The sequence below is a fragment of the Notechis scutatus genome, chromosome 1 (genome assembly GCF_049901735.1).
Source record: "Notechis scutatus isolate UNSWTSFEM ecotype Mainland chromosome 1, rNotScu1.2, whole genome shotgun sequence".
Taxonomy (NCBI): domain Eukaryota; kingdom Metazoa; phylum Chordata; class Lepidosauria; order Squamata; family Elapidae; genus Notechis; species Notechis scutatus.
Window position 1 is genome coordinate 295,035,783 of NC_142009.1, and position 72,089 is coordinate 295,107,871.

General features: G+C 38.6%; 1 long non-coding RNA gene across 1 annotated transcript; it reads right to left on the reverse strand.

Moving 5' to 3' along the window:
- Positions 1-15,312: 15,312 nt before the first annotated feature.
- On the reverse strand, positions 15,313-55,195 carry LOC148133443 (uncharacterized). The gene is made up of 3 exons (XR_015747394.1): positions 55,137-55,195; positions 47,609-47,747; positions 15,313-15,385 (listed from the first exon to the last, which is right to left on the reverse strand). It is a non-coding gene; the product is annotated as an uncharacterized LOC148133443 (long non-coding RNA).
- Between the last annotated feature and the right edge of the window lie 16,894 nt (positions 55,196-72,089).

Here is a 72,089-nt window from a genome sequence, read left to right on the forward strand (position 1 = left end):
GTATGAGTGGATACATTTTGGAGGAGCGGGATCTTCTTACTAAAGCCACTGTTCAATCATTCCAATTTTCTTTACATGTCATTAGTGGATTTTATTCATTCTAAGGCATTCTAAGGATTGTTTACATATTTTACCAAGAGTTATTAAAGTAGCTTTGTATGGTTTTATGGAATCATAAAATTAATAAGTTGGAGGTAATATTAGAGATCAGTTAGTCCAACTAACTCCCTGCCCATTGCATGAATCAACTACAATACTGTCCCTTTCAGATACTCATCTATCCTCTGTTTAAACAACTCCAGAAAAGGAAAGCAAAACATCCAACTGCCATTCAAATATTCAGAGAGTTTTGATGTCCATCTCTTTACCAAAAGATTGTCACTAAAAGCATTTTAATAGTGATAGGTAAACAACCTTGTTTCAGTAGTTATAGGTTCTCCTAAGTATTCACTGTAGATGAATTTATTCTTTATTGGCCGTCCCCTGTTGTGACAAGGAAACCTACAATTCTATTATCCTTGCTGTGATTACCTCTAATGCATATATTGGGAAGCATCAGTTCAAGTTTTGGAATTAGGAAACAACAATGACCAGCCTATATGTAGTTGTGATCTTTCCTATTGTTAAATAGCCATCATTCAGACATGAAGAATGTTGCCTGAATGAGTCTGGATCTCCTTTTAATGGACCATATTATTTCTAGAAGCCACATAATGTGTCCAGAAATCACAGCTCTTAGTTTCATTCTATAATTGTAAAATTATAATGGTAGTATCAAATACAAACTTTCCAGTAATATAACTGTTGGTTATAAATAACATAATTGGCACATCACCATATACCACAATTCTTTAGCTTTAGCTTCCAGTAGGCTTTCATACCTTCTATCATCCTGTCAAACTTCTCTACACTTCTTCAACTAATGAAATGGAGCTGGTTTCAAGAGACAGAATTCCACACTTGTATGTTCCTTTTGGTATATTAGAAAACACAATTCATCTATTCTATTAAGGTTTTGAAATAAGCCAGACATCCAAATATTAGCCTGTGGCTCCCTGTTGTCCACCATTGGACTAGAGCTTCTTGTCTGCTTTTGTTTTCCATTTTCACCAAATTCAGTTGATCAAATTATAACTGCAACAGCTAAGGGAGTGTTGCAAAGCTACAGTACCAAATATTTATTTTTTGCAGAATAACGTAGAATCATAGTAAGATAATAATGATAATAACAGCAACAAAGCCAGTTTGTTCTAGTGATTAAGGCACTAGAAAAGTGGCTAGAAAGCAAGAGACTGTAAATTCAAGTCCTGATGTAGCCATGAAAGCCAACTGGGTGACTTGAGCCAGTCACTCTCTTTCAGCCCAAGCCATCTCACACGATTTCTTCACCACCTTGAGTATCTATCCAAACCAGAATTAGAAACACACACACATACAAAGACATCCAATTCTTTCCCCAATTTTGTGGGGGGAAAACTATTATCAACAAACAACAAAACATAAATGAGGCTTGTCAACTGCATGAAAACAAAACCAGTAGCTTCTTCAGCATCTTTAATATTCAATTAATCTGGCAAAATTGTAAACTTAAAATTTAGATCTGTTCAAATTATCGATTGTTAAACATTGTAGTTCAAGCTCTACTGGAAATACATGCCTAGGCAAAATGTTAACAAACTTAGTTAACATACATATTTGCCACATGTTTTGTGAATCCAAAGAGCTACCCATGAAAGGGCAGCTGGGTTCATATATGAAAGTGATCATCGTGGTAGTAAAAATATTTTGCCATCTGCTTTTTAATGACAAAAAATGCTTTGCTAAACCAATAAGACTTATGACTTTTTGACTGTCATCTCTACATTTTACTGTGGTACAGGGTCACTGCAGGATATCTAAAAATATTTTTGACTCACACTATGGAGAAAATTTGAATCATGTGTTTAAGTATATATAATTAGTGCGTTTGTAAGCTGCTGCTTTATTTCATAGGATTCCAGAATTTATTAGCATTATTTATTAACCTAATTTATTAGCATTAGCAAAATTAGCAAAGATAATTCTGAAAATCTTTGAATGTTGACAGGATGAGAAAAAAGACACATAAATTATTTTTTCTTCTTTTGTATAAACATCTGGTTAAACTTTAATAGTGAAAAAAGTAAGTAAAATTAATCTTAAGACAGTCAGAAAATTAAAACAAAACAATATGCAACTGAATCAAAACTGTGACAAGTGAAAACACACACACACACACACACACACACACACACTCATAAGTAAGTTCAATATAGAACCATAGGGCTGGAAGCAGAGGTGGTATTCAGCAGGTTCTGACCAGTTCTAGAGAACCGGTAGTGGAAATTTTGAGTAGTTCGGAGAACCCGCAAATGCCACCTCTGACTGGAAATTTTACAGTATCCTTCCCCTGCCACGCCCACCAAGCCACGCCCACAGAACCGGTAGTAAAAAAAAATTGAATCCCACCATTGGCTGGAAGTTATAGCATTTACTTTCAAAAACATTTTTATATCATTCATTGACATTTTTGATCAACATGAATTACTGCTCCATTGATGAAACCGATTATATCAATTTGAACTATCAGAGAGTCAATTCACAAGGCCTGTTTATTAAAAATTAAGTGTCCACCATTATAGTTCAATTCTGAGACAATGCAATCTGAAAACATAAATGGCACATTTTTATCCTGCAGGCAGCTGCATTCAATGCAAGCAACTAAAATACTGAGTGATTTAAGCAGAGTTTTCCCAGAATGCTCATATGATAAGAGCTTCTTCTTCTTCTTCTTTTTCTTCAGCGTTTGTCTCGCGCTCTGGCGAGGAGTCCGCTAATGTCCTTGAGTACTGCTTCCACGCCTCTCTGTCTGCCACGTATGTCGGGTCTGCCTTCGCGATCTCTAAATCGGCCTTGATCGTGTCCATCCAGCGTTGCTTAGGTCTACCACGCGGTCTCGCTCCTCCGACAGTCACCTTCATCGCAGATTTGATGATGGATTCTTCCTTGGCGTGACTCACATGGCGAACCATCGTAGCGGGACTGCCTCATGACCGTGGGGATGGGCACGACGTTGAACCGTCTACACACTTCTTCGTTCTGGCGCGATCGAGTAGGGTGAGGCCTACCGACCATCGAACATTCGCATCTCCATTGTCTGGAGTCTGCTTCCGACTTCTTTGGTCGTCGGCCAGCACTCTGCGCCGTATATGGCCACGGGCGCACCACAGAGTTATAGATTTTCGCCTTCAGGCGCATCGGCATCTTCTTGTCACAGAGGACGCCCGTGACGGACTTCCATTGCCCCACGCTGCGTTGATCCTGGCTGCCACCTCAGCTTGTAGTAGGCCTTCTTCCCAAGAGTAGTTCCCAGGTACTTGAAGGTGGAGGCGCGCGGTAACTCCTGCCCGTTCACGTGGATGGAGCCTGTCGTTTCATTGTCAGTGATCAGGTATTCGGACTTCTTTAGGTTCAGCCGGGCCCGAACTGCTCGGCGGTCGTGCCACTGTTGGACTAGGTGCTCGAGTTCAGCCTTGCACAGGTTGGCCAGGAACACATCATCGGCGTAGAGCAGCGTCCATGGGGCGGGCGTGTACAGGTGGTGTAATTGTGTCCATCACCAGAATGAACAGCAGTGGTGAGAGAGCAGAGCCCTGGTGTACGCCGACGGTGATATTGAACTCCTCTGATATCCCAGCCGCCGCTTTTACACGGCTTTTGTGACATCTGTATAGGAGTTGGACCCATTGTACGAGCAGCTCGGGCACTCTGTGATCTCGCAGTGCGTACCAGATGAGATTGTGCGGGACTCGGTCGAAGGCCTTTTCCAAGTCCAGGAAGGCGGTGTGGAGCGGGATTTTCTTCTCTCTGTGAGCCTCCATCAGCATCCGCACACCGAAGATGGCGTCGGTGGTGCCGCAGTTCTTGATGAATCCGGCCTGGTTGGCGCTGATGTCGACGATGTCCCGAATGCGCTTATCGAGGACGCGTTCGAAGATCTTCATAGTATGTGACAGTAACCTGACCGGTCTGTAGTTGGAGCAGTCCGCTGGGCTGCCCTTTCCCTTCCAGATCGGAACTCATATGATAAGAGCCCTGGTTTCAAATAGACCTTGGGGCTTAAGAACAGGTCTGTTCTTGGGGTAGCCAGAAGTTACAATTGAATATACACTAGGGAGTACATAATGGCTTCAAATCTGCCATTATATACAAATAAAATATGGTTGGGATAGCTCACACATTTTTTTAAATTTTTTAGATCATTTAATTTATAGATGCCCAACTCCCAAATAAGTCTGGAAGTTTGTAACTGAAAATCAACATATTATAAGGAAAACACTACATATCAGCAGAGTAAAATACAGAAACAAAAGCAAGATCAAAAGCAAGATTCCACAATTGCTTTATCCCCAATCAAACTGGGAGAACAACCACAATTCAACCAAGCAATTTCCTTTATGACATAAGAATGGCAGCCACACAAATCTCTTTGGGAATACATTCCAGAGGGCAGGAATTTCAACAGAATAGGTGACTTTTTAGATCTTGCAAGGTGACATTACTTAATTGATGGGACTCAGAGCACATCTACCCTGCTGAACCAAACGTAAGTCTGAATGCCTGATTGTGGTAAACCTTATCTTTAAATTATGAAAGGATTATATAATCGAACTGATCTTAACAGTCATGTTGACATTGTGGCATATACTTGGTTGATTGCTTCACTGCACACATCATAAAGTTTGAGTTTTATTTATGTGTACTATGCAATTGTTTATTAGTATATTGTTTATTAGTATTTATAGTATACAGAATGGTATACAAACTTTGGGGTACTCCTGAATTCCAGAATTCGGTTAAGGAAGATGGAAAACTTTTGTCACATACAAAATCAGATTTTGGATGAATTTTCAGATCCTTCTCTCAGTGCTATAGTATTTTGAAGTTAGGATAGCTAATCCCAACTGCTCGGCTGAACAAAAAGAAATGGCTGGGAAAAAGGGGCCGAAATATGTCAACTCCTTGTTTAAATCTTTCTTGCTGTTATGCTTTTCAAAGAGCACTTGTCACTTTCTCTATGTCCTTTTCACCTCTGCAATAATCCTAGCTGAAGTTGTTCATAACCATTGAAAGCAACCCTGTAATCTCTTTTGAGAGTATTGATAGCAAGTATGACCTTTTCATCTTCATCATGTAGCTTGATATAAGAGTGAAACATCATGTCTCATATCAAAAATATAAAAAGAGCATGTTATCTTTAGAAATGAAAACAAGTCCATACTTCATTACTTGTGGTTGCCATTCCATTATAAATTTTATAACTATTTATTTATTTAATTTATATTGCCACCTATTCGCCCATGGTTGACTAATTAGTAACAAGGCTATTGCAATTATCTCTGTGTTCATATTGAACATGATCTATGGATGTTTTCAAGATCAGTGTGCTAATAATCTTTTGTTAGTATTATAGAAATATCACTGTATCAAAATAATAAAATATTTAATGTAACTTTCACAACAATATAATAAAATATTGGTATTAAAATTCATTGGTTTCAATATGAGTTGAAGAATTTTACCTTCCCCAGTAATACTTTATATTTCTCAAATGCTAATGAATAACTTTCTTATATCCATTCATTCTTCTGGAGGGACAATAATAACACTTCAGCTCCATATGCCAAATAAAACAACCAGATATTAATCGCTTCATGAAAAACTAACAGGGTCAATGCCCATCAGATATTAAAAGGAATCTTACTTCAAATATAGGAACCTATAACTGAGAAGGCCCAATTTTACCAATCCCAGCAAATAGCCTTCTGAATGATCAGGACTCAGAGGGGGCATCTGTTTTAGATAAAAGAAGATGGGCAGAAATCACCAGAAGAACATAGTCCTGCAGGTATCCAGGTCCTAAGCCACAAAGACCTTTGAAGGTGGCAATCAATACCTTGAATTGCCTCCAGAAACAAACTGTTAACCAGTTCAGCTGCTAAAAAAATAATATTGGATGAGCAAATCAGCTGGTACTTGTGACTGATTGAGCTACTACATTCTGGACCAACTGAAGTTTCAAAGATGGTCTTTGAGGGCTTTCAAAGTAGTTAAATTTTGAATGACCATGCATAAAGCCTCAAAAGCAGAAAAATCCAATTGAAACAGAAAATAGATTCATAAACATCACCTTACTCCTGACAGAGAGAAGGTGATGAAAAAGAAACCCAACGTTATCATGCCTTGATTCTCCTTGCTATATGAGAGAGCAGAGGGAAATTGTATTGGGCTTTCAAGTTTTTATTATCCCTTACAAAAATAGAGTTCCAGCAATTCTGGCAGCTCTATTTCTTGACCTTAAAGAGCTGACAGCCAATTGAAAAGAACTTCCAGATTGTGAACCAGCTCTAGATGGGGAAGTGTGATCCTAGACCCAAAGATGGAATATTTCTGAAAATCAGAGGGCTTCTGCATGTAGAATAACTCTAATTTGTTCTTCATACCCATCCAGATGCTCATAGTTGCAGACACTGAGACAGAGAACCATGATCATAGCTCCTCTTCAACCAAGGATCAAGATATAAACTCTTGATGATGCTTAATTACTGTATATTTAACTCAATGGCAGTGGCTCAAACCTGCCACAAAAGTTTCATACAATTTTTAAATAAGTGTAGGAAAAATGACAATTCCTGTGATACCCCATAACAATGCCCCTATGAGTCAGCTTGTCACTACCCACTACCACCAACTGAAGCTTTGGAAAAAGGAGAACATCTCAAGAGCCTCTCATTCCCAACTCTTTCAGGTGGTCCTGAAAGATACAATAGTTAATGAGAGTTTAAGCAGAACCAGGAATCATACTTCCTGTATCTGGTCCTACCACAAGTAATCCATAAAAATGATCCAGTGGATTCAGTTCCATACCCAGGCTCAAACTCTGAATAGAAAAGGTCCAAATTAATAATTTCCTCCAGAACTAAAAGCCCACATCCCTCTCAACAACCTTTCCCCAAAAAAGGAAAGATTAGAAACTGACCAGTCATTTATAAAATTGTAGGATGACTTAAAGAGGGAATATGCCACTGTTTCTTTCAAGCAAATTTATCCTTCATTTCTATTAAATATATATTCCGTGGAGTTAAAAATTAATAGATATAAGGTTGCAATATTCTTGTGTTGTATAATGGTTAAGGAGTTGGACAAGGTGCCACATAGAAAGAAGCTCACTGGATGACTTTAGGCCATATATTTTCTTTCATCCCAGCATAATCTCTAACAAGGAAGTTATATTTTACCTAATCTGTTGTTATGTGTCAACTGTGATCTAAATACTACTGATTGAAACACTCTAGGCTAGATCATGTCCATTAATGAGTAAAAGCTGTAGCCCAAGTCGTTAGAAGGAAGTTGACTTTTTAAATATGCTTTTACAGATACAGTACCAGTTGGAAATTTGGTTTGGTTTAGTTAAGAATAGATCTTTTAAAATTGGAGTTTTTTATTTTAAAAGAAAAAAGTCTTCTTGCTCAAATTACTGAATTTCATTGCTTCAGTCATACCATATCTGGAATGATTAAGACATTCTGAAAAAAGTATCCTAATTTAGGCTATGAGTATGGCAGTTAACTTAAATAAACATCAAGAGGTAACTAAGAAAAGTATTTATTTATCATGAGGCAGTAAAAATTATGTATTAAAAATAAACAGTTTTATTAAGTTTAAGCATTTCTGACTACAGAGCACAGTGGCTCACAAGGTTAGGACACTGAGCTGAGATTGACAAGCTTGAATTCAAGATCCACTTGCTGATGTGGGCCAATCCAGCAGGAGTGGGTGACCATGAGTAGATAAAGGGGGCAGCTTAATGGGGACATGAACGGAGCCACCAATGGGGCATCCCCGAGATAATGGTGATATCACCATTCAATCCTTTCAACCCAGAAGTGCTTCAGTGCTCCTGACATGACAGTAGTAATAGTAGTAGTAGTAGTAGTAGTAGTAGTAGTACCATTATTTCTGACACTGCTTATAGATGTTGAGACTCTCGAAAAAGTGCAGAGAAGAGCAACCAGGATGATTAGGGGACTGGAGACTAAAACATATGAAGAATGGTCACAGGAACTGGGCATGGCTAGTCAAGTGAAGAGAAGGACCAGGGGAGACATGATAGCAGTCTTCCAATATTTGAGGGGCTGCCACAGAGAGGAAGGGGTCAAGCTATTTTCTAAAGTACCCAAAGGCCAGACAAGGAATAATGGATGAAAACTGAACAAGGAGAGATTTAACCTGGAAATAAGGAGAAATTTTCTGACAGTGAGAACAATCAACCAATGGAACAGCTTGTGGTTGGAAGTCATGGAGCTTCATCACTTGAGACTTTCAGGAAGAGATTACACTGCAATTTGTCAGAAATGGTATAGGGCAGTGGTGGCTAACCTTTTCATCACAGAGTGCTGAAGCGGGAATGCATTCCGGAAACCAGAAGAGCAGCTCCCCAATGCGCACATGGGAGTGCTGGAAATTGGAAGCTTGGTCTTCTGGTTTCTAACGCACATGCGATCGCGAAGACCAGCTAGCTGGCATGTACATATGCTCCGGGGAGCTGCTCTTCCGGTTTCCGGCACTCCCGCACACATGAAGACCGTTAGGCCAGCGTGTGCATGTGCGGGGAGCTGCTCTTCTGGTTCCCAGCACAGAATAACAACCATAACATTATTTGGTTTTTAGGATTTATTTACACAATGGTTAAATAATTGTCTTAGCTTGTGAACTAATTCATTGTACCTTTTCTGAAGCAGAGTTAATAAAGCTCAAACTTTATATTTTGAAAGACCTTATTTCCTAGGGTCAATTCCTTCCCTCCCTATTTATATTCTGAATTACAGTTCCATATAATGAATAATGAATATTATGGAGTTGAAAAACACTTACTAATGCCTGTTTAATCAAATTGCCCACTGCGAAACAGGATCATTTCTCCCAGCCCTAGCTGCTGCTTCTCCCTTTTTAAACTGATGCTTACTCATTGAGAGGCCCACCCTCTTAACTCATAACTACTTCTTTTTCATAAGCACCTTTATTGCATACTTAATCTGTCAATTCATATCCAGTTCAGAAGATTTTCCCAACTCAGCTTCAGAGAGAAACTGTAAAATTCTCTGGACGGAGACTGAATCCTATTAGTTATATAGTTTACACAGTACGGAGCATAAGAGGAAAGTTCATGGCTTGAGTGCAAAACATCAATAAAGATAACAGGTGAAGAAGGCCTGTGAATCTCTTTCAGACTTTGTTTTGGACAAGGATACAGACATTTAAATGGCCAAGTGGGATGTGGAAGCTGAAGTTGACCTCATTTAAAAAGGACTTTTTTTCCCCCTCAGCCCAGAAGAGAAAAGTATTTATTGAGGCCAGCTATCTGTCATCATTACCCAGAGAGGGTAAAAAAATAGCTTGTAGTGGATGTTCCAGCTGGAACTCTGAGGTTCTTCCTCATTGTAGAGGTTTAAGGTTAAATTGCCTCCATCGACTATTTCAAGGCTATTTGTTTCTCCTGCATTTTTTCTCCATATGTATTCTATTGAAAGTGAGAGAGATGAAAGAAACTTTTCAAAATAGAAAAGGATATAATACAGGACAGAAAACCTGAGGGTGGGGATAAAAGGAATATACTGATATTTTATTTAATCTGAATTGGAGAAAAGATTTTTAGGTCTGAGATCAATTAAAATTATGTTGAAGTTTTCTACAGAAAAACTTCAGCCTCATGCATATTTATTTTTTTAAAGGTCTCTGAACCCCATATGCCTTAACCATTCAAAAGAGAGCCCCAGAAGATGGGGCTAGAAGGTTTTTTTTTAAAGTATCTTGAACAGAACTCTGAAACTGATTAGAAGTCAGAACAATTGCTTTAGGTTTGGTATGACATTCTGTAGATCCAATAAGTGACACTGCAGCACCTGCATCTTCTTCAGAATGCATGACTTACTCAGACAAAACCATTTGCCAGCTTTAAATTGAGATTGAGCAAGACCTTTGCCCTCTTTTTTTGGGGTAGCAGAAATAGCAGAAATCAAGGCCTTCTGGATTACTTTAGAAAACTAAGAACCTGGTTTTGGTTTGAATAATATACTATGTAAAAATTGTATTGCAATGCTCATTTGTCTTAAAACAAAGATCTAAAATACCATTAAAAATATCAGCAACTAGACCTATAGCATCATCATCATTATGATTCAGCAGATAAAAGATACGAAATTTGGAGACAGATTTGAAAAATGATAGGGTCAATATATTCAGTTCAGAAAGCTCGTATAATAATTAATGGGGGACTTACAAACTCATTTGAAATAAGGAAAGGAGTATGGCAGGGTTGTCCACTTTCACCTCTGCTCTTTATCATGACATTAGAAATTTTGTTGAGGAGAATCAGATCAAATCGGGAAATAAAAGGGTTAAAAATTAAACAAGAAGAATACAAGGCCCAAGCATTTGCAGACGACCTTATGTTCTTCACAGAAGAACCAATAGAATCAGGACCAAAACTAATAAAAGAGATAAAGAAATTTGGGGAAGTAGCCGGTCTAACAATTAACAAAGACAAAACTAAAATGATAACAAAAAACTTAACAGATAATCAGAAAAAGAAATTAGTGGAAGTAACAGGTATACAAATTGCAAAAAAAAAAAAAAGTCAAATGTGCAGATGTTCAACAACAAAGGAAGATAATTATATAAAATTAGTACAGCAAATAAAGGTTTAGAAAAATGGGAGAAAATACAGCTATCACTGTTAGGGAGAATTGCAGCTATTAAAATGAATATTTTACCGAGACTACTTTTCCTTTTCAAATGATCCCGGTAAAATTGGATAAAAATATTTTTCGGGCTTAAATAAAATGATTACAAAATTTATTTGGGCAGGTAAAAGAGCAAGGATAGAACTGAGTGCACTACAAGATAACAGAAGCAGAGGTGGATTTGGACTCCCTGCCTGGGAAATATATTACAAAGCTGCAGGCTTAATGTGGATTAAAGAATGGGCCAATTTAAGAAACAAAAGAACCCTAACTCTAGAAGGGCACAATTTACAGGTGGAGTGGCATGCCTTCATGTGGAACCCAGGAAATAAGATCCAGACTTATTTCCATAGACATGCAATTCAAGACTCATTAATGCGAACATGGCAAGATATTAAAAACAAACATTATATAAAAATGCAAGGATGGGTATCCATCATGGAGGCATTGATACACCCAAATACGCTAGAAATTGGAAAAAAATGGCTAAATACTATGAGGTTTTAGACTCCCAAGGAATATTAAAAACAAATCAAGAATTCAGGGACCAAGGGTTGAACATAGATTGGTGGCCTTACCTCCAGCTAAAAACAAGGTATAAAAAAAATGTGGAGGAATATGGAATAGAAGTAAAGCCAAGTCAATTAGATAAACTCCTAGAGGGCACAAATGAGAAAGTAATTTCAACAATGTATAATTACCTATTAGAGTTTGAAATGGCAGAAGAATTGGTGAAGGGCCTGATGATAGCATGGGCAAGAAATGTAGGACATAAGATTAATTTGGAGGATTGGGAAAGAATTTGGGAAAAAATTACAAAATAATGAAATTGACGGTATATATAGAGAATCAATATAAAATGTGTTATCAGTGGTATCTGGCTCCTTCGAGACTAGCCAGTATCCCAACTTAAGCCCACTTTGTTGGAAATGCAAACAAACAAGGGGCACCTTCTTCCATGTATGGTGGCTTTGCCTGAAAACTAAAATATATTGGACAAAAATACAAACATGGATAAAAAATAATAATATGCACACTGTTTTTGCTCTTCTGAAGTTCATCGCTTCATGTAAGATGGTAATAGGAAAACAAGGTTACTGTGGGGGTAAGGGAGAAATCAGCAAAAAAAAAAAAAGATAGACTTCAGCCATTCTGAAAGTTTGAATTTTTAATGATGCTTTGGTATCATGCCAAATACCTCTGCCCATCACACATATCTCATAAACCCATTGATTGATGATATCACACTTTTTAAGGGGCAAGAGTTGGCCTTGCAGATCCTACAAGTATCAGTTTGGCATTGGATATTGCCTTCAGAATAACATTAATCAATATTTCCTGTGGATACCAAACATACGTTTTTAAATAATCGATCTTGGTCAATCATATTAAAAGCTCTCCTCCTTCAAATCCTGAAATTAAGTTATCAGACATCAGATTCAGGATATGTTTTTAGTACACCCTTAATTCCATGCAGAGTACTTGAGGGAAATTTAGTCTTAACAGCTAAGATTAACAGCTAAGATTAGTCATGATAGCTGGGCATCTCAACCTACAGCAAGAATGGGGAGTCATCCTGTTACAAGCTGCTGGGGTACAGAAGGAGGAGGGGGAAGGGGAGTATAGTTTTGCCTTCATACATTACTTGGACGCTTCTCAGAGGCAAGAGATTGGTGTCACTGGAGTATGAAGCAAGGCAGGACTTTGGAGTCATTCAGCAGGGCTCTTATGATGTTTTAAATCAACTGGTTTAGTTAGTCATATTATTAAAAAGCAACTGCTACATTCCAACTGTTTTGAACACCTGTTTTACATCAAAGCCTTCATCCCATTTATTAGACGATAATGATCACACCATTTGAATAGCATGCAGGTTGAATGAATCTGTTCCCATTGCACAACCCCAAATTATTACAATTATGTGCTGATCAAAGTTGCAAATATCTATGTATAATTACAGTTTATATTTAGTATAGCGCCTTTGTCAAGTAAAAGTCAGCAAGAGAGGAGGGGTTAGAGGAAGAACAGGCAGACATGAGTTGTATCTTGTGAAGTATTATACCGCATAAGATATATATGCTATTGTCTTCACAGGAATTTAGTTCTGTGCCCACAAACCTGTTATAAGACCCATTGAATTTAATCATACTTAGTCGACAATATAGTATTGTTTTTTGAATGAAGCACACTAGTAAAGAGGCAAACAATTATTAATGAGGGGAAATTCTACAGTACTGGAGCTATCCAGTACTGGACAATCCAGATCAACCTTTTATTGGAGTGGAATGCACAAAAAGCCTTTATCCAAAGACCTCAGCTCTCCAGGAGAAAAGTATTAAATTTTTCGGTATTTAGGGATTTGTATGGAACGACCAGTACTTTGAATTTTACTTGAAACTTCATTGGGAGACAATGTGCCACCAGTTATCATACTGCTTGCTGGGACACAAAAGTCTCTCCAGGAAGGGTAATAGCTGGTGACTTTTCAGCCGATGAAAAAATGTGCTCCTTACCTTGCAAGAGGTAAAAGAGTGTCAAACCAAACTTGTGCAGTGTGGCTCTTCTCTTTCTTGAGATAACTCCAAACTCCCTAACTTATCTAGATTCACTTTTAACTTGTTGCACTTCATGAAGTCTGAAATCTGGTGCAAGCAGAAGCCAATCAATGAAACCAACTACGTGATGTTGAAAAAGAAGAAGTAAATCCAGGTGTCACCTGCATGAATTTAAAACTCAGCTCTGCAACCCATGATGATCTCTTCTAATGGTGCCTTACAGATGTTAAATAATATGTGGAACAGAATAAGCCTTCTGGATGGAACAATAATCCCCCAATGCCACTATCTGGAATCTACCTTCAGAGCAGGGGTAGAAACATACTCATAATCCACAACTTCCTAATGCAATCTAGAAGGATACCATAGTTGGTGATATCAAAAGCTACCGAGATATTTAGGAGCATGAGCAGCGGCTACTTATCCCAGCCCATTCTCTCAATAATTCATTCATTAGTCAATCAATGCTATCTCCATGTCATAACCTGCCTAAAATCAGATTAAAACAGATCCAGGAAATTAGTTTTATTCAGTCATGCTTAACAGTCTGTCACTATCCAATTAATGGCCTTGGCAGGAATAGCAAAATTCAATAGTAGTTGATAGCTATTGAAAGTTATGGATCTAATTATGGATTATGTGGATTCTAACTATTACCATGCTCCTCCCTGTTTTGTCTATCAAGGGCTGGAGCAACTAGTCATTCCAATCATTCATCAAAGCCTCAGGCAAATATTTTGACACAATAGCAAACCTCACTCCAAGTGAATTCTGATATTCCGTTGGATCTTATAAGATGCCATGAGTGGTCCCTCAAAAACAGCTTCCCTGCAGGGAAGGTTCAGTACTAGCTATTGCAACCTGACCGGACCACCATGTAACATTGTTCATGGTACAACACAAAACAAGAGAGAAGCACCCTAAAAACAGATAAAGAATTAATCCTGTGTCATAAGTGATATTGCTGTGAGTCAGATTCATGTCAACCAAGAACTCCAGAGCTGCACTAGAATGACTATGAATGGTATGAATGTTAAAAATCCCAAGTGCCAAAAGCTTTGACGCCATCAAGCCCACTTCTGAGTTCAGCCAGCCAAACACTGAGGCATATTGTCTTTGTTTTTGGCTTGGTGTAAGTATGAGTATATGGGTCAGTGAAAAAAAAACATAGTTTGTTTAGGATAGGTAATCAGAAGTTTAAAATACAGTTCATTGGGCTTTCTTGTTACAACTCTGATAAAGAGGGCTATGTGAATGGGCATAAATATTTTATGGTTTCTCTGCTTCTCTGTGTGTGTGCCTTATAAAGCTTCTACACAATCCACAGATATGGAAGACAAACTGTAGTTAGGAGGGTAATTCCCAAAGAAGAGACAAACAAGCTGTGACTCATCTCAAAAACCAATTCTGGCTTGTTAGCATAATGCAAGAACACTGCCAATGGGTTAGTAACTATGAATAAATATTGTAGCATTCCACATCCATGTATTCATTCCTCTCAAACTGTCATTTAAAAATACCATATAAAAGGCAATTAGCCACATGCAAAATGCTAATGCTTTGTTCTTAATAGAGAAGTACTGTATATTACGGAATTTAGACAGGTATAGTAATGATCTGGCATATCTACCTATTCCTGACAAAATTAATTTTTGTATTAGTAGCACCCACACCATAGGACTTCCTTCCTGGAAATATCTGCTTGACCCATTTTCTTATTCTTTGGCTAACAAATCAAAGTATTGCTGTTCACTTGTGTATGGGATGTTCAGGAAGGAGTAGAACCTCTGGTGTAGTGGCATATTGTGTCCTTTTAGGGCAGTTAGTCCACCTTTAGACCCCACCTGTCACTCGGCTCTTACCTGTGGCTCCTAGTAACTGTAGCATGTGCAGCGGCCACACCCTTGGAACAGCTTTGACAGCTGGCCAAACCAGGTTGAGGGTAGCCGTCGGGTCATTGACCTTCGGTGACATAGGGACTCGTCTATCCCGAACATCTGAAGGCAGATTCTGGTGGATTGAGCAGATGAAACCTACCAGAATAGGACAACAGTCATTAAGGTAGTCTCCACAAGCAACGTGGTACACTAAGACCACAGCAAGACATGAAAGGCGCCCTGGTCAACCACTGCATTCAGCCCATCTCCAACTGTTTCAACTCTTGTCCTGCCATTGGAGTAAGATGAAATCTGAGGCTGACAATGCGTATCTCTCCCTCACTTTAATCCAATTCATGTGCAAGTCTTGACATCCCTCAATTCCCAAAAATCCTATGGCAATGGGCGAACGACAAGGTAGCAGGTGTGGATACACTGGGAACTGTAGCTGCGAACCTGCACACAGCTCAGGTCTAATGGTCATCTTCTTGCTGACTGAAGCAATAGCTGGATTCAGCATCTATCTGAGTGACTGAGCAGTCCTCTTTAGGACCACACTGCTCACCTCTGCAGTAAGAGGAAGGGGCTAGAAAAGGTGCCCCAAACATTGTTGCTTCACAGAACCCTGGCCATTTGGAACCCTGGTATTCTAATTGGCTGTTGTAGGGGTCATAGCTGGCTCTATAGGTTGTCTGAGCTCCCAGGTTTGGTTGAAGTTTGCTGGGGGTGGTGCAACTGAGTTGATGCAATGAAGGGGCTTGTATTCTGAAAGGGTTTTGGGCAATTCCTATTATGGCTTAATGGCTTTGTCCTGGTTTGAGTGATGGCTAATCCTATCACTCTGCCTTTGTTCAGACTTTGCTTCAGGGAATTTCAAAATATCCTTTCTTAAATGGATTTCTGCCTGCAGTATATAGCAATATCACTTAGACTTATATACCGCTTTATAGTGCTTTGCAGCCCTCTCTAAGTGGTTTACAGAGTCATATGCTTTGCCTATGAATAGAGCTATCTATCTCTTTATCTCTTAAGTGCTGACATCTGCTGTGGGCTATTAAGAAAGGTGGGGAGCTGCTTTCTGTCTGGAAAAACATGTTTCTCCTTTATGTTTCTCCTTTAGGAAAATATAATATTCTGCCTTTTTTAATATTTCCCAAAATATTTCATCCTTCTAGGAGAAGGGTGGGTGCTAACTTTCTACATTTGAAACAAAGAAAGTTTTTTTTTCCTTTTCAAATACACTTGAACTTGAATACACTTGAATAAATAGAATCAATAATTCTTGAGATACCCTTGTCTCATTAAAAATATGTTCAAATATTTGAAAGGGCACAAAAATATAGAAAAGTTCAAAATATTGGAGCTGCTATTTAAAGTGTTGAATCTCACCAAAATGTATGATGATTATCCAAATATAACGTACCTAACGTACATGGGGGCCAGGGTAAAAAAAACTTTTTAATACCAAAGCACTGGATTGTTTTGCATCATTGCCGAAAGATAGACAGAATCTTGCTATGATCCAATTTTTACCACCGAGAGGTAAAATTTAAATTGCATAGAATAATAGCCTTGAGTAAAGTTCTAAAGTTTAGTAAATTTGGGGATGTGTATGTCAAATATAGGTACACAAATATAAAGATTGGAAGAGAACATGGAGATTATTTATGCAAGATCAGTGCAAAAATCCTGTCTGACATCACCCCAGGAACTAACTTTCCAACTCAGGTTTAAAGACTTCCAGCAGAAGAAGGTCCATCAACTCCCAAGGAAATTTGTACCAACATTTCCAAGTAGGAAATTCTAACATGCATCCTTGTACCATCAACTCCTGTTTCTTGCTTGTCTTCTTTAGATCTGATGCTAAACAAATCTGCCTGAGTTTCATCATGACAGTCTTTCAGATGTTAAAGTCATGCCTCTCCACAGTTTAAACATAGCCAATTCAACCATTTCACATGGCTTTTCTTTCCAGCCCTTTGGTTCGCTCATCTGAACGTGTTTCAGTTGGTCAATATCTTTTGTGAAACGTGGTGCAATTTGCTTGTTTGGAACTTTATTATCCTTCTGCCTTATATTGTGTTTGTGAATCACTAAGATACCCAGACTTTTTCCCCCCTGGTTTTTGCATGTTGTTCCTTTAAACCAGGGGTCGCCAACCTTTTGGACCTCAGTGACCACCAAACTCATAATTTTAAATCCCAGGGACCACTAACCAGTGCTGTGGGCATGGTCTAATTTGTGGGTGTGGCTTGGTGGTCATGTGACTAGCTGGGCATGGCTTGTATGTAAACATTATAAATATTTATATAAATATTGAATTTTGTATTTAAAAAGAACAACTTTTACCCAAAATCAGAAAAAATAGGCAGGCAGATTGAGTTGCTCACAGAATCACAGATTCATTCAGAGATCTATCTATCTGCCATCGGCTAGCTCAGTCTGTCACATAAAATTTGCTTGCAAGCAAACTCACAAAATTAACTCACAACATACCATGTATGTAAATATTGATTTTTTTTAATAAAAAAAGAGCAACTTTTACCCAAAATCAGGCAAAGCAGGCAGGCAGATTGAGTTGCTCACAGAATCATTCAATTATCTATCTATCTGCCATCTGCTAGCTCAGTCTGCCACATAAAATTTGCTTGCCCTGAGTCTGCACTGAATAATAGAACCTTCAGTCCTAAGGGAGGTACGAAGATCTAAAGACTCGCTAGAAAGCAAGAAATCCCACCATTTTCTGCTTCCTAGCTAATTTAAATCTCCAGGGAAAGCAGAACAGCTGATGGTCGGAAAAAGGAAAAATAGCAATTTAGCAGGCAAGTTTGTCAGTAAGGATTGAGTGGGCAGGGAGGGTTCCCGTGGGCCATGTGGGTGGCATAGCTTTGTGTTTCTGTGCAGCCTGGATTAATTGCTTTGGGGGTGGGATTTCTCTGCGGCCCACCAAAATTTTCTCACAGCCCTCCAGTGGGCCAGATGACTCTACACATAGAACAAGCCATTTTTACTTCACATGTACAGCTCGTACAACAACTGATTTCAAAATGTTGTAGTTCCATTGGGATTGCTATTGTGTCACATAATAGATTGTTGGTTATTACTCACATTAGCACTAACACAAATCCATATTCAACCCTACTAACATTATGAAGGACTGTGATTTCTTTATCTCATTCAATAATATCACTTAATTATTATTAGCCCATAACAGTGACCCAGAGTTATGAAACCTGCAATCCTAAAGATAACAAGATGACACTGCCAGAATTTAGTGGTAAGATAAATTCCCTGTGAAAAGTATTTCCATATTTGGAAGTTACTACTGAAAAGACCTGACAATTGTATCTTACATGTGATGATAAGAACAACTGAAGAACAGCTTCCATTATGTTGTCATGATTACCTTGGTAATGTCTACAATCTCTTTCTGTACATTTAAAACTAAGCATTGTGACTGTGAGAACTAAATACATTTTTAAAATGATTCTGTCCTATATCTGTTTTGGGAAAAGATGCTCATAAGCATATAGAGAAGCTTGATAACAGGTAACAGATAATCAGAGTTGGAAGGGGCCTTATAGGTCATCTAGTCCAACCCTCCACCCAAGCGGGAGACCCTATACCATTTTTTGCTGGAAATAAATGCAGTTCCAGTTTTAAAATACAAATACAAACTTTCAAAAACTTTAAGCCCTTTCCGCTTTCCCTTTACAGTGTCAATCTTAAGCATGGTGAAAAGGAACGTCTACTGGTTTCCCTTTGTGGGTTTGGATGGGGTGTTTTGTTGTCTCTTATCACTGGGATTTCTTGCTAAGCAAGGTTCTTTCTAGTAAGTCCTTACTATCCCTAGTAAGACCGACTGATATCAGGTCTATGGCTTTCTAACAGCATGCTTAGTTATCAGAAGGCAGAGTAAGAGAGAATGCCAAGAGGAAAGTGGGTCAGTAAGAAAGAGGCTGTCACAGGACAAGTAGCACTCGTAGCCTTGCCACCAACTGTTCTTAAAGATGAAAAATGTTCAGGATGCGATCTATAACTACTAGCTGGCATTGATGTATGTATGGATGCATGCTCAGGACACTTAAATCTGCATATTGGTCTTCAGCCCATATTCAGAGTGCTGAGCATTGAACAGAACTCCAGTTGTGTTGGCAGGACAAACACAGAAGTGTAACATTCCATTAGTCCAAAGAGAGAAAAGTGATAGCCATATAAGCAAGCTGAGTCTTGAGAAAGCAGAGGGTGTCGAAAATGATGTTCGTCTAGCCACCTTAAAAGGTGCCCAGCTGCTCATGTCTGCCACCCGGGCGGTGCGTTGCTGGCCATCTCGTCGGTCTTGTTTCCTCGGGACACGTGTACGATGGGGATCAGGCTTGGAATCCCACCTTCGTCGCCAGTGTTGTGTCCGGCGCAAGGAAGGAGACTCGGAGCCAGTGACTTAGTTCAGCTCATTTATTGGTCCCGAGATCGGCTCGGGTTCCGTAAGGAAAAGCGGCGGCTTTTATTCCTTGGCCGTGGCGGCCGCGGCCAATGGCACCGCTTTGAATCTCCCACGATTAGTTTCCACCAATCGCGGAAGATTCGCGGCGGGCCAATCAGCGCGGCTCGCTTGGCCAATCAGCTCGCCATGTGTCTTGACCAATCGCTGTGCGGTTCTACAAGAATGGTAATGACCGTACAGAACAGGCCTGATGATAGCATGGGCAAGAAATGTAGGACATAAGATTAATTTGGAGGATTGGGAAAGAATTTGGGAAAAAATTACAAAATAATGAAATTGACGGTATATATACAGAATCAATATAAAATGTGTTATCAGTGGTATCTGGCTCCTTCGAGACTAGCCAGTATCCCAACTTAAGCCCACTTTGTTGGAAATGCAAACAAACAAGGGGCACCTTCTTCCATGTATGGTAGCTTTGCCTGAAAACTAAAATATATTGGACAAAAATACAAACATGGATAAAAAATAATAATATGCACACTGTTTTTGCTCTTCTGAAGTTCATCGCTTCATGTAAGATGGTAATAGAAAAACAAGGTTACTGTGGGGGTAAGGGAGAAATCAGCAAAAAAAAAAAGATAGACTTCAGCCATTCTGAAAGTTTGAATTTTTAATGATGCTTTGGTATCATGCCAAATACCTCTGCCCATCACACATATCTCATAAACCCATTGATTGATGATATCACACTTTTTAAGGGGCAAGAGTTGGCCTTGCAGATCCTACAAGTATCAGTTTGGCATTGGATATTGCCTTCAGAATAACATTAATCAATATTTCCTGTGGATACCAAACATACGTTTTTAAATAATCGATCTTGGTCAATCATATTAAAAGCTCTCCTCCTTCGAATCCTGAAATTAAGTTATCAGACATCAGATTCAGGATACGTTTTTAGTACACCCTTAATTCCATGCAGAGTACTTGAGGGAAATTTAGTCTTAACAGCTAAGATTAACAGCTAAGATTAGTCATGATAGCTGGGCATCTCAACCTACAGCAAGAATGGGGAGTCATCCTGTTACAAGCTGCTGGGGTACAGAAGGAGGAGGGGGAAGGGGAGTATAGTTTTGCCTTCATACATTACTTGGACGCTTCTCAGAGGCAAGAGATTGGTGTCACTGGAGTATGAAGCAAGGCAGGACTTTGGAGTCATTCAGCAGGGCTCTTATGATGTTTTAAATCAACTGGTTTAGTTAGTCATATTATTAAAAAGCAACTGCTACATTCCAACTGTTTTGAACACCTGTTTTACATCAAAGCCTTCATCACATTTATTAGACGATAATGATCACACCATTTGAATAGCATGCAGGTTGAATGAATCTGTTCCCATTGCACAACCCCAAATTATTACAATTATGTGCTGATCAAAGTTGCAAATATCTATGTATAATTACAGTTTATATTTAGTATAGCGCCTTTGTCAAGTAAAAGTCAGCAAGAGAGGAGGGGTTAGAGGAAGAACAGGCAGACATGAGTTGTATCTTGTGAAGTATTATACCGCATAAGATATATATGCTATTGTCTTCACAGGAATTTAGTTCTGTGCCCACAAACCTGTTATAAGACCCATTGAATTTAATCATACTTAGTCGACAATATAGTATTGTTTTTGAATGAAGCACACTAGTAAAGAGGCAAACAATTATTAATGAGGGAAATTCTACAGTACTGGAGCTATCCAGTACTGGACAATCAGATCAACCTTTTATTGGAGTGGAATGCACAAAAGCCTTTATCCAAAGACCTCAGCTCTCCAGGAGAAAAGTATTAAATTTTTCGGTATTTAGGGATTTGTATGGAGCGACCAGTACTTTGAATTTTACTTGAAACTTCATTGGGAGACAATGTGCCACCAGTTATCATACTGCTTGCTGGGACACAAAAGTCTCTCCAGGAAGGGTAATAGCTGGTGACTTTTCAGCAGATGAAAAAATGTGCTCCTTACCTTGCAAGAGGTAAAAGAGTGTCAAACCAAACTTGTGCAGTGTGGCTCTTCTCTTTCTTGAGATAACTCCAAACTCCCTAACTTATCTAGATTCACTTTGAACTTGTTGCACTTCATGAAGTCTGAAATCTGGTGCAAGCAGAAGCCAATCAATGAAACCAACTACGTGATGTTGAAAAAGAAGAAGTAAATCCAGGTGTCACCTGCATGAATTTAAAACTCAGCTCTGCAACCCATGATGATCTCTTCTAATGGTGCCTTACAGATGTTAAATAATATGTGGAACAGAATAAGCCTTCTGGATGGAACAATAATCCCCCAATGCCACTATCTGGAATCTACCTTCAGAGCAGGGGTAGAAACATACTCATAATCCACAACTTCCTAATGCAATCTAGAAGGATACCATAGTTGGTGATATCAAAAGCTACCGAGATATTTAGGAGCATGAGCAGCGGCTACTTATCCCAGCCCATTCTCTCAATAATTCATTCATTAGTCAATCAATGCTATCTCCATGTCATAACCTGCCTAAAATCAGATTAAAACAGATCCAGGAAATTAGTTTTATTCAGTCATGCTTAACAGTCTGTCACTATCCAATTAATGGCCTTGGCAGGAATAGCAAAATTCAATAGTAGTTGATAGCTATTGAAAGTTATGGATCTAATTATGGATTCTGTGGATTCTAACTATTACCATGCTCCTCCCTGTTTTGTCTATCAAGGGCTGGAGCAACTAGTCATTCCAATCATTCATCAAAGCCTCAGGCAAATATTTTGACACAATAGCAAACCTCACTCCAAGTGAATTCTGATATTCCATTGGATCTTATAAGATGCCATGAGTGGTCCCTCAAAAACAGCTTCCCTGCAGGGAAGGTTCAGTACTAGCTATTGCAACCTGACCGGACCACCATGTAACATTGTTCATGGTACAACACAAAACAAGAGAGAAGCACCCTAAAAACAGATAAAGAATTAATCCTGTGTCATAAGTGATATTGCTGTGAGTCAGATTCATGTCAACCAAGAACTCCAGAACTGCACTAGAATGACTATGAATGGTATGAATGTTAAAAATCCCAAGTGCCAAAAGCTTTGACGCCATCAAGCCCACTTCTGAGTTCAGCCAGCCAAACACTGAGGCATATTGTCTTTGTTTTTGGCTTGGTGTAAGTATGAGTATATGGGTCAGTGAAAAAAACATAGTTTGTTTAGGATAGGTAATCAGAAGTTTAAAATACAGTTCATTGGGCTTTCTTGTTACAACTCTGATAAAGAGGGCTATGTGAATGGGCATAAATATTTTATGGTTTCTCTGCTTCTCTGTGTGTGTGACTTATAAAGCTTCTACACAATCCACAGATATGGAAGACAAACTGTAGTTAGGAGGGTAATTCCCAAAGAAGAGACAAACAAGCTGTGACTCATCTCAAAAACCAATTCTGGCTTGTTAGCATAATGCAAGAACACTGCCAATGGGTTAGTAACTATGAATAAATATTGTAGCATTCCACATCCATGTATTCATTCCTCTCAAACTGTCATTTAAAAATACCATATAAAAGGCAATTAGCCACATGCAAAATGCTAATGCTTTGTTCTTAATAGAGAAGTACTGTATATTATGGAATTTAGACAGGTATAGTAATGATCTGGCATATCTACCTATTCCTGACAAAATTAATTTTTGTATTAGTAGCACCCACACCATAGGACTTCCTTCCTGGAAATATCTGCTTGACCCATTTTCTTATTCTTTGGCTAACAAATCAAAGTATTGCTGTTCACTTGTGTATGGGATGTTCAGGAAGGAGTAGAACCTCTGGTGTAGTGGCATATTGTGTCCTTTTAGGGCAGTTAGTCCACCTTTAGACCCCACCTGTCACTCGGATCTTACCTGTGGCTCCTAGTAGCTGTAGCATGTGCAGCGGCCACACCCTTGGAACAGCTTTGACAGCTGGCCAAACCAGGTTGAGGGTAGCCATCGGGTCATTGACCTTCGGTGACATAGGGACTCGTCTATCCCGAACATCTGAAGGCAGATTCTGGTGGATTGAGCAGATGAAACCTACCAGAATAGGACAACAGTCATTAAGGTAGTCTCCACAAGCAACGTGGTACACTAAGACCACAGCAAGACATGAAAGGCGCCCTGGTCAACCACTGCATTCAGCCCATCTCCAACTGTTTCAACTCTTGTCCTGCCATTGGAGTAAGATGAAATCTGGGAAGAGAGAGTGAGGCTGACAATGCGTATCTCTCCCTCACTTTAATCCAATTCATGTGCAAGTCTTGACATCCCCCAATTCCCAAAAATCCTATGGCAATGGGCAAACGACAAGGTAGCAGGTGTGGATACACTGGGAACTGTAGCTGCAAACCTGCACACAGCTCAGGTCTAATGGTCATCTTCTTGCTGACTGAAGCAATAGCTGGATTCAGCATCTATCTGAGTGACTGAGCAGTCCTCTTTAGGACCACACTGCTCACCTCTGCAGTAAGAGGAAGGGGCTAGAAAAGGTGCCCCAAACATTGTTGCTTCACAGAACCCTGGCCATTTGGAACCCTGGTATTCTAATTGGCTGTTGTAGGGGTCATAGCTGGCTCTATAGGTTGTCTGAGCTCCCAGGTTTGGTTGAAGTTTGCTGGGGGTGGTGCAACTGAGTTGATGCAATGAAGGGGCTTGTATTCTGAAAGGGTTTTGGGCAATTCCTATTATGGCTTAATGGCTTTGTCCTGGTTTGAGTGATGGCTAATCCTATCACTCTGCCTTTGTTCAGACTTTGCTTCAGGGAATTTCAAAATATCCTTTCTTAAATGGATTTCTGCCTGCAGTATATAGCAATATCACTTAGACTTATATACCGCTTTATAGTGCTTTGCAGCCCTCTCTAAGTGGTTTACAGAGTCATATGCTTTGCCTATGAATAGAGCTATCTATCTCTTTATCTCTTAAGTGCTGACATCTGCTGTGGGCTATTAAGAAAGGTGGGGAGCTGCTTTCTGTCTGGAAAAACATGTTTCTCCTTTATGTTTCTCCTTTAGGAAAATATAATATTCTGCCTTTTTTAATATTTCCCAAAATATTTCATCCTTCTAGGACAGGGGTGGGCAAACTACGGCCCGCGGGCCACATCCGGCCCGTTGGTCTGTCCAATCCGGCCTGCCCCTGAAAAAAAATCGCTGGGTGTGGCGTATTGCCCTGTGCTGCGTGGCCCCCAAAGCTGCAAAACAGTGCGGAGCGCTCTCGGGGTAGGAAAGAAAAGAACTTTGCAAAGGCCTCGGCTGGGAGTTCGAAATCACCTTGAGTGCGACCTCTCCGAAGGTGAGTCCCGCCGATCCCCTTTTTTTCCGGGGCTTCCAGGCTTAAACTTTGCAAAGGCAAAGTTTGCAGGCTGGGCGTCTTCCCGCCGAGGAGCGGGAAGGGTTCCGCCCAGCGGGCGGGCAGGCTGCTTAAACTTTGCTCGGGCGGCACTTTAAAAGCCTGCTCCCAGCACCCGAGCAACTTCCCAGCAACTTTCGGCTTCCTTTTAACTCGCGGGCGCTCGCTCCTGGCCCCAAGCCGCGCGGCAGAGGGAAGCCCGGCGGGCGGCGGGCTGCTTGGAGGAGGCGACCGGCGGTGCTCCGGCAGCAGCAACAGGCAGTTCTGCCTGGGCTCCGCTCAGGTGTCCGGCTGGGGCTGTCAGGAGTTGCTACTGCCGGCGCAGCTCGCGGCTCAAGTCCCGCGTTGCCTTGGGAAGGAAAAGGCAAAACCAGGAGCCGCTGAGCCTGAGCCTCCGGTGCTGCTGCTCCCGTTGCAAAGCACCGCCGAGGCTCTTCCTTTTTGCCTTTCCTTCCCGAGGCAACGCGGGACTGGAGCACGCACGGAGCGCGCCGGCGGTAGCAACTCCTGACTCAGGGGGCTTCCGAGGGGAGGTGAAGGAGGAGAAGGGGGGGAAGGGGGCGATTCCCCAAAAATCTTGTGCTGACCCGGCCCGTCTGTCAAATTTTAAAAGTCAATGCGGCCCCCGAGCCAAAAAGTTTGCACACCCCTGTTCTAGGAGAAGGGTGGGTGCTAACTTTCTACACTTGAAACAAAGAAAGTTTTTTTTCCTTTTCAAATACATTTGAACAGTTGAATAAATAGAATCAATAATTCTTGAGATACCCTTGTCTCATTAAAAATATGTTCAAATATTTGAAAGGGCACAAAAATATAGAAAAGTTCAAAATATTGGATCTGCTATTTAAAGTGTTGAATCTCACCAAAATGTATGATGATTATAACGTACCTAACGTACATGGGGGCCAGGGTAAAAAAAACTTTTTAATACCAAAGCACTGGATTGTTTTGCATCATTGCCGAAAGATAGACAGAATCTTGCTATGATCCAATTTTTACCACCGAGAGGTAAAATTTAAATTGCATAGAATAATAGCCTTGAGTAAAGTTCTAAAGTTTAGTAAATTTGGGGATATGTATGTAGAATATAGGTACACAAATATAAAGATTGGAAGAGAACATGGAGATTATTTATGCAAGATCAGTGCAAAAATCCTGTCTGACATCACCCCAGGAACTAACTTTCCAACTCAGGTTTAAAGACTTCCAGCAGAAGAAGGTCCATCAACTCCCAAGGAAATTTGTACCAACATTTCCAAGTAGGAAATTCTAACATGCATCCTTGTACCATCAACTCCTGTTTCTTGCTTGTCTTCTTTAGATCTGATGCTAAACAAATCTGCCTGAGTTTCATCATGACAGTCTTTCAGATATTAAAGTCATGCCTCTCCACAGTTTAAACATAGCCAATTCAACCATTTCACATGGCTTTTCTTTCCAGCCCTTTGGTTCGCTCATCTGAATGTGTTTCAGTTGGTCAATATCTTTTGTGAAACGTGGTGCAATTTGCTTGTTTGGAACTTTATTATCCTTCTGCCTTATATTGTGTTTGTGAATCACTAAGATACCCAGACTTTTTTTTTTCCTGGTTTTTGCATGTTGTTCCTTTAAACCAGGGGTCGCCAACCTTTTGGACCTCAGTGACCACCAAACTCATAATTTTAAATCCCAGGGACCACTAACCGGTTCTGTGGGCATGGTCTAATTTGTGGGTGTGGCTTGGTGGTCATGTGACTAGCTGGGCATGGCTTGTATGTAAACATTATAAATATTTATATAAATATTGAATTTTGTATTTAAAAAGAACAACTTTTACCCAAAATCAGAAAAAATAGGCAGGCAGATTGAGTTGCTCACAGAATCACAGATTCATTCAGAGATCTATCTATCTGCCATCGGCTAGCTCAGTCTGTCACATAAAATTTGCTTGCAAGCAAACTCACAAAATTAACTCATAACATACCATGTATGTAAATATTGATTTTTTTTTAATAAAAAAAGAGCAACTTTTACCCAAAATCAGGCAAAGCAGGCAGGCAGATTGAGTTGCTCACAGAATCATTCAATTATCTATCTATCTGCCATCTGCTAGCTCAGTCTGCCACATAAAATTTGCTTGCCCTGAGTCTGCACTGAATAATAGAACCTTCAGTCCTAAGGGAGGTACGAAGATCTAAAGACTCGCTAGAAAGCAAGAAATCCAACCATTTTCTGCTTCCTAGCTAATTTAAATCTCCAGGGAAAGCAGAACAGCTGATGGTCGGAAAAAGGAAAAATAGCAATTTAGCAGGCAAATTTGTCAGTAAGGATTGAGTGGGCAGGGAGGGTTCCCGTGTGCCATTGGGTGGCATAGCTTTGTGTTTCTGTGCAGCCTGGATTAATTGCTTTGGGGGGTGGGATTTCTCTGCGGCCCACCAAAATTTTCTCACAGCCCTCCAGTGGGCCAGATGACTCTACACATAGAACAAGCCATTTTTACTTCACATGTACAGCTCGTACAACAACTGATTTCAAAATGTTGTAGTTCCATTGGGATTGCTATTGTGTCACATAATAGATTGTTGGTTATTACTCACATTAGCACTAACACAAATCCATATTCAATCCTACTAACATTATGAAGGACTGTGATTTCTTTATCTCATTCAATAATATCACTTAATTATTATTAGCCCATAACAGTGACCCAGAGTTATGAAACCTGCAATCCTAAAGATAACAAGATGACACTGCCAGAATTTAGTGGTAAGATAAATTCTCTGTGAAAAGTATTTCCATATTTGGAAGTTACTACTGAAAAGACCTGACAATTGTATCTTACATGTGATGATAAGAACAACTGAAGAACAGCTTCCATTATGTTGTCATGATTACCTTGGTAATGTCTACAATCTCTTTCTGTACATTTAAAACTAAGCATTGTGACTGTGAGAACTAAATACATTTTTAAAATGATTCTGTCCTATATCTGTTTTGGGAAAAGATGCTCATAAGCATATAGAGAAGCTTGATAACAGGTAACAGATAATCAGAGTTGGAAGGGGCCTTATAGGTCATCTAGTCCAACCCTCCGCCCAAGCGGGAGACCCTATACCATTTTTTGCTGGAAATAAATGCAGTTCCAGTTTTAAAATACAAATACAAACTTTCAAAAACTTTAAGCCCTTTCCGCTTTCCCTTTACAGTGTCAATCTTAAGCATGGTGAAAAGGAACGTCTACTGGTTTCCCTTTGTGGGTTTGGATGGGGTGTTTTGTTGTCTCTTATCACTGGGATTTCTTGCTAAGCAAGGTTCTTTCTAGTAAGTCCTTACTATCCCTAGTAAGACCGACTGATATCAGGTCTATGGCTTTCTAACAGCATGCTTAGTTATCAGAAGGCAGAGTAAGAGAGAATGCCAAGAGGAAAGTGGGTCAGTAAGAAAGAGGCTGTCACAGGACAAGTAGCACTCGTAGCCTTGCCACCAACTGTTCTTAAAGATGAAAAATGTTCAGGATGCGATCTATAACTACTAGCTGGCATTGATGTATGTATGGATGCATGCTCAGGACACTTAAATCTGCATATTGGTCTTCAGCCCATATTCAGAGTGCTGAGCATTGAACAGAACTCCAGTTGTGTTGGCAGGACAAACACAGAAGTGTAACATTCCATTAGTCCAAAAGAGAGAAAAGTGATAGCCATATAAGCAAGCTGAGTCTTGAGAAAGCAGAGGGTGTCGAAAATGATGTTCGTCTAGCCACCTTAAAAGGTGCCCAGCTGCTCATGTCTGCCACCACATCACTCTGCCTTCATCGTATTCCTCATATAGAACTGAATTTGCAAAACATTTTATGTCGGTACCAATTCTAGAAACTGTGGGAGGTACATGGGGGGGCAGGGATGGGTAGAATTTTCCAGACTAGGAATGTGGAATGTGTTGAGTCTCAATAACCTGCTGCCCTTTAACACCAAGCCCAGGAAGCACAAAGTTGCACTTCTGTTAATCTGTGGGAAAGTCTGGAAAAAGAAAGGCTAATTTAAAGGAAAATGGCATAGGAAGGGGAGGCACCTCCTTTCTGCTTTGGGGCAGTCAGTTGGGTGTTTTGTTTTGTTTTTAACCAGCTTTTGACTTTGAGCATAGCTGTGTTGTGCTAAGTCTCTGGGAAATTTCAGCCACTTCTGTTCAAGCCACTGACAGAAGCACTAGCCATGGAATGTGTGAGCCTTTCGAACCCACTGATTTCATTTGCTACTTTGAAAGCAAGTTGGAGAATCTGCTTTTGATCAAGTGGTTCTAAAACCTCGTCAAGCCAAAGCATTCACCTCCTCAGAGCTTTGCACAGATGTCAAGCATTTTTACAATGCAGGAATTTTTTTAATGGTATAATTACCTGCAGTTCCTAGACTAAATTAGTCTCTCTTACTAATTATACATTTTAAGGGGTTTTAACAGCAATTTATGTACCTCCTCAAATTCCCAGTGCTGGACTAATAGCCTTGTATTGAGTTCAGGCAAAACTAGGGCAGATTTCTACTCATTTGAATCTCGAGCAAAGACATTTCACCATTAAAGTATAACAATCTTTCCCATCTAGTGTGCTTCAAATTAATTCAGTAAATTAATTTTTGGTGTAATTGTTATCTACAGTCAATGCAGAGGAGCTCCAGGGCCAGATTAGAGGGGCACTGCCATCCAAAGGTGTCCCCAAATAATTCTTATAAAACAGAGAAATACATCCTCTAAGGATTATGTTTAGTTAACCAGTGAAAGCTGAAACAGCTGCACCATCTGCCATTTTAAATAAACAATTTTCCAGAAGGAATAATAGCAGGCAACTGAAAGAATGATATGCCACCTTTGGGAATATGATGCTAAGGAAAGCATTGCAATGGTGATGGGCCTTACATCTGATTGGTCCTGCTGCCTGCCACTCATTGCTTGTGAAATTATGTTTAGCAAGTTGCAGACTACAGTAACTCCAGCCTTGAGTTGCAGATTGGCTGCCGAGCATGCATTGCTTGTAAATGGAAGAAAAGGTGGCTGTGACAATTTAGCTCCTCTTGTAGATAAGAACAGGGCAGTGACACAGTATTGTGGGAAGGTTGAAATACTATTTCTTATGAACGCTTCATGTATTTCCCATGATGAAGCTCTGTTGCAATAGGATAATTAGAGTTTTCACACTGCCAATATTGCTTTAAACTATTGGTGAGGGATGGATGGATTGCATTGCAAGAATGTGTTTAGACGCTGCTTGCATAATTTTTCTGAGAAGGGAGAGAAATTATTAGTAGGTAAAGCACCTTGTAAAGACTACAAGGCTTGACAATAGTGCTGGAGGGTGTGATTATGTGTACAAAGTTACACTTTCAACATTCTAGGAAAGAAGAGGAGAGGTAGGGTGGAGACCAATTCCTGCAAGACTTTTCCAGAACTCACTTCCTAACTCTTTACAGCACAGTCTTAAAGTGTCACACTACAGAAAATGATGGGGGTTGGGAGTGGCTTGTAATAAATCTAGCGCTGGTAAAAGCTGTCAGCTCAACAACACCCCTCAGGGAATCAAATCTTTCGTTTGATCCAGAGGACAGGTACAGCACAGGAAATTGCGGTGCAAATTTTCCCTTGCACATTCCACTGCCAAAACAGTTCAACCCAGCCCTGAAAAGAACATTTCAGCGATTTAGAAATAAGGAGCATCCCACACCCAGTAGAGAGAAAGAGAAATGTACAAGCAATATAAAACTGCAGATGAAAGGCAGGCCCAACCGCTAAACCACAAAAAGGTTTGGAAAGAATTACGTTCATCAACAAGGTATTTATGCCTCCCCCTCCTCTCTCCCCCTCCCCGTAGCCTTTTTTTCCAAAAGGGATTGCCACTAGCTACTTTCAGGGTTGGCTATCCTCAATGGAATATACACTGATCAAAAAAAATAAAGGGAACACAAAAATAAGACATCCTAGATCTGAATGAATGAAATATTCTTATTAAATACTTTGTTCATTACATAGTTGAATGTGCTGACAACAAAATCACACAAAAATTATCAATGGAAATCAAATTTAGCAACCCATGGAGGTCTGGATTTGGAGTTACACTCAAAATTAAAGTGGAAAAAAAACACTACAGGCTGATCCAACTTTGATGTAATGTCCTTAAAACAAGTCAAAATGAGGCTCAGTAGTGTGTGTGTGGCCTCTACGTGCCTGTATGACCTCCCTACAATGCCTGGGCATGCTCCTGATGAGGTGACGGATGGTCCCCTAAGGGATCTCCTCCAACACCTGGACTAAAGCATCACCCAACTCCTGGACAGTCTGTGGTGCAACGTGGCATTGGTGGATGGAGCAAGACATGATGTCCCAGATGTGCTCAATTGGATTCAGGTCTGTGGAACGGGCGGTCCAGTCCATAGCATCAATGCCTTCGTCTTGCACGAACTGCTGACACACTCCAGCCACATGAGGTCTAGCATTGTTGTGCATTAGGAGGAACCCAGGGCCAACCACACCAGCATATGGTCTCACAAGGGGTCTGTGGATCTCATCTCGGTTCCTAATGGCAGTCAGGCTACCTCTGGCGAGCACATGGAGGGCTGTGCGGCCCCGTAAAGAAATTCCACCCCACACCATTACTGACCCACTGCCAAACCGGTCATGCTGGAGGATGTTGCAGGCAGCAGAATGTTCTCCATGGCATCTCCAGACCCTGTCATGTCTGTCACATGTGCTCAGTGTGAACCTGCTTTCATCTGTGAAGACCACAGGGCACCAGTGGCGAATTTGCTAATCTTGGTGTTCTCTGACAAATGCCAAACATCCTGCATGGTGTTGGGCTGTAAGCCCAACCCCCACCTGTGGACATTGGGCCCTCATACCACCTTCATGGAGTCTGTTTCTGACCGTTTGAGCAGCCACAGCACATTTGTGGCCCGCTGGAGGTCATTTTGCAGGGCTCTGCAGTGCTCCTTCTGTCCCTCCTTGCACAAAGGCGGAGGTAGCGGTCCTGATGCTGGGTTGTTGCCCTCCTACGGCCTCCTCCACATCTCCTGGTAGCACCTCCATGCTCTGGACACTATCCTGACAGACACAGCAAACCTTCTTGCCACAGCTCTCATTGATGTGCCATCCTGGATGAGCTGCACTACCTGAGCCACTTGTGTGGGTTGTAGACTCCATCTCATGCTACCACTAGAGTGAAAGCATCGCCAGCATTCAAAAGTGACCAAACCGTCAGCCAGAAAGCATAGGAACTGAGAAGTGATCTGTGGTCACCACCTGCAAAACCACTCCTTTATTGGGGATGTCTTGCTAACTGCCTCTGCTTTCCACCTGTTGTCTATTCCATTTGCACAACAGCATGTGAAATTGATTGTCAATCAGTGTTGCTACCTAAGTGGCTAGTTTGATTTCACAGAAGTGTGATTGACTTGGAGTTACATTGCGTTGTTTAAGTGTTCCCTTTATTTTTTTGAGCAGTGTAATTTGTATCAGATACAGTAAAAACTATTTATATTACTGTAAAAGAAAAATAATTAGAAGCTCTTGCTTGTCGCTTAACAAGATAAACAAAATCAATTTGACTGAGAGTTATAATAGCTGCAACTGCTAATTGTCATCATCATCTACTTTTTCAACATTCTAATTGCTTCAGAAAATCATTATGAAATTCAGAGTTTGGGGAGTCCTAATTTCTCTTTTAGGTCAGAGGTGTCCAACTTTGGTCAACTTGGGGTCAACTTATTCTCCAAAGCACTTGAAGGGAGGACAAGAAGCAGTGTGTGGAACCTGATTCAACAAGATAGCCAATCTAGATCTAAGGATACATTTTCTGACAAAACAATGAATCAGTGGAATGGTTATGGGTGCTCCAACACTTGAGGTTTCTAAGAAGAGAATGGGCAGCCATTTGTCTGAAATAGTATAGGGTTTCCTGCTTGAGCAGGGGTTGGACTAGGTCCCTTCTAACTCTATTATTCTGTTCTGTAAACTTTAAGGCCTGTGGATTTCAATCTTCTACATGCTAGCTGAGAAATTCTGAGAGTTAAAGTCCACAGGTCTTAAAATTGCTAAGGTTGGACACCCCTGGTTTCGTACCTACAGTATAATCTATGGGAGATGTAAAAGGGCCTCCTGTTGGAAACGTAAGTCATATTTCACTACATGTCTGCATGTATACAATGTGCTTTGCTCTGATGTGGTTTTCAATGTACCTCTCTTTGAAGCATCAAAAATATAGCTGCATATTTTGCAAGGTAGGTGTGGCTGCTTGGTAAGCACCTCCTGCTATTTCTGTGTGCATGTGCCTGCACAAGTCACATTTGCCAACTTTGGAATTCCCAGTTGATATCTCAGTCAAACTGTAGCCAAGAACAACACTTCTGAGCTTTCAAGATCAGCCAAAATTGGCTAGAGCAAATGTTTGGGCAACAACGACCAGAATCCATTTGAACCAGATCGCAACTGATATCACTTGAGCAGACACTATTCAAGTTAGGAATTCATAAAGTAGGGGCTGGAAAGAGCAACATGCAAGGACATGAAAAAGAATTTACGGGAGTGTAAAAAAGCACAGAAATACACACACACACACACACACACACATTTAGAAGATACTATCAACAGTTGATGAGTAAAAAAAAGATGATCTTTTTGTCCATTAAAAAAAGTAAACTTTTAATTTCAAAAGTCAGATGGTACAAGAAGACAAATGGGTATCAAAGGAAGTGACCACGGTCATATTAATACAGGTTGCTTACCCCAATTTAATACAGAGAGCCAACTAGATGCTTATTAAAATGCTATACAGGTCATTCTTGACTTACAATTGATAAGTCAAGAATTAACTTAGTGACTGCTCAAAGTTACACCTGATACAAAAAACAAAAAAGGCACTTAAATCCGGATTCCAGTCAGGCTCCCTCTACAGTCCTACATCTCAACTTTGGGAGCTTGGTAACAGGGCCACATTTACAGTTGTATAACCTTCCGGTAGGCACATGATCAGCCTTTACTATGGTTTTGCCAAACAACTGTGACATTTGGTTTAATGTCTGTGGATTCACTTAACAAGCACTACAAGCATAAGGTCATTAAATTAGTGACTGACCCATTTTATGGCTGTTACAACATCCACATGTAAGGAGCAGTCTTCATTACTATCACATGTCAAGGACTACCTGTAGTGATATAGTGGGGGGAAAGGCATCTATTAGACCTATATAAAATATTTGGTTTTGCTTTGACAAGGTGCTTCATGCCATGTATTTATATGATGTTCCATTTTGAGACAAAGCCATGTATTTGTCCAAATACTTTGTGCCTACTAGTTTAGCCTTGAATATGAATATCCTGTACTCTTCAATAATAATGCTAAAGTTACTAACTGATCACTATTCTGAAACAGGATAAGAATCAGAAGAACTCCTTTAAGTGTGTGTGGGGGAGGGTGTGTCTTGGTTTTCACCTCCAATCTGACACCCTGACACAAAAATATAGGAAAATACAGGAAAAGAAGGCACTGGATTTGAACTAACAGGTGGTACAAACTTCATATCAATTGCAAACTGCTCAAAGACAGCAATGGGTGACATTACTGTTTGATGATACAAGACCTAGCATATTGCTCAAATATCTGAGCAAATTCTCTACATATTTTGTGCCAGTCTTGGGAAGCTTCACAGATTAATTTTGGTGCTTCCAAATTAGTGGACTCTTTTCAGTACTGGGTGGAATCATATTATATGCCACAAGACCCAAGGGCATGAGCTGAGGCTCCAGGACTGTATATACCTCACAAAAATCTTAGGTGTGCCCCAACTCCAGAGGGCTCTGAAAGTTGTTAGTGTATTGTAAGGCTTGTTGTGGCATAAAGGGGAGATTATTAATCACTGAAGAGTAATCATATCAACTGCATTTAATGTTATTAAATTTAAATGCAATATACATCACATTTAGCTTCACTGTTTATTTATTTATTATTTATGTCCATTATTTATTTGTATTGAATTCAGGATTGTGAATCCCGGCATGCCCCCGAAAGTCCAGTTGCATAATTTTATTATGGAGTCTGTAGTTAACTGATCATTTTTATTACTGACAATCTCCTTTTCCCAGAGAATCGGGGAAGATACTTTGAAGATAAGACCCAGAACAGGAACAGCTAAGACTACTAACTCTTCTTTACTTACAAATATAAGTTTGCACAATTAGACTCTAATCCACAGATATATCAGTAATTTTTTCTGGAGCCTAGTCAAGAAGGCATGGCATTTTTACACCCAATAAATAAAAACGCAAGCCCACAAATTTGTCACTATTTGGTGATGGAAAAATGTAACAAGAAACTGCAGCATTGCAGTTGCTTCTACTATGGTTAACTTTTTGCTTCCAGTTTGATGTTAGGCAGCTTCTTTCAAATTAGGCAGCTTGGTTTTTGTTCTTTGGAGTTGCCACTTCCATTTCAACACAAGCCGATATAATATCTATGCAAAATGCCATTTCTTCAAAGGTGTTTCTACAGAGCAACTGTAGCTGAAGCTCTCCCTGCCCTCCCCTCTTGTTTTTATTTTTGTTGTTTTATTGCCTAATGCAGAATATAGTTGACTTGTTTAATGGGCTTCTCTCCTTTCATGCAACCTGAAAACATTTTATAAAATGAATTAATAATGGCCAACAACCTCTAAACAGTAGCTCCCAATCTTGGAGACTGAAAGGTGCTTTAAAGAGATAAAGAAAAAAAAATATGACCACCTGGGGACATAAGTGGTTATCCTCTTTGCTACTTTGGAGAGTGCCCTAAGGGGGGAGGTTATTAAACTCTCCCCCCTGTTCTTGGACAAAAATGCTTCCCTGGCAGTCTGTCAAAGTTCTTTTGTTTGCAAAATACAGTATCTGAATTCCAGATGAACCTATAAATTGCCACTTGAGACCAGAATAATATTTTCCCCCCCATAGCAACTGAAATCCCAGAACCGTGATCATTTGTCAAATATTCATGAATTCACACTCTCTTTGGAAGCAATATAGCATCATAAGCCTTAGGTTCACCTAAACTGTAGGAGAGAAAAACAACTTAACTTTGAAGGACACCCAATGTGAACAGGGGCAGCCAAAAGAGACATCCCGTTTCCTACCTCCTAAACCTTTTTAAACACCCAGTTCTAGGTAGGGTGGCTTACAGGGAAGGATGGATAGTTTCAGCATATTTCGTATGCAAAAATATCCCCAACTTTAAGCTTTTACCACAACTTCACTTTTTATGAAAAAAGCACAAATGTAACTGAGAATGATTTTTTTTTTTTTTTTGCTATTGTTTTTAACTGAAGATATATTTGGCTCAATGTCATACAAGTGTCATCTACTTCCTTACTGCAAAATATTTAGGGAACATACAACTAGATAAAAAGCAGCAGTTTCCACAAATAGGATCCAATATGTTAAAATAATAGTTCCAAGCAGGAATGGAAACACTAGATTTGTCTTGCTGTATGTAAGATACCCAGTTTCCAGATAACGTTTTAATAATAGTTTTGGAGGTATCCCAATCTTCAATGTGTTCAAATATCTAATGTAAACTGGTGTTCTACAAAGACTTCCACATTTAGGCTTTGGCTATGTTTATAGTAGTTGCCAAAGTTATAATGAAAGAGAATGCCAGGGAGCAAAAGCAATGATGACATCTGCTGGCATAGCAGGAAGTTTTGTGAACTGACAACAAAATTGAGTGAGGGCAAGTCTTCTAGGCTTTATACCTCTTTGTGTCTACTTGCAACAGATGCTGGAGAATAAAGAAATGATCAGATACCTGGAAAATTCTTCTCCCCTCTTTTTTTTTCTAATTAATGGAGTTCCTATTTTATGCTAGATGGTCATATGATGCCTTTTTAAATTCAAAAGTTAAATTCAATCTGGTTTATTGGTTGAGCATATTGACTTAATATGTCATTGCCTTAAGATGCTGCTTTCAATAGACTCCTAGTAGTTTACAATGTTATCTTAAAACAATGCAACCGGGACATCAAATCAGATAAATCCTGAATTGTTGCAGGCTGATTTTGTTGGAAAATTAAAATAAATGAATAAGTAAATGCTCTCCAAAATAGCTTCCTTCCACATCTTCCTAAATCAAGGGTGGCAAGTTCAAACTTAGCAAGTTTAAGGCTTATGGACTTCAACTCCCAGAATTCCTGAGCTAACATGACTGGAAGAAGAATTCTAGGAGGTGAAGCCCACACGTCTTAAAGCTGTCAAGTTTGAGGACCCATGTCCTAAATAATACCTCCTATGCCATGAGAAGAAATGAAATTAACTGAGCTTAATTCATTGTAATCATGTATAGGGTTATAGTTATGCCTCACATGTTTATTGTGAGATTTTTATTAGCAATTTATTTGTTCTGTACAACTATGTTCATCACAGCAAGTATGACTGGACAGCAGTACTGATTGATGACAGCCAAATGATATGTATGCAATGATACCATGCAAATGCCATTATTATGTATTGGCGCCTTAGAGTCTGATACAAGTTTATAAGTCATGATATTTGCAAAATGATGCAACACCACCCCTGTGTTGTCATTTGTTGTCCTTGCTGACACCTGTGAAAAACAGTAACACACATTTTCTACAAACTATGGTTTCTGCTTGCAATGGGGCAAGAAAGGAATATGATTTCAGAAGTTTCCATTAAAAAGCGTGATTCATGATTTAGGAGACTTCACTGTAATAGAGTAAATGAATCAGAGTTTGTTATTTTCTTTTCTATATTAATCACTGCAGGTAGAAAAAGGACTTTGCCTGGCTCAAATGAGATAAGTTGTGGCTTTCCGTTCATGTCTGGAAAGATACATTCCTCTTTTGCTCTTACACTCTTGTCTAAATGTTTGCACGTAAAAGGCATATTACTTTGCGAAAAGAAAAGAAGAGAAAGAGAAAGAGAAAGCAAATACAAGAAAACGTATAGTAAGGCTGAATAAAAGTTATCAGATAAGGCTGAAAACAGGTCACTATGAACAATTAACAATGACCAGATTGGACCATTTTGTGTTTATGTGCGTAAATTACTTTCATTTTAATAAAAACTCTTCCATTTTTAATAAATGGAATGTACAAGTGTTTGGTTTGGATTATTCTCATCTTGGGGCACAAAATAGGAAGAACACTGTATGAGTAGTCATCTTTTGAGAATACATGGTGCTGATTCAGATAAATCAAATACTTTTAAAGTAGAATTAATACAAAAGCAAGGAAACTGTGAGAAGCTAGGGAATGGAGGCTAATCTTTTACCGTCCACACTATCAAGCAATGTATCTTTGGTCATATAAACTGCAGTTAAAGACATAATCCCAGAAGAGCAATTTCTGTAGCTTTTGCTTTTTTTTATATTCACACCATCCACAGTCTCTAAGCTCCTGGTTTCTCTTCAGCACATGATCTAGTATCTAGCTTGTCATGGAATGCAGGCTGTGCTGTAACCTTTGGCCAGGATCCTGGCCAACTCATTGTCACTATGTAGGGCAGAGGGAGACTTATTTAGTCCTTGCCCTGCAGGCCATGTCCCCTAGAGTTCACCACATCACTAATCTTATTTTAACTCTTGGACAGCAGTCAGCTTTGAGGGCAAAGGCTTTTTTAAGCATCTGGAACTAGCAAGCAAGGTGATGTAACTCATTTTCTTGACAAACTTCCATAGCTATGATTAATCACTGGTCCTTTTTCGTTCTAGTGGAAGATTTATAAGAAATTAAATTAGTAAATTCTTTCAATTTATAATGAGACATTTGACATTTTACTACAGAATCAGGAGTGAGTTAAGTTGAGCCTGGCATCTATCCATCCCTGGAAAATATTTGATCTCATGAATTAAGAATAGTAAAACAGAGCATGCTCACAACATGCTCTCAATGTGTGCAAAACTCCCTCCCTCTCCAACAAATATTGTTAAATGATTAGGCAATGGCCTGACAATATCATATTTTAAATATTTTAAATTGATCTTTGCAGTCACTTTTCTGAGAACACCTTTGTCATATTTAAATCTTAAGTTGAGTTTTAGCTTTAGAAATGCTTTGCTTTGCACATACGATCTCATTACAGTGGTGCCTCAGTACTCAATGTTAATTGGTTTTGGGAGGCATGATGAGTACCAAAAATGATGAGATCAGACAAATTTTTCCCATAAGAAATAATGTAGTGAATCACAAGGCAGTCTCGACACTGACATGTTCTAACTTGTGCATTGAGTACCAAACAAACAATGAATTCCAGGATTAAATATTCACGTCAAAATGCATTGAGTACCAAATTTGATGAGTTTCAAGGCAGTTGAGTACCAAGGTACCACTACAAACCTTTGTAAGAACCCCTTAAAATGGTCCAAGATTATTATTGGAGGTAAACTTGATAAATATACAATTGCTCATATTATTATAGTATTTCTTTTTTGTTGTTGGTTTTTAAAATCTTGTATCTTAGACAGACTTTGGGCAAGGGATTTTGGTGACTGCTTTGGAATAAAAAATTAGAAGTGTCTTTGATTTGTTTTAACTAAGAATGAGAATAAACAACCAGTGGAACAGCTTGGCTTCATAAGTTGTAGGTGTTTTATCACTGGAGGTTTAAAAAAAAGACTGGATAAACCGCCTATCTAAAATGATATAGGGTCTCCTGTTTGCTGGGAATTGGACTAGATGACCTCCAAGTTCCTTTCCAGCTCTGTTCTGAGTCTGATTTGGTGGTGGTGGTGGGATTTTAAGTGAGTTGTTAGTTTTATTGGGAAGAAATTGCTTTATATTTTGCCTAGAGGAAGTTGTTCATGGGGAAGGGATGACCAATTAGTAACTCTTGGGGGTAAGAGGATGCTCAGTAGGACTAGTAGTCTGTCTTGCAAGAGAGAGACAATGCTTGCGAATCAGTCTCATCTAGTAATTAGCCAAAGGGAGCCATAGAGGCTGATCAGCAATCCCCTTATTTCTTCTCTTCTCCTCAACAGCTCAGTGATGAACAAAACCAAGTTCTTGGGTTATTTAATCCAGGCTAAGAAGGCTTGGCTGACCGGGGGAATTCTATGACATTTGCTGCATTATATTTTTAGACTTGATTGTTATGACTAGATTTCATAATACCCTGTTACAGGCTTGTCTCACTAGAACACATTGTGTAAACTTCTCTTTTTGTAACTTTCAGTACTTCGTTTACAGACTACTATGGGAATTCAAGTGACAATCCCTGGTATTTGTCATTCTCCAAAGTTTTCCCATAGTGGAGTTATTTTAAATAAAAACCTTCATATATTAAATCAGTTATGGAGGGGAATAATGAAACAATTATAAGTGGTGGGATCATACCCAAGGAATATTATTAACTGGGAACTAGTGTACAAAACTAGCTACTATTAGTCAAATTACAAAATCCTGTCTGGACAGGTCTTAGGAGGTTTTTATGGTGAATTATTTGTAGATATTTGGGGATTCTAGATCTTCATTTAACTGGAGAAACATAATGGATGTGTGGGGAAGGCAGCACTGTGGCATCCTTCAGTAGAGGAATGTGATGCAAAAGAAAATAGAACTCTTAATAGCAAAATAAAGATGGGAAATATGCAGGTCTAGCATAATGAATCCAAAACTGTATTTGCTTTTATATACCACTTAGAGCCCTTTCTAGAGAAAAAGCAATATGAAAATAAGCAGAGGAACAGAAACAGCAATTCTGGTTTTGATATCTACTATCACCCAGCTTACCAAGATGATGCCTTCAAAAAGCAAACTGCATCACAAAAAGATGTGTGCAGTTGTAGTGATGAAAGACTTTAATTATCATGACATCTGTTTGGACACTCTACAAATCATGTCATTCCAGATAATGTTTGACTTGTCTTGCTGACAACATTCTCCTTCAGAGGGTGAACAAAGGCAAACAAAGGATCATTCGTACTTGACTTATTATTAATCAGCCAGGAAGACCTAGTTAAGAAAGTGGGAAACAGCTGGAGTTTTTGCTTTTAAGGAAAACCAAAATTCAATGTAATTGTGCGGGTATGTGGGCATGGGTGTCAGTATATAAATGTATGAAAGTATATGTCAGTAAATATTTGCTTTAAAAAGCAAATTGTAATTTTGTGTATTAATTGCCATTGATGAAGACCTCAACACAATTAATCCCATTAAGCTAAATGTGGCCCATTCAAAGATGATTGGTCAGGCCAGTTCAAGCAGTTCAATATTGGGCAAACATGTAAATACTTCAGTTATTACACTGATGGTGTCAGGGTTCCAAGCAGAGGTGGTATTCAGCAGGTTCTGCCAGTTCTGGAGAACTAGTAGCAGAAATTTTGAGAAGTTTAGAATACCATCTCTGACTGGCCCTACCCCCACCTATTCTCTGCTTCTGGAGTCCCAGCTGATCTCTGGGTCTTCTTTTGTAGCCCTGCATGGGAGAACGGAGCTGGAAAGCAGGTTAGTGGGGTGGGAGGGAATGGGATTTTGCAGTTAACTTCTCCTGGAGTGGAGTGGGAATGGAGATTTTACAGCATCCTTCCCCTGCCATGCCCACCAAGCCATGCCCACTAAGCCATGCCCACTAAGCCATACCACACCCACCAAGGCACATCCACAGAACTGGTAGTAAAAGTTTTTGAATCCCATCACTGGTTCCAAGTAATAGACTAATAGCAAGCAAAGCTCCAAGGCAGATAGATTCCTCAAAAAATAGCTTTATTGAATATATCATATTGTCACAAATCTGATGAAAACCAACTCTGAAGGCTTCTATGGTTTTCACCTAATTAAAAGTAAAAATTTTGTCACTTTCTCAAAAGAATCAGTCACATGATCCAATTACAGCGTGGACAACCACTCCGCCTTCTTCTGACCAAGTATGAGAATGTCCTTAGTTCTCAAGAGAAAGTATTTTGCTTTGGCTACAAAATCCCTCAGCTCCAGTGTGGCAACACTGAAACTTTCAAGATGGCTTCGGCCAGGTCACCTTTAAGGTTAACAGATGACTGTAGACTTGCACAGTTTGTGCTTATGTTGTTATTTTCCACCTTGCCTTACTTCATATGCTTGATGGCCTTATGGATGGGGCCATACTTGATAGAATGATTTTGTGCCAATTCTTCTCAGGTAGTCATGTCTAGAAAGTGATTTCAGAGACCTCTTTAATGTATCTTTGTAACATTTCTTCTGTCCTCCATGAGAATGTTTTCCGGCACAGAGTTCTCTAAAAAGGAGCTGCTTGGGTATGCACTCATCTGGTATATGGACACCATGACTTACCCAGTAGGTCAGTGCTTCCATTATTAGTGTGTGAATTGATGGTAAGCTTACCTTGAAGAAAATTTTACTGTCTGGTACTTCATCTAGCCATTTGATGCCTAATATTCTGTGAACACAAATCATGTGGAAATAGATAAGCTATCTTATATATATATCTTTGATACATAGTTCATGTTTCATAAGCATACAAAAAGATAGTGAGTACCATAGTCTGATAGCCCTTCAATTCTTTGCTGTGCTAATTCTTTGATGTTCTGATTCAGTGGAAAGACAGTCTACCAAAAACATTGCTTGTGATGGCTGATCTGCAGTAGACTTCTGTATCAATGGTCACTATTCAAGAAAGGATGCAGCCAAGGTAAATGAACTGGTCCATTGTGTGTAGTTTCTGCCTTTTGGTTGTGGTTTTGAATTCTGCGTATGGTGTATGAGGAACAACTGTTGCATGACTTCAGTCTTTTGAATATTGATGGTGAGTCCAAAGTTGCCACAAGCTCTAGAGAATTTGTCCCTACTGGCTTGCATCTCTGGCTCTGAGCCAGCATTCAAGCACAGTCATGGGAAAAGAGGAAGTATCTCAAGACAGTTTTCTTTACTTTAGCAATAGCTTGAAGGCTCCTCGGTGTGCATAGTTTCCTATCCACCTGGTGTACTTGAGGCTAATTCTAGCATCATTGTCCTGAAAAGCATCATTTGGCATGGCTGTAAAAATCACACTAAATAGTATGGGTGTAAGACACAGCCCTGTTTAACATCATTGCTGACTGGGAATGCCTTAGGGATTCTCTCCAATTCTCCCTGATTCAGCACTTGGCCATCATAGAACTGGAGTACCATCTGAATAAATTTGGTGGGGCAGTCATGATTCTTCACAAGATTTGTTGGCTAGCAGTGTTGGGAGCTTTTATGAAGTCAGCAAAAGCTATATAGAGTTCTTGGATTCTGCTCCTGACACTTCTGAAGTTAGCATATGGCAAAATCAAGTCAATAGTCACATGACCACTGCAGAAACCAAGTTGTGATTCTGACACTAAGCCCAACTCCAGATAAGTGCCCAGATGATTTAGCGGAATTCTTGCAAGGGTTTTTCTTACTATGGGGAAAAGCAAAGATTCCTCAGTGGTTGATTATTGCTTTTCCTCTTGTAGAGGTATACAATGGATGCATCCTTAAGTTCAGAGGTGGAATTCAAATTTTTAACAACCGATTCTGTGGGCGTGGCTTCATTGGTGGGCATGGCTTCATGGTCATGTGACTGTGCTGGGCGTGGCCAACTCAATATCACTCACATCGAGGCACACATCTCCTTGCCTGGCCTCTCATGACTGTGGGGATGCTGCAACAGTCATAAGTGTGAAAAATGGTCATAAGTCACTTTTTTCAGTGCCATTGTAACTTTGAATGGTCACTGCACACAAGCAAAGTACCAGCAAAGGAGGGGGAAAAAACTCCAGAGACGTTCCTGAGACAGGAAGTCTAGTCCTGCCAAGAATGTAATAAGGGTTAACGGAGAGGCAGTTTCTGTAAGCAACACCAGAATGCTTCCTTCCTGCCTTCCTTACAGGATTAGGCCAGTAATTTCTTCTAACAACCGGTTCTCTGAACTGCGTAGAATGTTAACAACCGGTTCTAGCGAATAGGTGCGAACCGGTAGAATCCCACCCCTGCTTAAGTTCCTGAGTAATGGATCATTGCTCCCAGAAAGACTGGAATAACTCTGTGAATTATGGACCACCAACTATATATATCTCTGTGGAAAAAGTGTCTGCCTGGGGCTTTGCCACTGGATGGTTACTGACAGCTTCCATGACTTCAGCTACTACCAATAGGACATCCATGGCACTATTGATATCAACCCAGGGAATCCAGTCTTCATTCAGGGTTGAGGATGGCTTCAAAGTGTTTAGCCCATTTCTGCAGGATCTGAGAATTTTCTGCAATGAAAGTTATGCCATGTATACTCAGGAATAATTGAAATAACAAAATAACCTTGGAGATTTTCTAACCCAACCTCCTGCCCAAGCAGGAAACTTTAGACCATTTCAGACAAAACCAAGGGCCTTAGTGAGTGTTAAGGTCTTCACAGAACTGTTTCAAGTCATTTCCATCGGTAATTTTATACATATATATTTAGACAAATAATAAATAGGCTTGTGTTACAGAAATTAAGAGAGAGAAACCTTATAGTTGGAAGTTGAAAAAGTTGTTCAGATTCAAATGGATCACTTCCTTGACAGACAGTGGAAATGCTGTAGATGCAATGTAGTTTGATTTTAACAAAGCACTTGATGAAGTATTTAGTAAGTAGTTAAATGTGGGTTGGTTGGATGTATAATAATTAAATGGTGGTATATCTGGCTTAAAGCTTGTGATGAAAGAATATTCATCAGTGTTTCTGGATCAAATTGAAGAGTAGGATTGAGTTGGATGACTTGTATAAAAGAATAGGACTTATATCTTTCTTGCTGTGTCATGAAAACACATTACTAACTATTTTTGGGACATTCTCATGATGTTGTTTCCAACATAAGCCCAATGCATTGCTAAAGCAGCATAAAGTCATCTTTATCTATTCCAACAGAAAAGCTTCCATGCAGAAAATCCAAAGTGTTTCAGGGATAAATTTGAGGATAACTCACACTTAAGAGCAATAATCTGTTTAGTTTCAATTGGTCTGGATCCCCTTATCCTATAGTTGGAAGTTGAAAAAGTTGTTCAGATTCAAATGGATCACTTCCTTGACAGACAGTGTGGAAATGCTGTAGATGCAATGTAGTTTGATTTTAACAAAGCACTTGATGAAGTATTTAGCAAGTAGTTAAATGTGGGTTGGTTGGATGCATAATAATGAAATGGTGGTATATCTGGCTTAAAGCTTGTGAGGAAAGAATATTCATCAGTGTTTCTGGATCAAATTGAAGAGTAGGATTGAGTTGGATGACTTGTATAAAAGAATAGGACTTATATCTTTCTTGCTGTGTCATGAAAACACATTACTAACTATTTTTGGGACATTCTCATGATGTTGTTTCCAACATAAGCCCAATGCATTGCTAAAGCAGCATAAAGTCATCTTTATCTATTCCAACAGAAAAGCTTCCATGCAGAAAATCCAAAGTGTTTCAGGGATAAATTTGAGGATAACTCACACTTAAGAGCAATAATCTGTTTAGTTTCAATTGGTCTGGATCCCCTTATCCTCCAATGCCTGCAGGGCCATTATGTCCTTGACTACAAGACAGGCTGTATATCTGGCCCTTTTCCTCTTTACAGTAAAGTAACAAACTTCTAGAACATCAATAGATCTGTCAGTCAGAAATGCTATTATTTTGGGGGGTATGTGCTGTATGTGTGGTATGTGCATTCATGAGCATGATAAGCAGATTGCAAAGTATGGTAAGTATGAAACACGCAACATGCATATGTGCAACATGCATGTTGCACATATTGTGGAATGGTAGTGGGAGAGAGAAGAGGCTCTTTGCATAACCAAAAACAATTCACAGGCCCATGCACAAGAAAGAGAAAAGAAAGATCTACAGGCACAAAATACAGTAGCATTAAACCCTCTGTGGCTCAGTCTTGTTTGCTTTGTATTCCAATGCAACGGTTCCAATCACTGAGACAGATTTGGGAGGGTGGGGATCCTTTGACATCGGGATATTGAACCTGTTTGATCTGGCAAGTTCTATGAAATTCTTTCATACCTCTAAATATGAATTATTCATATTTATTTATTGAATCAAATATTTATCGACCCATCTCACCTGTGCAACTTCTGGGAGAGTGATCATACTGTCAAGAGAAGCATGGAGTAAGTAATAAATATTAATGTTAAATACTGTATATAATAATATATGTGCCACATATATTCAGAAAAGCAGGTGGTAGTTGGCTTTCCTGCCAGTAAGGCAATGCTGGATAAGAAAGGAAAGAATACTAGAGAACCCACCGATTCCCTACCCTGAAATTACATTGCATTAAACGCTGCATTAAATGGTTTGAATTCATTTGGGAATTCACAGATTCACTTCAATTTATGGGGATATACTTTCCTGATTCTGGGAAATGCATTAATGTGTTGAGTATGGTCTTGAGAAAAAGACTATAGGAAGGAATGTTTATCAGACACAAAACTGGGTGAAACAAAACAAATCAAAAATCAAATACTTTGGATAGATTAGAGAAATGAGATGAAAATAAAAGAATGGAATTTGGCATAAACAAATGAAATGTTATGCAATTGGCCAACAAACAAATGCAGAGGGATAGAATTAAGGTTACCCAGTTTGGCAGTAATACTTGAGAAAAAGTTCTTGGAGCAACAGCTGATTACAAACACAATGAATCACCAACAGTTTTAGGTTCCATCCAGTAGCTCAGCCATTGAGCAAGCCTGGCATTATATCAAGATCCACCCAACAGATGGTACGGTCACCATAGCTGGACTATCACAACTGGACTGCAAAAATATGGGTGCCTAACAGATGCCAATAAAGAGCTATAAAGTGACAACTCAAATAAGAGTTGTGAGAAGGAGCTGCCAAAATGTTACAGTGGCACACAGATGGGAAAGCTGAGAAAATACCAAAGGTCCCAAAGATGGCTCAATTTTGAAAGGCATATTGTGGAGAATACAGGTGTTCCAAGAGGAAATAATAATAACCATGTTTATTAGGAACACAGTGAAGCAAAACTTTTCCTGGCTGTTATAAAATAAAGGACCACTTGAATCACAGTAAATCCTTGAGGGCACAGATTTGCTGAAAAAAAGCAAAGGGCATATTGAAACCAATGAAGGGTTTTGGAAAGAAACTTCTCATGCCCTTTGAGTTCTCAGATATATCTTATAGTCAATGCTCACTTTAGTGAATCCTTGTGTGATTATTAAAAAGAGGTTCATTATATTAAATGGACTGTGTGAGCCATTTGGCCCATTTACAATGGACAATAAGAGAAGCTTTTTAAAAAAGAAGAAAAAGAAAAAGAAAAACTGATATACCATCCTGACAACTATGTCAGCTTTAGAGCAAATTTATTTCATTAACCATGTTGTTTTTTCAGCCAGGTAACTGGTAGTTGTGGCTAGCTTCATTTATAGATCCAAACAGTGACTCATGAAGTCTCAGAGGGCTTCTGCACTGTTACATGATTCTTGATTCTGGCAGAGAATCTAGAAAGGGCTGTCCAGAAAGAGGCCAGCTTTGGAAGGTAAATACTTGGTAAAATCATCAATGTCACACTGACCTTGGCTGGAGATTGCATATACGTAATATGTGGTTGGTTGGATGCTGTGGAAATTTTCTCTCAGTTATTAACCTTCTGGCAAAACATGATCCTCTTCTGTTGTTTTGTATGAAGAATGGTGCAATACAATAGCCAAGTTCTGAATTTTAAAAAGAATAAAGGGATTAGCATTCTTTCTAACTTTGAAAGGAAGGGAATCAAAGATATAAGTTTTTCCTCTGTGATTACAGATTACCACAATTTAAGTCGTGTGTTAAGAAAAATCAACTCAGTCAAATAATTTGCATTTTCTCCTGTGACTATGGATTCAATCCAATCCAATACTAGTAAGAAAATCAGCTCAGCAAATAACTGTAGTTTGCTGTGTATTTAAGGATTGCAAGGTGAACGCCTGAGCCTAAAGATCCAAGGAACCTTTGGGAAATTTGGGGGAAGTTGAAGATTAATAGCTAGATTTACATACAGCACTATTTTACTATTGAGAGTAAAAGATTAGACATGTCAAAATTACAAAGCCAAGGCTGTGATGGAGCTGCATATTTAAGTGAATTATATGCTAATGTCTAAGACAGAATTATAGCTGAAAAACAAAGAGTAATACAGAGAGAAAAGGAGAGAGGGAGGGAGGAGGGGAGGGAGGGGGGAAGGGAGCGACAGAGTGAGAAAAAGTGCTTCCCCAGTCTTAATTTAATCCTGGATGACACTATACAAGCCTTTCCAGAAGTGAGACACTTTGCTGAAATCTTTACAATTGCATTGTACACAGAATCAAATGATAGCATTTACTATAAGTATGACATCTCAGTGTAAAATTATGCTGAAGGCACTGTGTGAAGCAAGAGTTATGAAGTTCTTTGATCTTCATTTCCATTTCAAAGATGTCTACAAGATCTTGACTGAGATCATTCACCCTGGAAAGAGGGATGGGATAACAGAAGCTAAAGTTCTGTTTTCCTTTGACTGTGCTGTAACAATTTTTTTAGAATCTTCTAGCTGCATTTCAGAATTGTTACACATGTTACAACAAATGATCAAAGTAGACTTGCACGGTTTCTCCAGACCTCTCTCAATAATTTTCAAGATGTCAACAGTTATCACAAGAATTTCAGCAGTGACATATGCCCCAAGTGAAGAAGTTTCATGATGACTTTTGTGAGGCTATAACACCAACATCTGCAGAAGTCTAATTTAAAATAAGTATATTCTTTCCAATACTGGACATAGGAGTCCATCAGATAAAATATAGGTCTGCAGTTTCTACATTTCATGCCTTACAGTCATCAACTGTGATATCAACTTCCGATGAGAAATTCTGTTCACTTGAAGAACTTCTCATCAAGAAATTCAACAGCACCTTGTCAGACTACTTTCCATAGAGTTGGTTTCATTACAATCCTTATTGAAATTTGATTTTATAAAAAGAAATATGATTAATAAAGGAATCTGCAGAACATCTTATGATAGAAACCTTGCTGTCTTCTCAAGCATTTATTTTTGACCATATCTGTGACAGTGGCAGTTGCAGAATATTGTCTATAGTTAAGTGGTTCTCACCCTGTGGTCTGTTGCCCACGTTTCTCACTTTTATTATGAAGACATCAACCAGTTTCATTTGTATATCTACTTTGTAATATTTTTCAAATCATTCTAGGAGCCTGTCATTTCTAAATCCAGATTGAAATCAGTTTCATTCTTGTCCAGGGCATCATTTACACACAGTCTATTTATAATGATAGACATTCTTAAAATTAACTTCTGAGCCAATCATTCAGAAATATTTTTCAATATATTCAATTTAAAGGAGTTTGTTCCATTCTGTTAGCAACCTGAGTTTAAGTGTACTTCTCTTTTAATTGTAATCTTTAGTTACTTCGGGTTCTCTCTAGTGCTCAACTTTTAAAGGGTCATCCTTTCATGATTTTTCCCCACAGAATTCAAAACAACAGCCATTTCCCACATGAAGAATTATTATAATTAATTTCAAAATTTTATTGCAAATCCATCTAGACTACCATTCTGTTTATAATTTTCCAAAAACAGCCATTTAATCAACCTTTTGCCTTTCATTCCACACCACACACAAACACCAATTATTAATTCCTTAAATTCATACTTCTTTTGCTGAGGATTGAAGGAAAGTCATCCGGTGAATGCTATAAAATTTGCAATTCTGAAGGTTCAAAATATTTGAAAAGCAGTTTTAAAAAGTAATTCCAAAGTGATTAAGAAATGAGACTCAGAAGAGTTCATGTCCGTATAGTCTATATTACAACTGTGAGTTTACTTGGAACCCCTCACCTTCCAGATACTTGACTCTCCAGCCAACCACAAAAATCTTGGTTCCTACAATCTCCTATTAATGAGCGTCTGGAGTACATCTGGGCAGACTAATGATCTTTCTCCAGAGTGATTTTGCTAGCCAGAATCCACTCTCTGACTGACAATCTTGGTCACAATGCCATCTCCACTCATTCAGCTAGTTCACCACGTCCTCACCAGAATTGCCCAGTATATGAGAGCTATATTATTCCTTAGTGTGAGCCTATTCTATCTAGTTATGCTCCCAGCTGTGTCAAAAGCAATGTAATTTCCAAATCATGGAGCACAATCATTCTATTTAATTGCCTTTTATTCAGACCAAGCTCAAATCTTGCACCCACTGTAAGGATTCATACAAAGTAGAACAAGTTCAGAAAAGAGTAATGAGGGATGTATATCAATGAAGAGAGGTGGGAGTAGATGGGAAAAAAATAAACTTTGAAAAGAATACAACTGAGTGAGGATACTCTTCAAATAATTGAAAAAATGTCACAATAATGCTCAGAATCTGTCCTCTGTCATTCTTGAGTGCAGAACATAGTATAAAAAGGTAGATTTTGACTCGAGACCAAAAAGAATTTCCTAGCAATAGAGAAGAACCAGATTCCCAAAGACTTGCTTGTCTTCTCATAATTAGGTACATTTAAACAGAAGCCAGTCAGCCATCTGTCAGGGATGCTTCAACCACAACCCTTCATTGAGCAGGGCATTGGATTTGGTGGCCTCGATAGCCCCTTCCTACGCTATGATGTCAATACAAAAGAACTAATGAACAATGAGAATAATAGCAACATTCATCAGCTAAAGAAAAATGCACTTGGAACTCTCTTGCAAGATTTGTTTCCAATTGTTTCAAGGATAAAAGAACCTAGCAAAGCTAAGTTTAGCTAAGTATATAGCTGAATGGATGCTTTTGTGCCAGTGGATGTTTTGAGAGATTGGAGAACTACTGAGAGTATTTTAGAACATGGGAACCCAGGTGGTGGAGTAAGAGGGTAAATAAGTTGCATACAGGTAGGGTAAATCCTATCTGATTTTTACTTCTACTTGCATAAATAGTTTCATGCAAAAAGAAAACTGAGCTTTTTAGGAAGCCAGCTGATTAACACTTTTCTCACTTCTCCAGCTTTGTTTGCAGGGTTTTTTTTTTTCTATTGTTAATGGAGTGATATTCAAAACTAGCACTTCACCAGCTGCAGTCTGAAGAGGTCCAATCCACTCCATCACCTCCGTTTTTTCCTACTGCCCTCATTCTGCTGCAGGTTTAGACCAGGCCTGAATTACAAGTACACAAGCAAAGGATAAAGCTGCCAATGTAAGTGGGACAAAATGTGATCGGATGCAGAAGACTAAAAGGCTTCTGTCCCTTTACCAGTTAGACAGAAGAGAGGATTTTGGCAGGTGCAATTTGACACGTTAGCCTGGAAGGCAGAAAGTAAGAAGAGCAGCAAGTGCCAAGCTTTCTCTTTTGCACAAAGTTTGAGAGGTGCGTGTGTGCGTGTGTCTGTGTGCTTTGTTTTGCCTATTATGTATATATTGATTGCTTCCTGAACCTAAGCCTCATTCATAACCTATGCTGGGATTCCCAACAACCAGAGTACATTTGGTGCCCCGTGAAATGAGAATGAAGACCTAACCTACCTCACAGAGTACGTAACGCTAATGACGATCACCATCTGCATCAATCTTTCACTGCATAAGAAAAGCCCCACAGAGTCGAAATGGCTTTTCCTTATCTCAGTCTTTCTTCAAAAACTTACACCTGTTTCCTGGTAGTGGAAATTTCTGATATATTAAAGAAATGGAAGGCCGTATGCAATCTGCAGTCCGCACACTGAGGCACACTTGTTTTTGTTCTGAGGAAAGCACGATGGGGTTTTCTAAAACCTCAGTCACCTATCACTTTTATGAAACCTGACAAGATGTTGTGCAGGGGGAGGCATCATTTTATTATGTCATGTCTTTTGAACTCTTAACAAAAAGCCAGAAGGCTCCCTTCACATATCGTTAGTTCACCGAATGAATGATAGTGCTGGGTTGCTCTTTCTGAGGTTTCCTTGGGGCTTTGGAGAGACTGGTTTCTTTTCTTCTTTTCTTGGTTTTAAAAGGAAGTGAACCTCTATGGAGCTGAGGTAATACTCGTTGAAGTGGAAAATCACTTGCTCATCAATCAATTCCTCTCAATTTTTTTAACCTTCCCGAAGCAGCATATCTGCATACAAATTCCTCCATTCCTACACTCCAGCTCCTAAATCAAGAACATTAAGAAAACACAAAACAGATAGATTAATTCTGGAGACTAATGGCTAAATTATGAAACTAACCAATCAACAGAGTTCAGACTCATGTCAATTTCCAGAGCAAGCGTTTGTATTTTCTTTTTTTTAAAAAAAATATTTTTAAAAACAAACATATACATACAAAACATAAAACCACCTTCCATTTTATATACATATGTTTGTATTTTCTAAGCATATGCTTTTCAAGCATCTTTAGGAAAGCCTAGAATATTGTATCTGTCATCTTGAGTTTCCCCTCTTGTGTTCCATTTGATGTTTTTCATCTGAACTCTGTTTTATTTTCCCTCTAATATTGCTATATTGAGAGGCAGACAGAATCTGTCTCCAATGCTGAGGAAGAGGAATTGGAGTCTGTCCCAATTCTTCTATTTTGGAAGATTGGGTACTATACAATCTGTCCTGGATTCCTACACTAATTTGTTGTCCTCAGTTGGTCCCTATTCCATGAACAGTACTGAAGATTACATTTTCAGTCCAGTTGGCTTCTGTATGCAGAAAAAGATTGTTTTTAGTGTAAATTAACCTTCTTCAGATGTTTTCCCTATGGGCTGAATGAATACTTGTTTATATTTGGAAAACATTTGCAAATTATCTAATCCTTGTTTTTTCCTAGTTTTTTTTTCTAGTTCAGAAACAACAACTATAATGACAATGATGATTATGACGATGACAACTTAATAAAATGCTACATCAAGTATAAACATCTAGCTGACTGTGTGATTATATAATAATGTCATAAATAATAATAAGAAGAAGATGATAAACTACAATATCCTGAGTTTTTAGGAAGAACTCAATGCATATAAAGGCCAACACAAGTTAAAGAAGTGGCAGTTGTGATTTCATATTCCACTGGAACACCTGTAAAAAATATCATGTGTCAATAACAAAACAAAAAAATGGTGAGAACATAGAATTGAAAACTGATATTAAAATATTGTGAGCTTTCCAAATACAAACTGATAAAATCTTGGCTCATAACACACCTGAGATAACTTTGGTTGAAAAGAAGAAAGAGCAGATAATTGATGTGGCAATACCAGAGGTTAGTAGAAATGAGTGCAAAAAATTGAATAATTGGATATCAAGATCTGAAAACTAAAATTCAAAAAGATTATGGCATAAATAAGCTGTGATGGTTATGGTGGTTATTGGCACACTGGGTGCCAAATCCAAAAACCTTGGATGGCACTTAGAAAATCTGTGCATCTGTGGAAACATTTCATCTGTCAGTTACAAAAGGCTATACTGCTTGGATCCACGCACACCCTTTTCTGATATATTATGACACCCTAACTTCTTGGGAAGAATTCGATACATATGAAGGTCAACACCAGCCAAAGAAATAACAGCTGTAATTTCACATTTTTGTGTGTATAATAATAATGGTTTCCCAATGCATTGATATGCACAATGTACAACCATTGAAAGTAAAGTGCTTAATAATGGTCAATTAAGCACCCCATTACAGAAGCAATTTGTAATATAATGTGCATGAAATCTTTTCCAGGGCAGTTTCCTTATTCTCTTAAAATAAGAGGGCAAGCACTGATGTGGAGGGAAAAATCTTCAAAGACAAAAGAGTTCTGACATTTGAGTCTCAGACTGCACTATGATGTATTGCTTCGAGGAAGGGATGCATACACACAAACACACACACCCCTCAAAATAAACAACAGGAAAAAAAGAATGGTGAGAAAAAGGTTTTGCAAGAATATAAAGTATGTTTCTTGAAACGTTAAGGTGAAATTCAGATCCCCCCCCCCCAGGATCTTTGCATGAGGGTTTTTCTTATTTCAAGCAATATAGGATAACTACATTAACATCAATCTAAGATACACATAAAGAAAGGAGAAATATATATAACATACAAAAAGATCTACCATAATGTGAATAAAGGGAAGGATACACCTGAAAAGGTACCATATTTTTTTAAAAAACAAATTTTAATATTAATATAAATCATAAAATCTAACCATATTTGATAAACTGTGATTCCTGCTTCTGAAGTCTCATTACTTTAGCTTTATCTGTGATTTCCCCCCGTTTTTTTGGGATCTTAAGGGAAGATTAATTTTGTTGAATTTTGTTTAACAAAGGTTTTCTTTCAGTTGTATTGTACATCATCAAGAAACTTGAAAAAGGTTTGCCAGTCAATTTCATTGCTTAGGAAGCACAAAATGATGGAGGAAGCATTCATATGATTTGCTCACTGTTGTCCTGTTTAGCTTGATCCATTTGCTCATAGAGCTTTGGGATCACTAATGTGGTCTGTAATGTGAATGTAATTTTGAATCATACATCAAAAACTGAAAATATATTACTATATGAAAAATTTGTGTGGCAAGGGATATAGCAAGGAGACTACATTTTTACAATGGAAAGACAGTGTCACCCAGTATTGACAGTGTCACCCAGGCTTGAATCTATAATACATTTGCTCTCTGTTTAAAAACAGGGTCTTATTAATTTGGTGCAAAGACGTATGTTTATAACTTTGTATAATCAAAGTTTAATGCTATGCATAAGATTTCTGCTTATGAACTGGGCCTTAAAGACTCTCAAGTTGAAATCTTTGCTGGGATATCTTTATGTGGGTGTGCAAGGAGGAGGGATTTGCAAACAGTTTGAAAATAGTTTAATCTGTCTTCATCTACAATGTGTTTTTTTTCCTACTGCCCAGGTATTCAAGATGGTTCCTATCTAAATGCTAGCAACATTTGACTTTACTCAGTTTTTTTTTTCAAGAACAACCCAATTGGTTATGTGTTGCCACCAAATAAGCAGGTGGAGACTTATCTGCAATCAAAAGTATACTGTGGTGGTAGGGAAGAATCTAAGCTACATATTTACAAGAATATGTTCATTCAGTACCATCCTTTCAAAAGAAATACTATGAAAATACTCACTTAATTTGATTTATAAGAAGGAACCAGGTCAGTAGGCGAAAATTTAGCCCTGTTGAAATCTTTGGTGCTAGTCACAAAATTGAAGAGCCGGTTGTATAAGTAGCTGCTTTTATTTTTCTGTCGGCTGTGAAGATGGGTCAATGCCACCTTGTGGTCAGCAGTACTGAAAGCATTTGAAAAAAACAAAAAACAAAAAAACTATGAAGTTTAACATTCCCTGAAACTAACTACTATATCCTACTCCTTGCAGCCACCCAAATAACCAAAGTGCTGGGATTCCTTAATGATGAAGTTAAAGCTGATCAAGCAGGAATCTACATCTGGATTTTACTTTTAGAGGTTGCAAGCTGTGCTCCATACCAAAAGTAAAAATTCCTTTAGATAGAGAACAGGAAGAAGCCAGAAAAGAAAGCATTATCTTCTTTTTGGACATTCTAATTTTATACTGTATGTGTAAGACTCTTGCCTTATATAGGAAGATGCCATCATATGAACCTCTGCCTACAGTATAATAGGTACAGTAAAGGCCCTAATGTAACAATCTAATCAGGTATTTATGAAAAGTTCTAGATCTTGTTAAAAGGAATTACTGACAACTAAGATCTGGCCCAAAAAAGAGACAAATATAATGAAAACCCCATTAAACAAGTTTTATCAGGAAAGATTGCAGGAACTGACCTAGTTAATGCATTATATAAAACCAAGCTTTGTTTGTCCATGTTTTAGTGAACAATTACAATGGACACAGTTTACATAACATATTAAACTACAAGCTATGGTTTACAAATGTCGGTGTCTGTGTTCACAGGTAAACACTGAGGGGACAATAATGAGCGGAATGACAACACAGGCATCATGATATCACTGCACAGGTGGTACAACTGACAATTAGACATGACACTAGGACTTAATTTTACATTTGCATGATGATATAATTTGAAAATCATCATGTCTTCTTATAAACTCATGCTAGTGTCCCTTTGATTTCATAATGGTTATATGGCAACAAACAACACAAAGAAACAAAGAGCTGGGTGAATGTTGCAATCCCATTGGGTTGGTGGGGTTGTTGTTTTTTGTTTTGGCTAAAGCAGCAAAATTGACAAGTATGCCAGGAGATGTTTGCTCTGCCTGCTTCTAAAGAGTTTGGGAAGCAGCTTCTTTGCTGGAATCTTGGCACTTCCTACTCTAGTCCTGGTTTCAGCTGGGAGGAATGGAGGGATATGAAAATAAAACTTTATTATTGTTGAAGTATTATTGATTGCTAGCTAAATGGCTTTCAGTCCAATCTAAAAATAAAATCACACACAATAAATTCAACCGTATCTGATTTTTCTCTCTGTGTCTCTCTTGATTATCATGACTTCTCTTTGAATCCAAGGTTTACAAATAATTTCATATGTTTAAAAATCCTAATGATTTTTATGTAATTAAGCAAAAACATTTTTATTCTCCAGTGTGTTTTCATTTTATTTTCATGTGAATATGCTATCCAGGGGTGGGATTCAAATTTTTTAACAACCGGTTCTGTGGGCGTGGCTTAGTTGGTGGGCGTAGCTTGGTGGTCATGTTATTGGCTGGGTGTGGCCAACACAATATCACTCACATCGAGGCATGCATCTCCTCGCCTGGCCTTTCATGACTATGGGGATGCTGCAACAGTTGTGTGAAAAATGGTCATAAGTCACTTTTTTCAGTGCCATTGTAACTTTGAATGGTCACTCCACACAAGCAAAGTGACAGCAAAGGAGGGGGAAAAAACTCCAGAGATGTTCCTGAGACAGGAAGTCTAGTCCTGCCAAGAATGTAATAAGGGTTAACAGAGAGGCAGTTTCTGTAAGCAACACCAGAATGTTTCCTTCCTGCCTTTCTTACAGGATTAGGCCAGTAATTTCTTCTAACAACCGGTTCTCCGAACTGCTTAGAATGTTAACAACCGGTTCTAGTGAATAGGTGCGAACTGGTAGAATCCCACCCCTGATGCTATCTCACACCAAAACATAAACACACAACTACTTCTCTAGATTCTAATTAATCTCTATATAGTATAGAGATTAGTATAGCCTACTAAGGAATTCACCATTGCAATGGCAGTATACAGTATGTGTTGGTATTATGTACTGTTTTCTGGGATAACTGTTAATCGATTTTACAATCTCTTCAGGGAAATTGCACTGCATTGTGAAATCTGTGCCATGATTAAAGAGCCAGGTAACAACAACATAGAAACTTTTTTAAAAAAGTTTTTATTGGTTTTTAAAAACAAACATAAACAAACAAAACATAAAAACATCAAGCCATCTTCCATATGTATACATACAGTGTGCCAGTTGGTTTACAAATTGTTTTGCGCTTCCATTTTGTAGTCTTCAATCACAATTACATTGCATATAATCTCGTATTTTCAATCAAAAATTAAATACCTTAGTATCATTATTAATCAATCATTTGACTATACTTTTATTCATTCATGTTTTACAAGGTAATCATAATTTACTTAGTTTGTTTTATAACAGTTCATATTATCATCCCAAATCTATCCTAAAATAATTTTGTAGATATAATAAGAAAGAAGTACATCTTTATATATTTATTATTTTCTAAAAGACTACATATTTCATTACTGTATTTTATTGTCTAACCATTGATAGAATAGATCCCAAATTTTATAAAATTGTTTATCCTCTTGTTCTCTAATTTCAAATGTCAATCTACTCATTTCAGCACATTCCAATATTTTCTTAATGATTTCCTCCTGTGATGGTGTTTTCTCATTTTTCCAGTTTTTGGCAAATACAATCCTAGCCGCTGTTAATACATTTACAATCAGATATTTCAAGTCTTTACTATATATTTCAGGTAAAATTCCTAATAAAAATATCTCTGGTTTCAAGTCTATATGTTTTTTTGTCATTTTTTCCAACCACATGTGGATTTTAGTCCAGTATTTTTTAGCATCCGTACAAGTCCACCACATATGGTAATATGAGCCAGGTGTCTGATGACATTTCCAACATTTTTCAGATTTATTCTTGAACATTCTTGCTATTCTTGTCGGGGGAAAATGCCACCTGTAAAACATCTTATGCAAATTTTCTTTGTATGCTGTTGACATTGTTGTTTTATAATTTTGAGACCACAATTTTTGCCATTTCTCTAAATCAATCCCATATCCAAAATTCTTCCCCCAATCAATCATAGTTTCTTTAACTTGTTCTTCTTCTAATTTAATTTCTAATAAATATCCATATAATTTTTTAATCACCTTTTCATCAGTACTTGTCAAAATCTTATCTAAATCAGTCAATTTATCATAGAAACCTTCCATTTTAGAATCTTTATCATACCTTGAATGTATTTGCGCATATGAAAACCAATTCATCTTTATACCATGTTCCTCTAGTTTTTGTATGACAACACCAGTGTAAACAAAAGCGGTATGTGTATTGGAGACTACCAACAGGAAGTGTGATCTTTAAATGCATTCCTTATCAATTTGACCTCAACTGACATCAGTACCCAATGTATTAGTGGAAAAAAGAGTGATCATCCTAACAAATTTAATACAACACTCTGAGCTATGAATACTTGATTTAAAACTGTCATAGATAGTGTCTTGTAAGAAATCCACTGCACAATTACAGCACAATTGATCTTAACTAATCACTAGTGTCTATGCTACAGTAGCTATACAGTAGCAAAACAATGTGTAGAAGTACAGTGGTTTCGCTTGTTTGCTTAACAATTCGTGTAACCTGGGTTGCATACAATAAAGCAGAAACAGAAAAGAAAATATAACACAATATAACAGGCAATTGACTTTCCCCATCCAAAGCATAACAAAACAGAATTGCCTTCACCTATTGATGGAATACCAAGAGCGGGGGTACTGGTGGGCCTCATTTAACTTGTTCAATGGCCGTTCAAACTTATGACAGTGCTGAATGACTGGTACTTACAACTGGTGTTCAAAGTTCTAACTGTTGAGTGCCCACCCCAGTCAACTGGCCTAGATTTCCAATCATTGCAATGTCCCATGGTCACATGATCACAATTTGTGACCTTCCCTGCCAGCTTCTTATAAGGAAAGAAAATGGGGAAGCCAGCAGGAAGTCATGAATCACAATGATGTGAGGTTCTCATTTAATGACCTGTTGTGATTCAATTAGCAATGAGGGCCTTTGCACAACTGCAGGTTGTGCACCAGTTATGCCCTTTCCTGGACCAACAATCCCTATTCACAATCATTCATGCCCTAGTCACTTCCCGTCTTGACTGTTGCAACGTGTTCTACATGGAGCTGCCCTTGAAGAGCATCTGGAAGCTCCAGTTGGTGCAAAATGCAGTGGCCCACATGGTTTTTTGCAGACCCCGGTGTGAACATGTATCACCTCTCCTGCGGGAGCTGCATTGGTTGCTGATTTGCTTCTGGGTGCAATTCAAGGTGCTGGTTGTCACCTTTAAAGCCCTTCATGGCTTGGGACCAGGTTATTCTTAGGGACCATCTTTTCCTGGTCACATCTACCCAACCCATCAGAATGGGGAGGCAGAGAATGTTGTGGGTCCCACCCCTGATGGAGATAGACCTGGTGGGATCCAGAAGAAGGGCTTTCTCCATGGTGGCTCCCTCTCTTCGGAACATAATTTCCACAGAGATTAGAATGGCCCCCACTCTAATACTCTTTTGGAAGGTGCTGAAGACCTCCTTCTTTTTTTTTGAAACAAATTTTATTAATTTTTAAAGACAAACAAAACATAAACCTTGTAGACATTAAATCTCTTTCCCTTGTAATTTTTTACAAGGCAGATAATACATTATTTTATACAGTATGATTTTAATATATCCCATTTCTACTTAAATATCTTTTAACACTCTCATTTCTTCTCTTTAAATTTAGTCATCCTATTCATATTTCCCTCTGTCTTGTTTGCAATTATTCTCCTCCGCTTTCCTCCAAGGTTTTATTAAATCTCAGATAAACATACACACACAAAACACATAAAGTAAAACTTCTTTTTCAAAAAAGTAGCTTGGCCCCGGATTACCTCTCTTTGTATGGACTTCAATTAAAATCATATTCATCTTATATGCCATTACCTATCTTAATTACCATTCTGTGTCTTCTTTATAACTTATCCCCGCTTTCCACTCTTCTTAATTCTATTTTGTTTATTATCTTAATTTAAATCATTATATTTCTATCCTTTGTCCATTCTTTTCCAATTGTCTATTTATCTCATTCCCCATAATAAAATAAAAGAATTTCTCCTGAAATCACAAATCAAAGTATGATGCCTTTCCATCGCACCTCTAAATTAACATTTAAGGTAACACCAAGTTCCCTATCTGATTCTGCTTAGTACATACTACTTACAAAAAGAAAATAATAAATCCATAACATAATTAAATATATAATTAAACATTAAATCTCATAACATTCCAATTATCTATTTCAAAAACAAATATTACAATAATATATTCATACTAACATCCACACAATAGTCAATTAAAATCTATATTTAAACTAAGTATTTTAAACCTTCCTTTTAATATTTTATTAAATCTTAAATTCTACCATTATTAAACCTTTAATATTTTAGTCTTTACTCAAGTCTTATAAAATTATAATTTTCTATTTCTAATACAAATACTACAATACTATCTTATGTACCTTGCAGAATCCTTTTAAAACAAAATTATATTACCCTTTGTCCCTGAAAAACAATTTATTTTTCGCATCTTGTTTCATACCCTTGTGGCCTTTTTCCCCCTTCTTCCTCCCTGTCTTATCCCATCTGGTCTTTTTACCCCCCTTAACTTCCCCTCTCTGTTGTATTTCTCTTTCCTTTTGCTTTCTAGCCTTGTATTGATTTTGCATCTTATTTTTCACTTTCTTAAATATTTTTTTTAAGTCTTATATCCTTTTTTTCCCTCTCTTTCTCCTTCCTTTCTTAATCAACTCTGTGGTTTCGTTAAAGATGGCTTCTTCTTCTTCTTCTTCCATCAGTTGTTGTATTTGCTGATAAGTAGCAAGCGCCATTTCTAAAAAGCAAAAAATTTCTCCCACATTGTCTTTCTTTATTTTGCCATATTCCTCTCTCAGTTCATCAGCAGATAAAATCATTGTAAATCCTCTTTTTTCTTCTTCTTCTTCTTAAAACAGCCAAAGATATTTCCAAGCTTAAAACAATTCCCAAAGTCCCAAAGTCATCAAACAATCCAAACAAAGCACAAAGTTCTTCCCTTCTTCCTGGGTTAATATCAGTTGCAAAGGGAGAAAAAAAAGCCAATCTGTATTTTAAATTCTTATTACAGTAACTTCCAATCTCCAAAATCTTCCAGGCATCTCCTTCAACAAAATCTTAATATAAATTTTCCTTTTGTCCTCTCCCTTCCCATTTATAACAAGAAGCTTTAAATTTTTACCTTTTGTAAAATAGTAGGATTTTCAGTATTCATTTGTTAATTCCATGTGGAAGGAGAGTAAACTTTCACTTTAAACACTTTCACTCGCCACTTGCAAATCTCTTCTGGAAACAAAGTATCTTTCAAAAAAAACAAAAAAACAAATCTTAGATTTCAGGGTATTAAATGTATCTTCTAGTCCCAGTTCAGCCAAAAAAACTTTCGCTTCAAAAATTTCTCCTTCTTCCTCCAGCACGATCTTGTCCGGCTGCTGGCTTCTTTATGGCGGCCATTGCTGACCGCCGCTGGACCGACTTGAGAAAAGGAGGTTGTGCCGGGTGGGGAAGGGGTCTGCGAACACCCCAACCCCTGTCTGGATCCTCCCTATCTTCGGTTGCCTCTACGGGCAACCTTATCCTCCAGACCCGTCTGGGTCGGAGGAACCAAGAACGGCTAGCACGGCGGGGATCGCAGAGATTGCGAAACCCCGCCACCTCCGAAGCCTGGCGAAACCGGAAGTCTGAAGACCTCCTTCTGTCAGTGGGCCTGGGGAACCCAGAGCGGGATGGAGCTTGTTTAATGGCTCGTGTGATCTGCTGTCGCCAGGGCGGGGGTGGGAGTTGGGGAGTGATTTTGTTATATTGTACTATATTAATTTACTTGATTCTTTTTGTTAGTTTTATTGTTTTAAATGTGGTTTTATATTCTGTAAGCTACCTTGAGTTGCCATGAGCAAAGAGGTGGCAATCTAAATTCAATAAATAAATAAATAAATGGTTACCAGGGGCTTCCAGACCTGCCATTGCTAAGTGCATAGATTCATCCTATTTATTAATCAAATTTCTATGGCCACCCATCTATCCAAAATACTGTCCTACAGCACCAGTTAATGTTATTTGAGTGAAATAATATCTTCAGGAAGAGCTAGTTTCTAGGATTGCAGAGGTGTGCCTATCAGGGATGCACAGTCTGACCAAAGAAGATTCTTTTCACTGAGTTTAAATTTCATTACCACCTTTCCCTATAACTACAAACCTCAAACATACTATAGGTAACTGTTGAAATGTCTTTGAATATTAGTAGCTCGATTGGTAGTTATGCTGTTGGTTTGATCTCTGAGCTTGGCAATTTGGTTGCAAATGTTTCATCCTCATTGAAGGAGACATCTTCAGTGTGCTTTGGATTGTGCTTGTCTGGGAGAGCGCCAGCCTTTAAATACCTTTCTGAGTCCTGGTCTGATTTTGGATTGTGTGATTGGTTGGCTGTAGTTACTGAGTCCTAATCCTTGGTTTTAAGTATCGAATGGGGATGAAAAATTTGCAACCAAATTGCCAAGCTTGGAGCTCAAACCAACAACATAACTACCAGCCCTAGTAATATTCAAAGACATTTCAATTTTAAAATTATTTTCTACAAAGATATAGAAGAAATAAAGCTTAGGTTAGAGGGCTAACTGTGGTGGCTTTTTGGAGGAGGGTGTTGATTTGATGGACTGTGTGTGATGTGAGCCTATTTCTTGTGATCTGTCGAGTTATAACTTTGTTTGCAGTGTGGCTGTTTGTCTTTAATTGCTGCCTTTGGGATCAAATCAACCCAAAGCCAGACCATGACATCATAAGAAGACATCTGAACAACAACACTAGCACTAATTTACGTCACACAGATGGATGGTATTTAAAACCAAAGACTATGACTCAGCAACTACAGCCTGCCAATAACACAAATTGCCAAACTCAGAGCTCAAACCAACAACATAGGTAACTGTGTGATCTGGTCAGTTTAATACAGTTCATGAGAATCAGTTTTCAAGATGGGATGTTGAGCCTTTGACAGGGCATGGTAAGCAGCATGTTCAGAACAGCAATGGGGAATCAGCATAATTCGTCTGTAGCACTTGGGATTGCACATTTAGAAGCAACAGGAACTAAGATCTCCCTTTTAAACACTTACCTGAGTAGGAGAAGACACTAGTAAACCCAACTCTCTGAAATTTGCACAGAATATAGAGGAGGAAAGGGACTTCCTTAACTGTCACCCTTGAAAACAGTGCAAAGGAGGAAAAAGTTACCACTCGTTCTTCCAGTTGCAGACTTCTGTTTACACCTGCTTTCAAGAAATAATGCCCAAATGTCCTTTAGTGTACCCAATCTAGACTGGAATGTCATTTTATTTATTTCTTTTAATTGCTTTCTGCAATGCCTGCTTTAAATTGTATAGTTATACCATTCCAAGGACAGCTGCCTTGGTTTTGATCAATGCCTGAGGCTGAAGATATGGCTGAGTGAAAAGGAACATCAAGCCTGTCTCTCATAATAAATAGTTTGGCTTGTGCAGTATCTGAAACAAAGGGGAATAACAAGGTGACAATGTCTGCTAGGTTTCTCTTTCCAATATTTTCCAGCTGATCACAGAAAATGGGTTAGACTGTGTGTGCTTTAAGCCTGCACTTCTAATCTTCTGAATTCTCCGGGGCTTTTATCAAATGATAAAACAGTGTCCAATAGGACTATTGTGGCATGTTGGATTCTAGGCTCCCCAGAAACATCCTTGGATCACACAGTAATGCAATATGGAGACATTTGTAAACCAAGTATAAGAACTAATTTCACAAAAGGACTGTCTCCATGCTCATCTCGGGAGGTATTACTCAGAATATGTAAAAGAAACATTTGCAGTTTCCTTTTAAGTAAATGTACTATATGTTTTCTTTTCTGGGAAGGATACTTATTCATTTTTAGTATTAGCACAGGTTTCTCAGTGAGGTCTTATATGAAATATATAGGAAAAAATCTACTCTTCATAAACAGAATAAGCTAGAGCTTACGTTGGCTGCCATAATAAAGATAGATTCCCATGAGAACATGTAACCTTACTTAGAATGATACAAGCACCCAGCATTGTGAAATAATGTCACAAGCTTTGCTCCTTTCATGCATGCATGCGAGATCACAATGTACATGAAGAAGGGACAGAGCTTGGGTTGCGATATTGTGATGCTGTTTCTGTCAGTCCACCTTCTTGATGTTCCACCTCCTCCCAAACCAAAGAGTTTAAAAATGTTACAAATGTTGGGGGAAATGCACATGCCATCCTTCCCAACTATTTTATCCAGTAGCTATTGTACAAACCCTAGTTACAACAGAGTAACAGAGTTGGAAGGAACATTGTAGGTCATCTAATCCAACCCCCCACCCAAGCAGGAGACCCTACACCATTTCTGACAAACGGCAGTCTAATCTCTTCTTGAAAGCCTCCAGTGATAGAGCTCCCACAACTTCCAAAAACAAGCTGTTCCACTGGTTCATTGGGCTCATTGTCAGAAAATTTCTCCTTATTTCTAGATTGAATCTCTCCTTGATCATTTTCCACCCATTATTCCTTGTCTGGCCTTCGGGTGCCTTGGAAAATAGCTTGACCCCTTCCTCTCTGTGGCAGCCCCTCAAATATTGGAATGTTTGATGCTGATTATGCACTATCAGACATGATTGATTGCCATTCACTAGAAGAAACACAGAAACAAGTGGTCTCAGAATTCCATTTAGGTATCACCATACTTTTTGTACTGGTCTTATTTGATCACAATATAATCTATGCCTCCCTTTCTTTCTTCTTACTAATACTAAGGAAATGCTAAATAATCTAATCTCAAAACACAGAAAAGGCAATTGAAGCTCTGACGCACCATCAGAAAAACAAATCCCAATTTATAGTTGAGTATGGTATTAACCTGATAAGGAAGGCCAAGTTCAGTTCTATCTTTAATCACAATAATTTACAAGTTGAGTTTTGGCACCTTCCTACTCAAGACATGAGTTGTTAAGGAGATCAAATGAAGACAAATCTATACATGTTATGTATTTATTTAAAAAAAATTATACCATTATCTATCTCATAGCAGTGGTTCTGGGCAGCATGATCCTTGTGTAAGCTGTCTTGGACTCCTAGAAGAAAATGGGATATAAATAATTGAACAAATAAATAAATAATGCAATACAAGAGTAGGTTAGCTTTCAAATTTTCTAGGATTCTTTATTAGGCACAATGTGAGAAGTAGGAGACAGAGAGAAGAAGTAAAAAGAGAAAAAAAACTATTATAGCCATGTCAGCCATATATACAGCTCAGAAAGTGTCAAGTTTATATTTGTAAACTGCCTACAGAAAAGGAGAATATAGTAAACTACAGAGCAGACAATTGGACAGCAATACTGAAGAAGATTTTTAAAGCAGATCTTAAAGAATTCTATTAGTAAGCACCTTGAAAACATTGCATTAGTGAGAAGAAATCAGTCGTGACTTATCAAGCACAAAACTTGCCAGACTAATCTTATCTCATTTTATGGATCAGATAAGTTCACAATAGCTTGTAAGAATGTAATACATTTGTCTTTGGAAAGCATTTCAGGATGTATCCCACAACATTTTGATTAGCAGCTTGGTTATCTATGTGCAGGATAATGTGCAGCTCTGTATATAGAGCTGGCTGAAAAATTATATGGAAAAAGGCTTTATTGATGATTGGCTATTAAATAGTCTGAGGTATCAAATGTCATCTCACAGGTTCAGTTTGGGATGAGGCAACCATACTGATGTGCATAACCAAGAAGGTCCAGAAAGTCCAGAAGATGCATAGGTCCAGAAGAGGGAGGTCTTTCTTGAAAATATGGCTAGTCAAGTTTTGAGATTGACATGAGCAATGAGACCAGAGCCTGGGGTATCAAGGCAGATCCCATCCAGTAAGTATGTTTTCTGAGATAATGAAAGGCATGTAATCCTTTGGCTGAAGTTTTGTTCCAGGAAGGTGATGGGTTTATTGCTACTGTACCAGCATCTTGCCTGAACTCCTAGATTCCATCACCAGGTTGTCAGTGTCTCTGAGATCTATTGAGTTCAACTTGCTGCCCAGTAACATATAGTTCATGACTTCATAGCTTCCATGGTACCATGACTCTGATCCAAGTCATCAAGTATTTGCAAACACCAGGCTGGATGTGTTTGTTTTATCATGGTTCATTGAAACATGAACTAGGGTTTGAATCATCATCAATGAATCCCCTTATCAGTAAGATTGGTGGCAGATACATTTTATAAATACATAAATAGATCCTTTGCCATAGTCAAAACACATTACCTGGAGCAAGTTGGAACACACACACACACACACAAAACCCTTTACCAACTCAATATTGCTTGACAGTTTTTGTCTAGTGTCCAGCCTTGAGGAGAATGGTTCAGAAGGTGATTGGGATATGTGTGTGTGTGTGTGTGTGTGTGTATATGTGTGTGTATTTGTTTTTGTAGATTTTCACGGATACAGGTATGTAGGTCTTGGCATGTTTGGGTCTTTTCCCGTGTAAGATTGAGAGTATCTTGCCGACGTTTCAACAAGGTCCCACTCGCCATCTTCAGGCTGGTGCTTTCGACTTCGTGCTTGTGTGAGCAAAGCATGATCTGAGCTGCCGTCTCTCTATAAATATAAACATGAATAAACGGGATGATACCTCCTGCCTATCAGACATCTGGAAACTAGCCCTTATCAACAAACAAATCCCAGCCACGAAAAACAACACCAGACCCAAAACAACACATGACACCACCACCAATCTCCCTCACCAGACTCAAACCCAAACCCACCCCATAGACGAAAGGCAACCACTGTCCAGAAACCAGGCCATGGCTGCATCACCAGCTGCCACACACCCTGACCCCCAAACCAAGCAAACTGACACACGCCATGAACACATAGCCAGGCCTCAAACTCGGAGCCAAACCAAAACCCGGAATGACACATCACAACCACCCGCTCAGGATATCACATCACAGAACTCAGGAGGTTACACCACAAAACCTCAGGATGTTACAACACAGCCAACAACCCAAGAGATTACAGCACAAGACTCAGGATGTCACAACAATAGAACTCAGAAGGTCATCACACAGCCCATGACCCAGGTCATTAGTACTCAGGAGATTACAGCATCTGACCCAGGATGTCAAAACAATAGAACTCAGAAGGTCATCACACAGCCCATTACCCAGGTCGTTACAACACAGGAGGCTGATAGACACACAGCCAATACCTCAGCCACACATGTTCTTATGAAAAAGCCAGCCAATCTGCAATCAACTTCATCAACCAATCAAGAAATGACAACACAGCCAACCTCCCCACCAGTATTTATAGAGAGACGGCAGCTCAGATCACAGTTTGCTCGCACAAGCAAGAAACCGAAAGCACGAGCCTGAAGATGGCAAGTGGGACCTCATCAAAACGTCGCCAAGATACTCTCAATCTTACACGGGAAAAGACCCAAACACGCCATATGTGTTCATATGTATATATATATATTCATATGTACATATGTATATATATGGCATTCAGCTTTGTTCGGGTATTTTCCCATGTCATTGTAGTTGTGCTTTTAAAGTTGTAGCAACGTTTCGGCAGAATCTCATCTGCCATCATCAGGCTTCTGTATAGTGTTCATCTGTGAGTCAGACTTTACAGTTATATATATATGTGTTTCTTAAGTTTTGCCAAGGTACTTACATGTATTTATTCAGCACAGTTTTTCCACGTCATTGTGTGTGAAAGTTGTAGCAACGCAGAATCTCATCCACCATCATCAGGCTTCTATATTGTATTCACAGACAAACACAATACAAAAGCCTGATGATGGTAGATAGATTCTATATATATGCTACAACTTTAAAGCACATATATATGAGGAATACCAACATAATATAATATATATATATATATATATATATATATATATATATATGTTTTCTGAGGTTTTCGCAGGTATTTGTATGTGGATCTTTGGTTATTCGGGTTTTCTCCCGCGTAAAATTGGAAGTATCTAGGTGACGTTTCGATAATCTCAGCTCTGGCAGCTCACCAATTGTCTCTGGGCATGTCCCTATTTCTAAATTCAGCTTCTCTGTTGATATACAAAAATAAAAACAAGGAGAGATATGGATGGGCGGAAAACTAAGGTGGAGTGGGGTGCCTATTATCCACAACCCTTTTGGGACTACTGTCACGTGCCTGTAAAAGGAATTCTCAACTAGCAGCCTTAACAGAATTTACATAATCAATTAAAACATAATTAAGTTCAATCTCTTGTTATTTATACATGATTATCTGGGAAATTCTAGACTCAATATTTCAAGATACATTTCCACCATTCATTGTTGCTTAATCAAGGCACATCTGAGTTAAAATACTTTCATTGTTAGGCAGTCAGATAAGGCTACAAGGCCACTGTGAATGGAAGAAAAGGAAGAGGATTTTATGGTTGTGATCAAAAGTACATTGGCTCAAGATCACATAGGGAAATGGCTTCAAAAGTTACTTTCAAGCACTTGGTGTTATTTTCTCTTAAAAGGAAATAGATCTTACAGCTGTTTTTGCCAGGACATATGGCTTATGGAAACTTAGACAAGCAAACAAACAAAAAGATTTAGAAGAGCCCTAGGGGGTTACAAACTTGCTGCTTCCTAAGGAAGTTAGCATCACTGTTTTTGACTGGTAAGAGCGATAGTTATTTTTTTAAACTTCTAATAGAATGTCACTCTGTATCAAAATATAAAGTGTTATACCCTGCATGTAATTTGATTGTCTTGGCCCATGAGATAAACTGTGTTGTTAGGAACAATAATCTAGATACTTAAAAAGGGCAAGGGAAGCATACTCTATTCCATCTACAAATGAATAATGGCTTTGCGTTAGTTTCCCCAGTAGCATCCAGACAAGGGTCAAGCCTGTTTCATAATGGGAGGAAGGCCACAACTACACTGTATAATTGTAATGAAGATGTTACATTTATCATCTTTATTAAGAAAGATATTTTGTTGTTTAAAAAAGTCTAAAAGGTCAATCTAATATTCACTTGGTTTAGAAAAAAAGTTAGAATTAGAATCACACAGATGAAAAACTGGAAATGGGAGACATCCAGGTCCATGGGGTGCCATGGGGTAGCAAAGAGTTGAACATGTCTTAGCAATTGAACAAAGACTGGAAGCCATCTTCCCAAAGTAGTACTTTCCATATACTGAAGGAAATTGTACCTGATGTCTAATCAAAATTAATTTCCTTGAAACATAGATCTACGGTTTCTTGGCTTGTCATATTGATGATACCAAACCCCCAACCATTGAATGACCCCCCAACCTGCTGTTTATGTGTATGGTATATAGGAGGGGAGAAATCATTTTGCCCTATGGCAATCCACAAAGGAGGGAGGGAGGGAGGGAGGGAGGGAGGGAGAGAGAGAACTCTCCCTCCCAAATAAAACCAATGCACATAGTTCCTGGAGGAAGGAGAATCACCACAATCCTAATCCCCAGAGCCAGCACAGAATGATACAGCATTGTAGTAGTTTTGGAATCACTGAGACATCATGGAGCAAAAGGATAAATGTAGCATCTCCATCCTGGCTATGCCACAGATCATCTTCAAGAGCAACCAAAACTTTCTCTGTACTAAATCCTAGCTTGGGTCTAAATAATCTACTTTTTCCAAGGTTGTCCCCCTCCTACATAGTATATACATAAATAGCAGGTTGGATGTCATTCATTGGTTTGGGATTTGGCATCATTGACACAATCCAAGGCCTTGGCCAGTTGCCCATTCCTGATGGTGATTAGCTAACCATATCCTTGGGGGAAATCCCAAGGTCTTTCTAGAATCTCCTTGGTTCCATAAATTGTCTAGAATGAGATAGTCAGATAAACCCTATCACACTGCAGGGAGGTTGAGACCAGGGAGTTGGAAGGCAATTAGAGAGCAATTTGCCCAATGCATTACACCAGTAGCAACCCCAACTGTTTCCTTAAGCACAACTTCAACCAGTGTTCCCCTCATCTGGTTATTTGTGGAGTGGAGCATCTCGGACCCTATAATGGTTCACAGATTATGACCACCATTCCTTCCCCTCCCCTTGTTTCTGCTCACCTTCTCTGAGTAGATAATTAATCTGTATGTTCTGTTCTCAAGAACATTGCACTTGATTTAATTTTATATCTCTATTTGTTTTGGCTAATCCCTATGTTGTTTGTAAATGGTTTGATATCAGATAGTGGGATATCATCCTCTGCCATAAATAAATAGGGCATTAAGATTCCTAAGAGCTCCATATCAATCTGAACATGTATTCTTTTCATGCATAAATGACTGATAATGTGCCAAAAATTAGTTTTCGAATTAAAAAACCTAAGGCTTGCATTTGAACATGCCTTCCTTATAACCATTAATCATATCTGAAAATATGTCAACATCTAAGAGTAGCAATGAACATTTAAAAATTACTAGAGATAGTGGCTAAAAATATAGGTTTAATCATAACGTAGTCATATTTAAAGTCTATTCAAAGTAACAAAGATTTTTAAAGCTTTATACTGAGGTCAATAGAACACAATTGCCGTGTTTATTTAAACTACTAAAACCAAACAACTAAACTGTAATATGATTTCATATAAATGAGCTGGATCACACAACATGGTAAGACAATAGCTAGATTTTCAAAAAAGCACTTAGAAACAAGAATATGGTCCAATTTTATTTTAATCTATTCTTTTCTAATTTGTGATTTTGATGGATTTATGAGTATAACTAAATCTCTCTAGATCCAATCTAATATGTTTTATTTATTTCTATATTTCAGTATATATTATCAGTATATAGTGATAGAAGGGAATATCTTTAGCTTAGGGGTGAACTGAGAGGGTCCTTGATGGTCTCTGAGCTTAGTTGTTTACTTGTACTTGTTTCATTACCAAACTAGACAACGTCATCAGCTCTAGCACTGACCATGTTATCTAGTTTGGTAATGAAATGTCTACAACCAAGCTCAGAGACTGTCATGGATTCTACTGTATGTTCTTAATGATGATTATGCAACTTTTTGAGGACTAGTCACTGGATGATTTCTTCCCAGCTCCTTATAAATTAGGTCCATGTATTAACAAAAATCACAAGATATCCTAAATGAGTTTGATGCTGGCCATAAACCTCAGTTAGTTTGTCTTCTTCTTGAAGTCCAATTTAAAAAAATCAGTTTAGGATTTTAAATGAAATTCTAGGGAGAAATCAGAAAATATTTTAGCTGATAGTACTGGAGTAAGATATACATAAAGACCAATTATTGGGACTGACAAATGAATGTAGTTCTTAACAGTATCTCAAAACCTTCCCCAGAAGTCTTTGACATTCATCTTCCTGTCTCCTTAAAAATCTGGCAAAGGCAGATAGTAACTTTGAGCTCAGGCTTTTTATTGCTCCACTGCAATTTTAAAATGCCAGTCAACATAAATTATATAAAACAAAAACAAAGAAACAAAAACACAAAAATGGATTTGTACTTAAAATCTGACCTTCAGAGGCAATGGGAAGATTTGGAAAGTGATAGCCTGCTTTGCTCCCCCCCCTTTTTTTTCCTTCCTTAGCTTCTTAAGAAAAAGGCTATTTAAAAACTATGTTCCTGCTCACCTAGAACAGTAGAATGTTTATCTTCGGGAGATTATTATAATAAACCTAGGGTCATGGA